The 72,089-nt window shown below is 38.2% G+C and overlaps 2 protein-coding genes across 2 annotated transcripts; both read right to left on the reverse strand.

Annotated features, from left to right (window-relative positions):
• Positions 1-18,474: 18,474 nt before the first annotated feature.
• On the reverse strand, positions 18,475-26,602 carry LOC306849635 (fibroblast growth factor receptor 1-A-like). The gene is made up of 9 exons (XM_079384809.1): positions 26,437-26,602; positions 25,658-25,823; positions 25,036-25,293; positions 24,884-24,958; positions 24,313-24,485; positions 22,178-22,301; positions 20,757-20,947; positions 19,351-19,495; positions 18,475-19,046 (listed from the first exon to the last, which is right to left on the reverse strand). Exons 2-9 carry the CDS (start codon positions 25,761-25,763, stop codon positions 18,889-18,891), a joined length of 1,230 nt encoding a protein of 409 aa, XP_079240935.1. The 5' UTR covers positions 25,764-25,823; positions 26,437-26,602; the 3' UTR covers positions 18,475-18,888.
• A 14,812-nt stretch (positions 26,603-41,414) lies between these two features.
• On the reverse strand, positions 41,415-48,938 carry LOC306849754 (BTB/POZ domain-containing protein KCTD9-like). Its single transcript, XM_079385037.1, has 12 exons — positions 48,724-48,938; positions 48,080-48,201; positions 47,838-47,881; positions 47,558-47,654; positions 45,501-45,559; positions 45,257-45,385; positions 44,957-45,024; positions 44,268-44,363; positions 44,026-44,175; positions 43,820-43,925; positions 43,102-43,235; positions 41,415-43,015 (listed from the first exon to the last, which is right to left on the reverse strand). The coding sequence occupies exons 1-12, from the start codon at positions 48,769-48,771 to the stop codon at positions 42,899-42,901; spliced, it is 1,170 nt and encodes a 389-aa protein (XP_079241163.1). The 5' UTR covers positions 48,772-48,938; the 3' UTR covers positions 41,415-42,898.
• Between the last annotated feature and the right edge of the window lie 23,151 nt (positions 48,939-72,089).

The following is a 72,089-nucleotide window of genomic DNA, read 5'->3' on the forward strand; positions in this document are numbered from 1 at the left end:
GGAAGGAAATAATCAAAAAGTTGAAAATAAAGTATCGGGTAGGGTTAGGGTAGGTGTAGAGAGGGCTTTATTGTCCCAATAAGGTGGCATCCATTTAATAATTTGAATTAAAATGATAATTTACACTCAGTACGTTATTATTGCGTTCTGTTTTATAATGTACTACAATACTGAAGTGCAGATAATTGGCATTATTTGCAATAAGTATTATAAATAGCATCTATCGCTATTTACACTTAGTGCAAATAGCCGTTGCCCTTTTTAAAATAAAACATTACATGTGCATTAGTAATATAATTATTTAAAATACTTAAAAAAAAATAATAAAAAATAATCAGTCACTGAAGTATGCTAAAGTTGCCTTTTTATTTCAGTTATTTTATATTAGTTATCTGAAAGTAGAAAATAAATAAATAAATACACAACAAGTGTTCATTCAATACAATTTGTACAAAATTAGTAAAAAGCTCTAAATGTGATTATTATTTAAATATGATAAATGAGAATATTAAAGATCCGTCTAATTTTTGGAAATTGACCAAATCAGTTTCTGGTCAAAAAACCTCTACCAAGCTACCTGATTATTTGAAATTAAATGAGAGTAAAATTAAATATAAAGAGAATATTGTAAATTATTTTAACATACATTTTATATCGGCCGGAGTAACCCACAACCATAGTAATTTAAGGGAACAAGAAAATGTGGAAGTTACTTCATGTTATACTACTCAGTTGTTCAGTTTTACTCCCATTCTAGCTACATAAGTTCATAAAGTTCTATCAAATTTGGATATTAAAAAATCAGAAGGGTCTGATATAATAGAACCTTATTTTTTAAAGATTTGGCAGATCTTATAACAGAGCCCATCACTTCTATTTTTAACTTGAGTTTAACTTCAAGTGTTATTCTTTGTGCATGGAAATCAGAACTTTTAACTTTGTTAAAAGGTGGTGACCCATCAATTTTGGATAACTATCGGCCAATTTGTAGGTTGTCTGTGTTGGCAAAAGTATTTGAATCTTTTGTTAATGATCAAGTGAAACAGCTCTTTACTGAAAATAAAGTTTTAAACAAATTTCAATCAGGCTTTAGATCAGGTCATAGTACTATTACAGCTATTACATTATTATTACTATGCTGGTTACAAATTATATTGTTAAATGCTTGGATAGTAAACAACATTGTGCAGCATTATTTGTAGATCTCTCTAAAGCATTTGACTCTGTAGATCATAAACTTTTATTGCGGAGGCTAAGTTGTATAGGTTTTAGTGAAATGGCTCTAAATTAATTCAATAATTATTTGTCAGAAATAAAGTTTATTTCAACTGAACTAAAAATGATAAAAGGTGTTCCACAGGGTTCTATTTTAGCACCAGTTGTATTTTCTATTTATATTAATGATATTGTTTGTGGGATAGCCTCAGCTAGAGTTCATTTATATGCTGACGACACAATTATTTACACATTAGCACATTCGGTGAATCAAGCCATAGAGCTCTTGCAAGAATCTTTTCAGCTACTGCAACTGTCATTGTCACACTTAAAATTGGTTTTAAACTCAAATAAAACAAAATACATGCTTTTCACTCATTGCCACACTAAAAAAAGATCATTCTATTTTATCTTTACAAGGAGAATCTATTGAAAGAGCAAATTGTTACAAATACTTGGGTATATGGTTGGATGACAAACTGGGATTTTATGTACATATTGAAAAACTTTTAATAAAGCTTAAACTAAAATTGAGTGTTCTTTTTCGCTTAAAGAAATGTTTTCCTTTTGAAGAAAGAAAGCGAATTATACAAAGTTGTTTCCTCTCAGTGTTAGATTATGGTGATGTGATCTAGGTGCATGCAGGTGAATTTTATTGTGAAATATTATGAAACTTTTTGTGCTGCCAGGACTCCCTGGAAGAAGATATTTTGCATCTCAATGGGACTATCCAGGTAAAATAAAGGATATATAAAATAATAATAATAAATTGAATGCACTTCACAAAGGCAGCTTCAGCAGGAATGCCAATGTGTAGTACTTAATCTAAACTGTGTGGTTTGAGATTTGGAATTTTAATATGTTTAACAATAAAGCTCTGATAATGACTAGAAATGGACACGTTGTTTGGTCTCTTTCATACCTCTCTTTGGTCTCATTCTACTCTCTCTGTCTGATGTGATGTAATTTTCTGTTCTGTGACCGACTTCTTACATTTGAACAAACAAGATGTAGCAGGGTGTGAACATATGCACAGATTTACACTCAGATTTAACAGACAGTAAATTGTTAATGCCAAAAGATCAACTGTCTTTTGTTAACAAAGAATTCAGACCAAAATAGAGGGAGTGGTGGCTGAACGAAGAATTTTTTTTGCTGATTCTTAACCAGTCCAACTGTAAAAACACGCAAGTGTTCTCATCTGAGATTGTAAGTATCAACAGCAGAAAAAGGTTGTGGTATGCATGTGAATGAGATGAATCAACCATTGGGACAAACATTATGATCCATTGTTTCTTTCTCACTTTTTCTTTCTCCTCCTTCATTTGTCAAAGTCAGAGGGCTAAAGGAAGTGTTTTGTCTAGTTAACAGGGTAGCCTACAGTCAATGAATGTATGTCATTCAGATACATACCTCACATGTTAGAACAGGCCCGCAGTTATACAGCACTGTATACTGAGATCTTAAACAACTCTCATACTATTCCAATTGGCTGTGATATTATTTTTAGGATTCTCTGATTAATAAAAAGTTAAGAAGAACAGCATTTATTTAAAAAATATTTTTTTGTGTGTTACAATATACAATGCTATTCAAAAGTTTGGGGTCAGTATATTTTTTCTTTCTTTTTTTAAGAAATTAATACTTTTATTCAGGAGGGATGTGTTAAATAAATAAAAAGTCATAGTAAAGACTTATATACAAACCCAATTCCGAAAAAGTTGGGACACTGTACAAATTACGAATAAAAAAGGAATGCAATAATTTACAAATCTCATAAACTTATATTTTATTCACAATAGAATATAGATAACATATCAAATGTTGAAAGTGAGACATTTTGGAATGTCATGCCAAATATTGGCTCATTTTGAATTTCATGAGAGCTACACATTCCAAAAAAGTTGGGACAGGTAGCAATAAGAGGCCGGAAAAGTTAAATGTACATATAAGGAACAGCTGGAGGACCAATTTGCAACTTATTAGGTCAATTGGCAACATGATTGGGTATAAAAAGAGCCTCTCAGAGTGGCAGTGTCTCTCAGAAGTCAAGATGGCAAGAGGATCACCAATTCCCCCAATGCTGCGGCGAAAAATAGTGGTGCAATATCAGAAAGGAGTTTCTCAGAGAAAAATTGCAAAGAGTTTGAAGTTATCATCATCTACAGTGCATAATATCATCCAAAGATTCAGAGAATCTGGAACAATCTCTGTGCATAAGGGTCAAGGCCGGAAAACCATACTGGATGCCCGTGATCTTCGGGCCCTTAGACGGCACTGCATCACATACAGGAATGCTACTGTAATGGAAATCACAACATGGGCTCAGGAATACTTCCAGAAAACATTGTCGGTGAACACAATCCACCGTGCCATTCGCCATTGCCGGCTAAAACTCTATAGGTCAAAAAAGAAGCCATATCTAAACATGATCCAGAAGCGCAGGCGTTTTCTCTGGGCCAAGGCTTATTTAAAATGGACTGTGGCAAAGTGGAAAACTGTTCTGTGGTCAGACGAATCAAAATTTGAAGTTCTTTTTGGAAAATTGGGACGCCATGTCATCTGGACTAAAGAGGACAAGACAACCCAAGTTGTTATCAGCGCTCAGTTCAGAAGCCTGCATCTCTGATGGTATGGGGTTGCATGAGTGCGTGTGGCATGGGCAGCTTACACATCTGGAAAGGCACCATCAATGCTGAAAGGTATATCCAAGTTCTAGAACAACATATGCTCCCATCCAGACGTTGTCTCTTTCAGGGAAGACCTTGCATTTTCCAACATGACAATGCCAGACCACATACTGCATCAATTACAACATCATGGCTGCGTAGAAGGAGGATCCGGGTACTGAAATGGCCAGCCTGCAGTCCAGATCTTTCACCCATAGAAAACATTTGGCGCATCATAAAGAGGAAGATGCGACAAAGAAGACCTAAGACAGTTGAGCAACTAGAAGCCTGTATTAGACAAGAATGGAACAACATTCCTATTCCTAAACTTGAGCAACTTGTCTCCTCAGTCCCCAGACGTTTAAAGACTGTTATAAAAAGAAGAGGGGATACCACACAGTGGTAAACATGGCCTTGTCCCAACTTTTTTGAGATGTGTTGATGCCATGAAATTTAAAATAAACTTATTTTTCTCTTAAAATTATACATTTTCTCAGTTTAAACATTTGATATGTCATCTATGTTGTATTCTGAATAAAATATTGAAATTTGAAACTTCCACATCATTGCATTCTGTTTTTATTCACAATTTGTACAGTGTCCCAACTTTTTTGGAATCGGGTTTGTAGTTAGAAAAGATTTCTATTTATAACAAATGCTGCTGTTTTCAACTTTGTATTCATCAAAGAATCAAAGAAAAAAGTATCCCATGTTCCAGAAAAAAAAACATGAAGCAGCACAACAGTTTCAACACTCATAAATCATCATATTAGAATGATTTCTGAAGGATCGTGTGATACTGAAGACTGGAGTAATGATGCTGAAAATTCAGTGCTGCGTCACAGAAATTAATTATATTTTAAAGTATATTAAAATAGGAAATCAATATTAGAAATTACAATAAGTTTTCACAATATTACAGTTTATTTTCTGTATTTTGTATCATATAAATACAGCCTGGACTCCCTTAAAAAACATAAAAAATCTTACTGATCCCAAACTTTTGAGCGGCAGTGTACATATATATATATATAGACAGACAGAGAGAGAGAGAGAGATGAAGAATTTGGTTCCAAAACGCTTTAAATCCATTTTGATTAATTTGAGTTAAAATGTGTTTTCTTTACCAAGAAAGTGGCAAGATGAAAACCACTTATTTCTGTTTCAAACTTTCACATATAGCATCTCTAGGTTATAATAATATTAAAAATTCAAATCCAGATTTTGATTTTCAAAGATTTGTTATAAAAACTCCCCAAAATGCAATAAATCCATTGAACCAATATAAAATTAATTTTTCATATTGAAACTGTTGAAAATACACAACAAAGTAAGTTGATCCACATATGACAGCCTCTGAACTTGGTCAATACTAATCTTATATACAGGCACTGGACTAGAAAATACATTCAATCAGTCATCACTCCCAAAATGAATATTGTTAATACTTTAAATTAATTACAACAATAAAAGAAAATTTCATCATGAACAAGAACATGAACAACAATATCACATTGCACAGAAATTCCAAAATTACATTTCCCTTACATTCAACTTCCAAACGTGCATTGATCTTTGCTATGTTACATTCATTTAGTTGACTAGTGCTATACGCTGTATTAACAAAAACATTAATGGCATTACAATTTTTCTCGATTGCTAAAACACTATAACCAGGCTTTTGAACTAAAATTTCAAAACCATAACGCCATTTTTCAAAAAGCACACCCATTTTGCACACCCAAATTTGTTTTTCCCTCTATGTATCCGTCTTGTATCCAGTGTTGTGATTCCAACAAAACATCTGCACATAAAAACAAGCAGAAGCTTTAGGATAAAGTTCAGTATTGAATGAAACTAGTTCAATAAAATAAATGTAAAAATGCCACTTATACAATACAATCAGCATTTAACAGTACTTAAAGGGTTACTCCACCCCAAAATGAAAATTTTGTCATTAATCTCTTACCCCCATGTCGTTCCAAACCCATAAAAGCTTTGTTCGTCTTAGAAACACAATTTATTTTGGATGAATACCAGGAGGCTTGTGACTGTCCCATTGACTGCCAAGTAAATAATAAAGTAAATAACACTGTCAAGGCCCAGAAAAGTATGAAAGACATATAGGCTGGTTTTAGCTGGATTTTTCAGCATTGCGAAACATTAAAAAATTTACTTTTTAATACCGACCAGATACAATACTGATTTTGGCGGAAACATATACATATATATATATTGTGACGAGTCGGCTGCCTCCCCCCTGTCCATCATCACCACCCCGTCCCGTATTCGCCGCCCTTCACCAGGCTCCCGACAGGAGTGGGTGTGTGAGAGAGGAGGGGCGCTGAAACAGCCAGGGCTGGCGGCGTGTGATGAGGCGCACCTGACGTGAATAGAGCCTCATCACCGCCGCCGTTTAAACGCCGAACGCGCCTCTCCTCGGGAGACCGGTCTCTCCCCCGTGCATGCACGCTGGTGTCCTCGTGGGTCCAGGAAGGGAGCGTCGAGGAGGACTGCCGCACCCGTTAGGCGGCTGACGGGCCAGGATGCCGGGCCGCCGAATCCCCCAGAAGCGCCGGGGTTTCCGAAGATGGACGAAGCCGCGCAAGAGACGCCGCCGCCACTCGCTCCCGGCCCCGAGAGGGGAGCGCGTGCGGCCACCGGACTCCGCCCCTTCCCTGGACCCTTCCCTCCTGAACACTGCCCTCCTGCACAGCCCCGCAGCACGACGAGGACACCAGATCCCTGTTTATTTTGGACACTTTTCCCCCTTTGGACACTTTATTTTAATGTTTTGTTTAATAAAAAACCTCTCCGAGGCTTGACGCCACGCCCACTGTGTCTGTCATTGGCTCCTCCCGCCACAGTGGTGGAGAATGCGGGCAGGCGGAGCCTAGACAGCGCAGTTGGGCAACATCTGATGACGTCATCCCCTCTCACTCGCAAGAAGCCGTAGAGCCCGTACGGGGACGGAGGAAGGACGGGGACAGCCTCCCAGCCACCAATGGGGTAAGTGACATTCTGTCTATTTGTCATTACCCCGTGGTTGGTTGAGGCTGTCAACTAAAACCCGCTTTCTCTGTCCCGGTTCCGGCGCGGTGCGAGAGGGAGAGTTGCCCGGAGAGGAATCCCTGCCCCGCCCACTCCGACCGCTGGAGCCTGGTTGAGGAAGGTAGCACTCCTGCGTGGGCGGCGACCCTAGGACGGGGATGTCGCTTGGGGGGGGGGGGATGTGACGAGTCGGCTGCCTCCCCCCTGTCCATCATCACCACCCCGTCCCGTATTCGCCGCCCTTCACCAGGCTCCCGACAGGAGTGGGTGTGTGAGAGAGGAGGGGCGCTGAAACAGCCAGGGCTGGCGGCGTGTGATGAGGCGCACCTGACGTGAATAGAGCCTCATCACCGCCGCCGTTTAAACGCCGAGCGCGCCTCTCCTCGGGAGACCGGTCTCTCCCCCGTGCATGCACGCTGGTGTCCTCGTGGGTCCAGGAAGGGAGCGTCGAGGAGGACTGCCGCACCCGTTAGGCGGCTGACGGGCCAGGATGCCGGGCCGCCGAATCCCCCAGAAGCGCCGGGATTTCCGAAGATGGACGAAGCCGCGCAAGAGACGCCGCCGCCACTCGCTCCCGGCCCCGAGAGGGGAGCGCGTGCGGCCACCGGACTCCGCCCCTTCCCTGGACCCTTCCCTCCTGAACACTGCCCTCCTGCACAGCCCCGCAGCACGACGAGGACACCAGATCCCTGTTTATTTTGGACACTTTTCCCCCTTTGGACACTTTATTTTAATGTTTTGTTTAATAAAAACCTCTCCGAGGCTTGACGCCACGCCCACTGTGTCTGTCGTTGGCTCCTCCCGCCACAATATATATTTTTTTACAATTAAATGTATCTGAAGGTATATTTTTGGTCATATGGGGTATTTTAGGATCGTTCAAGGGCCATGCCTGTTTGTATTGTCTATCAGAGGCATATTTAGTATCAAATATATGTTCTCTGCATAAACAATTTTCCAAAACCTATGAACCTCAGAGTTGATTCAAATCTGAAACCAACACGACCCCAACAGAAACAACAAAAGACCTACTGAAAAAAAAACAAAAAAAAAAACAATAAAACCATCACAGAAACTTTTAATGGTTTCCACTACAAATACCAGTACAAACATTGCAAACCATCAACTTTTAACCATTAAAAAATTGTGTTTTGGGACATATTCCATTAGGATTTATTGGTTTTAACAATTAAGCCACCCATAGAAGGCAACCAATTACCAGTAGAGACCAATAGGGTCCATTACAGTTTCCAGTAAAAACAATACAAATCCCATTATAACCAGTAAAACCATTAAACATTTTGTAATGGTATCTATTTTTTTCCAGCAGGATCAGAGAATATATCTTAAATATTAAGTGCGTTTTTCATTCTCAACTGAAGTTATGTCTACAGCAATCAATAAATAAATCAATCAATCAAATGTTTGTCTTTCACTAGCATAGCCTAACAACTAGTTTTGAAAAAGCTATCATGCTAAAGTGCTAGCACCGCATTAAATCATGTTAGCTATGTGTTAAAATGCCAGAAACATTCTAGCAATATGTTAAATCATGATAAAACATGTTAGCAACGTTGAAACATGCTAGAAATGCATGCTATCATGCATGTTATAAATATGTCAGCAATGTTAAACAACCTGTTAAAACATGATAGCAATGTTTTGTGCTAGCAACATGCTAAAACGTGTCTGTTCATACATCTGTCTATCTATCTATCTAGTCTACAAACTTTAGTTTTAATTTAAATATGCAAATATGTATAAAATGAATGTGCAGTGTTACAACCTTTAAAAATGGTTTTACTAAAAAAAAAAAAAAAAGATTAATATAGTTTTTGCTGCACTAATCATAATTTACCCATGGTATTTGTAGTCAAATTTATACAAACGGCAATCAAGCTGCCAAAATACATGGTCAATTAAAGGGAAATACACAACACACATCCAGGAGTCATGACCCTGATCCATATGTCAGCAGGAAGGTGATGCAGTATTTCCTCTTAATATGACTTACACAGCTCCACCCCCTGACCGTTTAACACAGCACCTCCTCTAGACCTGACCTTGGCCCTCCTCGCCGTCTCTCACACCTTCTGGCACCTCCCATCCTGTGTCTCACAGAGCAGAAGGTTGTAAATGAGCACAATCATCAAATGACAAGATGTTTTAAATCAAGGATAAGGATATTCAATTACTCCACCCAGTTCTCTGTGGCCTATGATGCTGTGCCCATAGATTAGATTACTAGCCACTGTCTCTCTCCCAGCCTCCTCCAGCGCAGGTCCACAAAGACTATTAGATAATGTGGGTCTTGTCTACCTGTATAGATGTGTTCTCTGGAAATGTGGCGCTCTTTGAAGTGGTGGCCCATGCAGAGCCACTTACCTGATTAAATCTAGTTCAGAAATAGCATGCACTTCCACCAAGAATACAGAGAAAGACAAGAATGGAAAACAAGGGAAAAGAGAACAAACAATGCAAATAAAGATGTGCACACTTGCTATTCAGTGGAGCTTAATGTAAGTGGACCACTAATAAATAATTATTAATGCAAGTGGACCAATAATAAATAAATAACTAATAAAAAGTGCCCCATTTAAATGCAACTAACCTCATGCTATTTGTGCTACTATCATGACTTCAAATTACCCAGCTTGATTCGAAACCCTTAGCAACCCAATATATATATATATATATATATTAAAGGCCAAAAATATATTTAAAATGTTATGAAATATATTTATCAAATTGAAAATGACATTCAAATGCTAAAATATATTATTTAATACTTAAAGGGGAAAGAAAGTATATTCCAATCACAAAAACATGGCAACATATGTTTTCCAGTGACAAATAAAAAGCTATTCCTAAATTGCCTATGACTAGGACTTGTTTTCGAAAATATATCTTGGGTTATGTATAACTTTAAGTTTTATTCTTACACTAATAAAAAATAAAAAATATCCGCTGCTTGACCAAGCAAACATCTTGTTTAAAGGATACACAACAGGATATTTGCATTGCCAACTATGCCAAAGCCCAAACCATTCATTCATGTGTTTGAGAAAGTGTTTTTTTTTTTTTTTTTTTTTTTTTGCAGTATATTTTCTGAGGGCAACAGAACTGAGGAAGTTGATTTTTGGGAACTTTCATTACTTTTCCAAATAAATCTCATTCAACCCAAACGGATCCAGATTTTCCCTTTGTGGTGTCTTTCTATATTTGCTTCTGGCTTCCTGAAAAAAGATCAGAAACGGAAGGAATAAGGTTTAGCTTTAACCATTGCTCTTATGTAAAATACAGCTGTCTCTTCACATTTGTACCTTATATCTAGCTGATATTTGACTCTGAAATCAATATAATACATTTTGACTCAGTCTGACATGTAATTTGTAAAAGTAACCACAGATGAGAACTTCTATCTATCTATCTATCTATCTATCTATCTATCTATCTATCTATCTATCTATCTATCTATCTATCTATCTATCTATCTATCTATCTATCTATCTATCTATCCACAGATACAGCTAAAAAAAATAGGCTTTAAACTAAATTCAAATACTGAACAAATCCCCTCTCCTCTGGTTAGACTTCAGCTGGAGCTGATATCAGTTCCAGGCTTTGCAAGAGATTATACCACATCAAAGTCTGAGATATTCCTTTATTCACACGCCACACACACAACCTCACACATCAAAACATAGCGCAACCCTTCTAGTTCTCGTCTTATTGCACCTAAAGGTCACACATTTCTCTCTTCTCTCTCTCTCTCTTCTTTTACGAGAAGCTTTTGGCAAACACAGGCCTCTTAGAGTGATTGTTTAAATTCTCCCAGAATCATGCACTGACTTGAATCCGGCATTTGGCCATGTTTCTGCTCGAGCACTGCCTGTGCCATCTGCAATGAATCAGTCAAACTGCTGTAGTGCATTAGGCTGCATTTTCCATGGCAGCGTTTGCAGCCATATGCATCGGCACAGAGGTTTTTTTTGTTTTTTTCTAATGAATGAGGTCTGGATTCTGTCTTTTCCCATGACCCAGCTTGAATGGCATTAGTTAAAGGTTGTTCATTGGAGATGTATTATCTGCCTGTTAAGGAGTTTTGAACACTGCTGTTAACATAAGAGGTAGCTAACTTCCCTTCCTGAACAGTTAGGCTGCAATACACACATACGTAGTGAACACACAAAAAGATATTCACATCGATAATCGCACTTTCCTGCGCTGTGCTGCATGGCGTCAGCTGCAATAAGCTCCAGATGGAAGCTGGCCCTCCTCCAGACAAGACCTTGGATGTGGTGAAGAAACACACGTGTTCACACACATAATCACAGACGAGAACGAGGTATAAAACAACAAAGCCAAAGACTTGAAATTAATTATTTAGAAATCTATAATCAATATGGCAGAAAAGGCAGTAAGAAAACTACGAGAGAGAAGGAGGAACATACTCTTCAGCTCAATAATTTCTAAAGTGATTCCTGCCACTATGTCAATATACAGGTCCAGTGTCCAAATATCATTAATCTAACTCAACAAATTAAGCAGAAGCAGCAAATGTGCCGGACAACTGCATTCAATTTGTGCCTTCATCTTCCTCTTTTCCACTGGACAAGAACAGAAGAATAAAAAAGGACAGAAAATTGTCTTTATCAAACAATCTCATGAGGTCTCTAAACCTCATAAGACCTAAAATGATTAGATACACACACCTCAGCCAACATACAAAGAAAATTCTAGGCCTTCGTATAGACACAACACCCACTATGTAATTTTAAAGTGCAATTTATAACCAGTAAAGTGGGCTGTCTTGGAATTTTTAGAGTTTATGTGTTCAAATAAACGCTGTCTTGGGTGGAACCGTTTAGATAAAGATGACCAGGATGTATTTTGCAAAGCCAGCGCAGTATTTTACCAATAACAAACTACTACTAAATGAATATGTGTGGTCATGACGTCTACCTGGTGTTTGTGGTAAAACCTCTTCTGAATGCAGCCTGTGGGTTTGATAAACAGGCTGCACAGAGATGATATTTTAAGACATTTACTTATGCTTTTGCACTTTATTAGCCATTATATATAGCAGCTTGTGAAACTGAGGATTCAGATTAATGTTCTACATGTAAAAGAGCAGATTAGATTCATCTGAAGGATGCACACATCAGTTTATGCAATATGAATTATTTTGTGTATTTGTGTCTTACCTGTGAGCTGTGCTTGCCAGAATCTTTGCTGTCCAATTTCTGCAAAACCAATCAGGAGATCAGCCAACAGCATGCTCATTCAACTAGGATCTATGGATTATGGAATTACCAGACTAAAGGCCCATCCGGAGTCTATGTACTACGCACACACATACACACACACACACACACACACACATACATACACACACACACACACACACATTTACTTAGCTAACTAAACTGATTGATTATTGATTATACACCGCTAGTTATAAATACTATAACTTAATTCTAACCCTATCAGAAATATTTTTACACTTTAAATATATAAAGATGACAAATGAAAACTCTTCTGTTGACACCACACTGTTTCGCAATAAAACATACCACAATTCGGCTGCAAGGGCCACATGAGGGTCAAATACAGATTATAGACCAGGCCACCAGCTGAAAGACCACTGTAAAATTGATAAATTGATATAGATAGACAAACAGCACTTCAATGCGAGTCAGTGATTGTTGGGACAATATGAAATAAACAAGAAATATAATCTGTTCCTGGCTTTAGGCATTAATAGTGCTGTCTGAACACTTTAAAGCAGCTTTGATGGTGTATACTAGTTTTAGTACATTATTAACTTCTTTATTAGAGATTTATTTATTATTTATTATGAACAAGGATGGATTATGGGCCTGTGAGGTGCCAGGGTTCCTCGCTTCCGGCTTCAGCTCTTTTCACCGTAGCTCTTACGGGCCGCAGCGCCGCATGTAGCCATGCCTCCAGCTCTCGTAGCAGTCAGCGCGAAGCTGCCTCCGCTAGCGACGCAGGCCGTGTTGCAAATTAACTTTTAGGTAAAGTCACTAAAGGCAGTTTTTCCTTTAAGTTGTTAAATGACGTGATGACATTATGGATGTCGTTGTCATTTTTGTAACCATGACGCAAACTGCCCAGAACACACAAGGACATTACTCCAATTTTCAGTTGCATTTTACCTGTATTTTAAATGACATATTACTCCGATAGACAGATAAGATGAAAAAGATTGTTGAACTTAATTTTTCGAAAATCAGTGTACCTAAATAATTAACAATTATAGGTGCAAACTAACAACTAAGGTGTATCATAAAGAACTATTAATACTATTATTATTATTGAACAAATGCAACTAGCAACCCAATTTGCATGTGTTGTGCATACTGCTAGGCACCCCTCGACCAGCCGATGTGCGGCTTGGCTGGCCAGCTATTTCAATACTTACTACTTTTCGTGTGGTATGTATATTCATCTTTTTATCACTTTTAAAAAAAGTCGTTAAAAGTCATATTTTCTCCTGCTACTTCTAACCCCTCTTCCTTTTCAGTGGTCTCCAGCTCCCATAGCACACGCTAGCGTGAGTCTGCCTCCGCTAGCTGCACAGGCTCTCCAGCATTTTTCCTATGAATATCACAAGCCTCCGTGGCCTACAGCTACAGCAGCTGAAATGAGCGCAAAGCTTATATAAATGCATCATTCATTCATTCATTCAAGCTGATTATGCTTACAACACATGCCCTCACATCTCAATATTTTCCTCCTGTTACTTCTAATCCTTTTCAGTGGCCTCCAGCTCCCATAGCACACGCTAGCGTGATTCTGCCTCAGATAGCTGCACAGGCTTTTCAGGGTGTCATAGACCCCACTCCTGTTTTTTTTTTTTTTCAGTCGCCTCTAGCTCCCATAGCAGACACTAGCCCAGAGGCCGACTTAAAAGTCAGGCTGCCTCTGCTGCAGGGCTGTCAAATAAATGAGAATTTCGAATATTAGTCGAATTCAAAATAAAATTCCACATTCGAATACATAAAGGTTGCATTTGAATTTTAGGTGTGTGTTGGGCAGCCTGATCAGTGGTGCACGAGATGCGTCGACAATAAAAGTGTCTTTTGCTTTTTAATGTTTTTGTTAGCCTATCCAGTTGAACCCACTAGATAGGGCAAAAGTTGCGGCGTTCATTAAAAATATTGCGGAAAAAGAGAATATCAGTGCTGATATGTTGTTGTTGTTGACGTCAAAATTGAAACCAAGCATTTTCTAGAGTGACATCTATCACTTTTACACTTGCATCTCACACAAGAGAGAAGCATGTTTAGAAAGCTATGTAAAATGTCTAATTGGCATTTGTCTCTTTGTATTAAACTATGCATACATGATGCTGTTTTGTTCGTCATTGTTTAAGCAACTTAATTATATTTGGTTTATAAAGATTATGCACTTCACAGATAGTCATGTTTTATTGCTTTAATAAACGTGCATTAGTAATATTTTGGTCGATGCACCCTCTTGTGGCCTCAAGAGAGAAGCCAAAAGCTTTTTTCCCCCTAACTGAAATTATGCCTTTCAAATTCGAATATTGAGAATATTTAAGTGCAAAATTCGAATTTAGTTTCTCAGCCATTTTGACAGCCCTATTCTGCTGTCAATTGCATCCCATGCTCCTTTCCCTCATAGCTCCCTACTTCATTCAAAATAACGTTGTCTTCCAGATTCAAGTTCCAGCTCCCCTTGAGATTCAAGATGCAGCAGGCCGTCAGCAAGCATGGGCCACGCCCCAGACTCGGCAGCTCCTCATACTGCATTGCCTCTCTCCTCTTCTCAATAAATCACTGCGGTGCCTTCAGCTACAGCGCCGCACACAACGTCGCCCGCTGGCTTGGCTCCGCAAACAGTTTTGGCCCCTTCCTATCTTCCTTCTAACCCTTATCTCCAATCTAAACCCCAGTACACTTCATTCACAGCAGTCCCACTACCTACCCCACCGAACCACCCCCTGTGCCAATACCATCAAGTCTCAGATTCTCGCAGAAATTCTGAGTGCTGGCTCCGGAGGCGGACCCATGGCCAACCCCAGTTCCTCACTGTTCGCAACACGTATCCCTTTATCACATCTTTCAAAACCTCTCCTCGACGCGTTACTCTATTCTTTCCTCCAAGCAGGTTCACCCAGTACCATCCATTCATACCTAACAGCTGATCCAAGCTCTCGGTCGATGGTCATCGGACGCCTTCAAGAGCTATATCAGGACCAATAATTCTGACAAGGAAAGCCCATCTAGCTATGATCAGCCCTGCTCATTTGATGCTGCCGCCGCAGTGCCTCCATCTGTCGTTTCGAGCCTAATGGCTCATTCAGCATCGGATAGGGCTCTCCCTTCCAGTGCAGCAGAGCCGCAGTTCCCTTCGGACGCAGCGAGAGTCCCTCACCTGGTCTTCCATCGTGCTCCTCATTTCACCTCACACAACCTATTTTTTTCTTCACGGCACGCATCCCATTCTTGGGATCGGGGGAAGTTCTCTGGGTTCGGGCTCTATCCCAAGCTCGGAGCCCTCCCTCCGGACAGCACGCCAAATATGTTAATTGCTCAATCATTTTTTGTTAGTGCGAACTTGTGAACTTTAAAATATGCCAAATTTTCTTCAGGGAGCAAACCTTGAGACTAACCCTGCATTCCATTTGGAAGGGCTCATCCCTATGCCCTAATCCCTTTAAAGTGTTTACCCTCCGGAGTGAGAGCCTCAATGGGTGTAGGGGACCAAACAACTGTTTCTTGAAGTGCCCTTCTGCGTCATTATACGGAGGCGGCGTCATCATGCAAAGAATCAGCGCAAAGGATCATGGGGGCCCGAAGTGTCCATCAGTTGTACCCTTCGAAATCCTTCATTCCGAAGGGCCCTTTGAAGTGGCTAATTTTGAGCACTTCGGTTTGGAACGACATTTCAAAATGGCAGCCATGATTGTTTTCACTCCGAAGTACCCTTCGGAGGGCGATATATCCAGTTTGGAACGCACTGTAAGTCTAAGTTCGCTGTTTATGTAGCCAGGGGTGGATCTACCAGGGTGGCACTGCCGCCCTAAGAAAAAGCTGTGCCACCCCAGAATTATCACTGAATAAAATAAAAATGTAAGCAGTGCTACTTTTCAGCTGCGGCGATGACAGCGTAATGGTCAAAAAAACCAAACAAGTCTTTCACTAAACCGTGCACGATGGTTGCACGCCCAGTGTAGTAGGCTTCATTAACAAATGACTCTTATGAACCGGTTCTTTTTGAGTCGAAAACACAAAGCACAGCCCATAACGAATTGTTTTTACATTTGTTCGTGAATCAGATACTGCTTCTCGGTTTATTCAGAAGTCCTCTGGGAAATCTAATTCCGTCTGATATGACTAAGATTCATCCCGTAATTGTTTGGTGATCCGATTCTCTGACTGCTCGCTCCACTTTCATCATGGATAAAGGGCTTGCTGCCATATCGGACGAAACAATAACATGAAATCAATAAGATGATGCCGATCACGAAAACGAATAGCAGAGTTGGGTAAGAATCTCGTATTGCAGTTTTCTCGATTGTTAACATAATATAACTGATTTTAGTTTCATTTTCCCAAACCATTAATTCAGTTCTCAAAACAAAGACACATTTCTCAAAGTTTAACAATGAGTAAGTTAAACATTAGGTAGCAAAACTGATGACACCAATCAGAATCTCTGCATCCTAGCAACGGAGAGAGGAGAGAGCTGAATGAATAATATACATGGGTTTAATACTTACACATTCACTATAATTACAGTACCAGTACATTAGATGATTGAAATTTCCATATTCTATATGTACAGTAAACTGTAGCACATGTTGTACACATTCAAACGTGTGATCGACTGTCCTGCGAATTTCAGCTCCAACTCTAATCAAACACACCTGCCTTTTAATTTTCATGCGATCCTGAAGACCTCAATTAGTTGCTTCAGATGTGTTTGATTAGAGTTGGAGCTGAACTTTGAAGTACAGTCGATCGCCAGGAGCAGGATTGGGCACCCCTGTTCTAGATGTTTGCTAAAGTGTTGCTAGGATATTCTGGGTGGTTGCTAGGCTCTTGCAGTTGCTGGGGTGTTGCCAGACTATTGATAGTGTGTTCTGGGTAATTACAGACATTCCCATCTCTGGTAATAACAGAAAATCAAACATTGTTTTCAAAACTGATCCAGTTTCAATGCTTTGATATTATTGTATTTCTTTCTAATGTTAGAAAATTCAAAAGTGTTACTCTTAAAGTTGCATTAAAACATTATACCATCTAACCGCATGTCTTCTTTAATGATACAAACTCAGAAACATTTATAACCTGTTAAAGTTTTAATATTGTGTGTTGACTTGGTGCCATGATGGATATTGAAATTTTATTTATTTTTCATTTTAAACAGTATAGATGATTACTTAATGGTAATGCAATATTTGTGAACAACTGTGCACGTCAGACAATCAATCCCCAAAAACCATGGATGGGGGCTTGCTTTGGTGTTGCCACCCCTCATAGACCACATGCCACATCTTTGCCACCCTAAAAAAAAATTCTAGATCTGCTCCTGTATATAGCTATTTTAGTTTGTTGAAGGGATCAATTCTGGGTTTTCTTATAAAGTGCTGCATTGACAGAACTCTATCACCCTCTTCTGGAGAAAACAAAGCACGGGTAAGATCAGGTCATTGTGGCCTAGTAACTGCCAAACTATCATTCTCCAGGCAGATACTGAAATTATTCTTTTATCCTTCAGAAGTGGAGTGGATAGGCTATATAAATCTCGATGAACTCTCACCGAACACAAACTAAGATTTTTAGAAAAATAATCCATCTCTGTGAGTCAATATAATGTCAGTGTATGGGTCTCTCAAATTTGATGCTTCAAAACCACTCAAAGTGAACACGTTATCTACTTTAAGCTAAATATTCTACATCTGGGAGGAAAACGTCGCTTGCACAAGCCTCTCAGTGGGCTCTATCTGTGAACCAATTGTAATGGCAGAATAGAGCATGTGCTTTATTGGAACATCGGTCGGAGTCTAAAAGCGACTACCCAAACGCACACACACATATATTGAGTTCCCATATTATGGGAACATTCCATTGATGCAATGGTTTTATACTGTAGAAACTGTATTTTCTATAAGCCTAAATCTAGCCCTCACAGAAAACTTTTTACTATTTTAGATTTAAAAAAAAAAAAAAAAAACTTCAATTGGTATGATTGAGCTGTTTTCCTCATGGGGCCCAAAAATGTCCCCACAAGGAATTTGGATATTTTCCCTGGTGGGGACCTCAATTTAGGTCCCCACCGTGACACGAGTCCCCATGAGGCTGTGTGTATTCAGTCCCCACCAGGATATATAGACCTGTACACACACACACACACACACACACACACTTCTGTGAATTGTGGGGACTTTCTATAGACTTCTATTACTTTTATACTGACCAAACTATATTTTCTATCCCCTAACCCTAAACCTACCCCTTACAGAAAACCCGTTTACATTGTTACACTTTCAGATAAACATCATTTATTATTTTTAGTCAAAAAGTTCAGGCTTTACTATCCTTGTAGGGAAATTTGTAGCAATGTAGCATAAACAAGTACACAAACACACATTTATACATTGCAGAATGTATTTAAAAATAAAATAATACAAATATGATCAAATGGATTTAAAAATAAGCATATAACTTCAAAAACTAATTAAAATTATAACAAAAGAATCATACATATGTCCATCTTTCTCAAAAAAAAAACCTTTCAATACACTCTTTCATAGAAAAATTTAACTCTCCATCACAACCTACATTAACATTTTGTGAATTAAAAAATAACAGCATGTTGGTAATATAAGTATGTCAGGGTTTGGGGAAGGGAAATGAGGACTCAGGTGCAGAGAAAACTGAGCCAACTATTTGGCTCAAAATACAAAAAAACTAACAAAAACTACCATGATTGGGAAACACACAAAGTCCATGGCAGGTGGCAGTTCAGAAGTCAGGCGTCTAACCGCTGGAGCTGGACTGGAGGATGATGCTGACACATCGGCAGGACACTGGCAAATCTTGAAGGTGGGCGCTCACACAAAGACAAGGGCAAGACAATAAAGATACTATAATGCAATGAATAATAGTGGTTTACACAATTTTTATATAAGCCACTGCATTAAATGTCAGTTGTAGTAAGCCATAGCTTTTATAAAATTCCTTAAACACAATAGCTTGTTCCTTCCATAAAATCAAACCATCAAAGAAAGTATTTTTTGATTTTATGAAAACCACCACAATCATGTGACCAAATTCAACTCACAGTGGGAAATGCCACTGTTAGACTGGAAACATCAACCATCAAACAAAAATAGTACCATGAGAAGCAAAGATACCTTCATAGACAGTCAACCATGCAGAGTGATGGGAGTGGCCCATAGAGTTTCCAGCCAAGCAGGTGTACTCTCCAGCATCCTCTAAAGACACATTACTGATCTGCATTACCTCCATCTCCTTATACGTGGTGTTGACGCCTACTGGCTATAGAGAAAAGAACCATAGAATGAAGCCAGACAGCTCTGGGAAAACCCACCAGAAGAAAAAGAGTGTTTTTGGATAATGTTTTGGACCACAGTTTCCTTGTTGGGCGCCTGCCTTTACAGCTCTTATGAAATTGCTCATATTTACATATTGGAGTAAAGGTTGATACTTATGCATTTTCATGTTTTCTGAGCGCCATAAGTGCAGAGTAAATACGTCTTTGTATTTATGTGAAAATCATTTGACACATTTGTAACTTTTGTAATGCAGCTTTGACTTCAAAACAAGTTTGATTGTAAATCAAAACATTCAGCTTTTGACATCAGAGCTGTAACAGCAACAGAAAAGTTAAAGATCTATTGTCCAGAATAGTAAGGATTCAGCTGTCTGGATGGGGTTAGGAAACTGTGAATGAGAAGGTTGTGGAAAGTGATTTTGTTCCTTTCTGTGATGGTCTCACAAGGCATCACTCACTTATCAACTTCAGGCTTCTGTTGGGGATAGACTCAGAAGAGTGGGTTGAGGTAGAATGGTGCAGAGTTCGTGGCTGTTTTGTACCCAAGCTTTAATGCCTTGAACTTGATACAAGCTGCAACCAGTAGCCACAGTGGAGAGCCTGGACAAGACGTTGTGCAGCCTGCTCAGGACCATATCTTCCTGATGTTGTGTAATGCAAACCTGCATGACTGTGCTGACTTTGCAGTGTGGTCTTTAAAGGTCAGCTAGTCATCAACGATTACCTTAACATTTCTGACTGATCTCGACAGGATTATTGTTTATGATCTTAGCTGTATGGTGAAACTGTGATGTCATGTCAGAGTCACTGGGAAGATGAAAAGCTTTGTCTTTGCTAGGTTGAGCTGCAGGTTGTGTCCATGCTGAGATGTCCACCAGGCAGTCTGATATAGCAGATTGTGAAACTGACGATTTGGATTTAGCTTTCGCAATCCACAGAGTTTTGGTGACCGGCAGAATTAAAGAAATGTTCCTGGTTACAACCTAAGACAGTATCAGCCTTGATAACCACTATTTTGTTCTCCTTCTCTTTATGTTCTGGTTGATACTCCAAAATACTTCCATTGTCAATGTTTGACAACAAGTATACTTGTTCATTTTTACAAACTGTAGGACAATGAAGTATTGTAAACTCTGAGGTGTCACAACATTATTTTGTGTAGAAAAAGAAAATAATTTTCACTGCAACTGACCGAAAAAATTGAAACACACTCAGGTCCACCTCAGACTAGTAAAGAGCTTTTACCTTTAAAATCCGAACATATGGCAGTCCGTCAGGGCCGACTCTACTGCCATTAACCTCAATGTGCTTCAGCCACTGGATGTGTGGCTGAGAATCGCTGTAGACTTTACACACAAACTTCACGTCACTCCCCACCACTACTGTACGGTTAGCAGGCAACCCCGCCTGGAGAATCGGCTTGTGCGGTGAACGCTCTGAATAAAACACACACAAACACATTGAAGGTACATCACACAGAAATGCCCCCAATTAACAATCCTTTATTCTTACTCTGAAAGCATTTTCTCTTCTTAAAGGCAACCATTTATGCAAAATCCACTTTTACATGTTTGAACATAAATGTGTTGGCAGTGTGTGTACACAAGCACCCTATAATACTAATCCACTCTGTCTTTTTTTTAATCCCCATAAATCGTCTCAAGAACAAGCCGTTTGCAGAATTTGTAAAATGTGACGACAAAACCTTGCCCACGACTGTTGGCGAACACTGCCGTATTAGCAGAGACCCCACCCTGAGTAAGCCGAACACAATCCGCCATGTTTATCTTAACGCTAGAGCATTTAAAAGCAGCATTCAAGTAAGAAATGCCTTCTTATTAGAAATGATTCAGTCAAGAGTAGTGAGTGATTTTTTTGTTGTTATTTTATTATATGGGTCATATTACCAGCATAGACAGCAGTACAGTATTATGCTGCTGTCACTTAATACACAGATCTAATATAAACATGCGATTTCTTTCCCAGCTGTTTACCGTCACAGACATAACCGACTGTGTTTTTGAAACTTTTGTGTGTTTTTATTCTAAACTTGTATGTATTTGACAGTTTAAGCGCAATAAGACATAAAATAAAACTTAGTTTAGTACTCACACGCCGTGTGACAGCCGCTTTCTTTGTGCGTGCTGTGTGCACTCAGAAAACCGTATATCAGAAGCTTAAACTGATATGGCTTTAAAACGCATGATTTCAGCACAATATACATGATAATCAAAATCAAATGTTTTGTTTTGGCAGAGTATGAGAGCTGAGGAAGGAGCTGTAAACGCACAGCCCTATTCTCGAAAAGGTGGCGGGGAGCAGCAGCTCATTTGCATTTAAAGATACATATTTCTGTTTCCACTCAAAATAGGCATTTTCAAAATAATATAATAAATGATCTGTGGGGTATTTTGAGCTGACACTTCACAGACACATTCTGGGGACACCCGACACTTACAGTATATGTTACATATTGTAAAAAGGGGCAAAATAGGTGCCCTTTAAAGAAATCAAAGTTGGCATAAGTATTGGGATATTCCACAGGTGTTCAATAAGCACTGTCATACAGCCTGCAGGAAGCAGCCTCTTTAACATGCAGACCGACTCATTATAATACGCAGATTTATAAAAAGTAGATTTAAGAGAAGAACAGAAATATGACTGACCGACTACATCCAGCTGGTAGGTGTGATTGATGCTGCCGTATTTGTTTTCCACCAGACAGGTGTAGTTGCCTTTGTCTGACGGTACCACCGACTCCATTATGATGGTCCCCATGTGCTCTCGAACCTACAGAGATTTACACATATCTAAGAATTATTGAAATATATATGTATATCTATCTATATATCTATCTGTCTGTCTATCTATCTATATATATATGTGTGTGTGTATATATATATATATATATATATATATATATATATATATACATACATATACATATATGTATATATATAACTATTAACATCATTAACACCATAATGTACAAAATTACAAAGAAGGAGTGAATCTGAGTGAGTTTTCTTCAGATTTTAAGACAAAATCTTCTTGCAGCTCAACATGTAAAAGTGCAAAACTAAAATATATTGATATATACTGGAAAATACAATGCAATGCATTAAATAATACATTTCCATATTATGGGAAACTAGTGCTTCAGTTTTTCAGTATACTGCAGTATATTCATGGATCATGTATGACTATGTATTGGTCTACATAAAACAATTTTATATAGCAATGAACCAAGACAAAAACTGCAGTACATTTTTACATGTAATAATTTTGAAACACTCAATTTCTCAAGAATTAGTTTTGTTCAAGGGTTAATGTTTGGGTTTGCATAAAGCAGAACACATATGTGACCCTGGACCACAAAACCAGTCTAAAGTCGCTGGGGTATATTTGTAGCAATAGCCAAAATACATTGTATGGATCAAAATTATCAATTTTGTATGCCAAAAATCATTAGGATATTAAGTAAAGATCATGTTCCATGAAGATATTTAGTAAATTTCCTACCGTAAATATATCAAAACATCAGTTCTTATAATATATAATATTAGTAATATGCATTGCTAAGAACTTCATTTGGACAACTTTAAAGGCGATTTTCTCAATATTTAGATTTTTTTGCACCCTCAGATTCCAGATTCAAATAATTGTATCTCAGCCAAATATTGCCCTATCATAACAAACCATACAGCAATGGAAAGCTTTTTTTTTCAGCTTTCAGACGATGTGTAAATCTCAATTTCGAAAAATTGACACTTGAGACTGGTTTTGTGGTCCAGGGTCACATATGATCTCACTTTATAGTTTGCATAGATATACATTTGATACATGAAAATCTGTGTGATGCTACGGTATACCAGAAAAAAACCTGAAAATTTTGCTGAAGACAAATATTGAAAAGTTTTGAATTTTTGGACAGTTGGCAGTATTGTTAAATTCATGGCAACTTACAATTTATGTATAACTTAATTCATTTAGTGCTTAATTTACTAAAGAAAAATACAAATACATTAATATTTATCACAATATATTTTCTTCAAAATTGAATTAATATATTATACATACAGGTTCCTATATAAATGTGAATATATATGGTACATATATATTCAAATATATTTACATACATACAGTACCATATTTTATTACCTGTACATTTTTATATTATGAATTACATATATTACAATAAATAAGTAAATATATTGTCCATTATTTTTCAATATATTCAAAAATGGCAATTCCTAATGTATTGGATTATCTTAAAACAATATTATTCAGTATAGTTTCAATATACAATAAATAATTGAATATACTGATTGTTAATAAAAAAACATATATTCTTTGTTTAAGAGCAGTTTAAATATGAATAATTATGTTCTACCCCTCTGAAACGTCCACGTCATGATTCCCTTGACACTCCCCTCATGTAGGCTACAGATGTTTTTTGTCACAAAGTGGTTTACTGCTGTTTATCCATTAACGAATCAAGCCAGTGAGTGACTAAACGATCAACTTCACACTGTTCCATTTAGTAGTGTAAAAATAATCTGTTATTGTAATTATTTTATATGCAGAAAGCAATCAAAGATTGTTCTCTTTATAATTGCTAGAGCTACTAAAACCTATAATCTGATATAACCACTAATACAGGCCTCTTCTCAAGCCAAAAGCACTATGAACTTCAGAAGTTGAGTACTTCATAAAAAGAAAAAAGAAAAACTCTAATGTGCAGCTCGATTATGATGCAGGTGATTCAGTGCTGTCTGCAGTCACATCCAAGTGCCCTCACCTTGTAGCCACCTATTCGCTGGTCTTTCTTAAACGCTTTGCCGTTTTTGAGCCACTTGAGCGTTGGTGTAGGGTTACCATTGGCTTGGCAACGAAACTTGACGGTGTTGCTGGCAGGAACCATGTGGAGCTTCTTCTCCATCTTATCTGGTTGAGCCCAGACAGGCGCCATTGCTGAGAAACAGACATAATCTTAGAACAGTAATCCAAAGCAACAATAAGAGTACGTTCCTGGATAGTGATTGCACTGAAAGGTGACTGCTGATAAGAAGTGTGTGAGACTTGGGTGCTGGTTGCTGTTTTGCTCCATCTGACTTTTTTGATAATGCCCTTGGAACTCCAAGACTAATAAAGAAATTAAGAATTTCAGTGTAATGAACAAAAGCTTAGCATATTCCACAAGACGGCTGTGGTTTATAAGACAAAATGTGCACTATTTCCAGTTATAATTCCTGCTTTAAAGTAAAATCCTAACAATTTCGTTAGAAACAGATACTGTTATTGACATTTGCAGATCTCTGAGTCAGAGTTTAGAGCACTGATAGTTTGACTAAGAGAGGAGAGTGACTCACGAAGCAGTTTCTGGTCACTCGATCTTCTATCATCTCCACCATCTTCTTCATCATCTTCTGAGGAAGCCAATCCATCTGATTGAGAACAAAAATTTATGTTAAATTTGTTGTTGTGAACAATATGAATATCAACCCAAATCCTAATTTCTCACCTGTAACGTTGACACTGAAGTAATCTGTATGGTTGCTGTTGGGTCCCTGAGCAAAGCAAGCATACAGACCAGAGTCGGCCGGCTCTACTGCTTCAATCTCCATCTGATGGTTACGAAGACGAGTGTGCTCTCCGTCAACCAGGGGAACGTGGTCCTTAGTCCAGGTCACTTCCTGTGTCTCCTCTATACTTTTACAGCTCATCTCCAGTTTTTCCCCCGGATACAAAGTGTACGGCATCGGCTCAACCAGGGCTAACACTAAGAGCAAGATATAAGAAATGTAGTTATTATTAAGGCTGTTAAAACTCAACTTAAATTGCTTTAATTCAAATATTCCTTCCCACAGAATTTGCATATGAACCAGGGTCATATTTAAGTAATTAAAATTGTTTAAATAATTAATTGCAATAAATTAATTGTCCTAGATAAGCAAACAAATTCAAATTATTTCTATCAATTCTGTGGTAAAGTGTTTCCAATCTCGTTTGCACACTTGCTCTACATTCAACATTTTATTTGAACTGTTACTGAATCAGTAAGCAGTCAGCTTCAAGGGAAGACATGGTTTATTATTAACATATCTTCAACTGACACATGATATAACAAAAGTACTAAGACTTACTCTCATCTTGGGTGGGCAGTCTGCCCTGGGACTGAAGAGCCTCAGTTAGGAGTACTGAGATCAGCAGCAACATGGTCTTCATCATCCTCATCATCATCATCGTCATTAAAGATTATTTCTGCACAGCTCTTAATAAAAACAGCTAAGACATCAGCACTGTGTGAAACTGAGAGAGAAAAAAGAGAGCAAAACAATAAAGAAAATTAATAAAAACTAGTGATTAAATCTTGTGTAGCTCTCATTAGAACACTTCACAGCAAACACAAAACTTTTCAAAACATTGTATTGTGGTTGCAATTGGGTCATGTTGTAGTACAACACTTTAGAAATGCAAATATGTATTTTTATTGAATTAATGAAAATTAATGGAGACAAAGTTTAACATCTACCTTTTCTGTTAAATTAAAGAAAGGCACATAGGTTTGGAACATCATGATTATGAGTAGGCTAAATAATGATTTTCCATGATAACACTCCAAATTAATTTCAACTAGGGCATCTTTTGGTTCTCACAATTCAGACATAAGTAAATGAAAATATTAGGGATTATTTTAGTAGGGAATGAAAATAATCCAAAACGCAGTGTAAAGCAGTGAGTGGACCAGAAATTAAAACAAACAGAAATACCAAATATCAAATAGTGGATTACTGCTATCTTCCCAAAATGTGTTGTTTATAAAAACGTTATTATACTACAAAAGCACTACTAGGCTACGGAATTTATTAAACAGCAAAGCATGTATTAGGACGCACACGTTCCATTTAAAGTCGTTACTCACCGTTTCCTTTTGATTTGACCAGATAATCCTTCGACGAAACTCCACACTTTTCTCTCTGACATAAAATAAAACTTTTTGGTTTTGTGAAAGCACTCGAAGATCAGTGAATGACGGGCGGAGGTGTGTGCGTCTAATCGTGCACTTACGGTATATGGGTGCTAGAAGTGGTCAAAATGGATGTAAAGTCATTTTCATAAAGACGTTTCCTTTGTACTTTTGCTGATATTTTCAATAGATTGCTGTTCACGGTGACCCAAAATATGTCTACATTAAACGTAATTTAACCCTAAAAAGACCATAAAGCGACATCAGAATGTGTATTTATTGCTATTTTATCATTTTATATCATGACATAATACAATTTCAGGATTTTCTAATGACTTAAACATTGGATTAATGTTTCTGAATACATTATTTTTTGTACATTAACATTTGTATTGTACATTTATTAATATACATAATTTATCAGTGTTAGTATATATAGGCCATATGTGTGTGTGTGTATATCTTTCAACTGATACTTGTTTACAGTGACTATTACTGTATTAATTTTCAAGTTCTACTGTACAATTTTTGTACAAATAAATGGCAAATCACTCCAAAACTCAATGTGCATTCTTTCTCATAAGCACTTACTCGTAAAAAGCTTTCCTTAATAGGTTTGCTCATTCTTCCAATTGATTCCTGTTAAACAGTGACCCTGACTATTATTGTAATAATTTTCGAATATTTTTACTGTATAGTTTTGGAGAAAATTAAAGGCAATTTCACCCCAAGCATCTGTGTATCCTCGCACTTTTACATCATGTCCCATTTGCAAACACTCATTAAACATCTTTCCTTTATAGGTTTTGCTTGTTTTATCAACTGATTCCTATTCACACTGCCCCCGATTATTACTGTATTCATTTTCAAGTAATTTTGCTGTATAGATTTGGAGAAAATTAATGGCAAATTCACTCCAAGCATCTAAGTGCATAAGCACTTTTACATCGCATCTCATTTTCAAACACTCATAAAAATCTTTGCTTTATTGGTTTGCTCGTTCTTTCAATTGATTCCCGTTCACAGTCACTTGGACTATTACTGTATTAATTTTCAAAATTTTTACCGTATAGTTTTGGAGAAATTGAAAGGCAAATTCACCCCAAGAATGAGTGTATCCTTGCACTTTTACACCATGTCCCATTTTCAAACACTCATAAAAGTGTTTCCTTTATAGGTTTGCTTTCTTTCAAGTGATTCCAATTCACAGTGACCCTGACTATTACTGAAATAGTTTAAAAATATTTTTACTGTATAGTTTTGGCAACCTGGTCTCATAAATATACGTACCTCTGTGCACTTTCTGTGCGACACCGTTTTACGTACCTTACTGCACGTTTCGTCGTAGTTTCAAAGAGAAATGTTCACTGAGTGGCACTAAAACACAGGTTAAATACGTGAACCCTGGCACGTATTTATTATGTTGATATAGGTACGCATTGCTGTGTTTTTATTATGTTGCTACAGGTATGTACTCCGGCAATTCAAAATTCAAATATCCGGGGTCTGTCCCTAAAAGTTAATGCTCTATCGTGTTGTAAATATGCCCTACACCAAACCCAACCCTAAACCTACCCGATAGTGTTAACAAATGCAAAACTGGTATAAAAACGCATTTGTTGATGCAACCGTGCCATTTCAACTTCCTTTTATGTAGATTTGAACTGTTTTGTCAAACCGTAGTTACACGGAATTCGAACCGGAGCTCCTCGCCTTCTAAGTACGGCTCCGTACTCCGTGAGCTACCGAACAAACTTACCATCTATGAAAACCCATAGATACAAGGCTAGATATGTGCGATGCTAACATTCAAAAGCCTCAGTTTTCAAATCTCCCAGCATATTAGTATTGTTTTGAAGTCGTAACATGATAAAGTAATTGTGCAAAAAATACGCTTTATTAATCAAAACTGTAAATTTGTGTGAAAAGGAGTAAAAGGTGTCAGAGTTTTACTGCCTCTAGTGTTTGTTTCTTTAGGAAACTGAAACTGCAGTAATATGTAGTTATTGGTATGTATTTCATGTCTCGCTAAAAAGTGTACGTAAATGTACGTAAATGCCATGAGACTAGGTTGAGTTTTGGAGAAAATTAATGGCAAATTCACCCCAAGCATCTGTGTATCCTTGCACTTTGAAATCACGTGCCATTTTCAAACACTCATAAAAATCTGTCCTTTATAGGTTTGCTCATTGTTTCAATTGATTCCTGTTCACAGTGATCCTGACTATTACTGTATTAATTTCCAAACATTTTTACTGTATAGTTTTGGAGAAAATTAATGGCAAATTCACCGCAAGCATCCAAGTGCATAAGCACATTTACATTGCATCTAATTTTCAAACACTCATAAAAATCTTTGCTTTATAGGTTTGCTTGTTCTTTCAATTGATTCCCGTTCACAGTCACCTGGACTATTACTGTATTAATTTTCAAACATTTTTACTGTATAGTTTTGGAGAAATTGAAAGGCAAATACTGTATCCTTGCACTTTTACACCATGTCCCATTTTCAAACACTCATAAACGTGTTTCCTTTATAAGTTTGCTCGTTCTTTCAGTTGATTCCTGTTCATAGTCACCCTGAATATTACTGTATGAATTTTCAAGTCTTTTTACTGTATGGTTTTGGAGAAAATAAATGGCAAATCACTATAAAAAACAAAGTGCATAAGCACTGTTTTATCGCATCTCATTTTCAAACACTCATAAAAATATTTTCTTTATAGGTTTGCTCATTTTACTGTATAGTTTTGAAGAAAAGTAAAAAAAAATCACTCCAAAAATCAGTGCATTCTAATAATAATTTAAACACTCATAATAATCTTTCCTTTATAGGTTTGCTTGTTCTTGTCAGTCCTCTGTCGTGTGTGTCATGTGTTCCTGCCTCTTGTGCCCTTATTTGGTTTGTTTCCTGTCCTTGTCTGATGTAATCATTAGTTTATTCGTGTCTAGCTGTGTCTGTAAATTTACCTGTGTATTTATAGTCCTGTCTGTGTTGTACCATTTCGTCTGGTCTACTCGTTACTCCCCGGTGTTCCTGTGTGTAAGCCTTGCCTTGTCCTGCCCTGTCTTCTTCAGTAAAGTATGTTATTTGAGTTTACCTCCTCGTATGCGTGTTCCTTGTTCCTCCCTGCTGTGTGCACCGTGACCGTTCTTTCGATTGAGTCCTGTTCACAGTTACCCTGACTATTATTGTATTCAAGTTATTTTACTGAATAGTTTTGGAGAAAATTAATAACAAATTCACTCCAAAATTAAAGTGCATTCTAGCAGTTGCACTATTATCCATTTTTAAACACACATAAAAATCTTTCCGTTATAGGTTTGCTAATTTCTTTCAATTGATTTCTGTTCACAGTGATCCTTCCCATTACTGTATTCATTTTCAAATCATTGTACTCTACAGTTTTGGCGAAAATTAAAGGCAAATTCACTCCAGAAATCAAAGTGCATTCTAGTGTTTGGACCATTTCCCATTTTCAAACACTCATAAAAAATATTCTTTATTGGTTTGCTCATTCTTTGAAATGATTCCTGTTCACATTGACCCTGACTATTTCTATATTAATTTTCTTGCCATTTTACTGTATAGTTTCTGGTAAAATTAAAGGCAAACTCGCTCCAAAATTGTTTTTGGAGTGCATTCTTGCATTTTCAAACACATTTTTAATTTTTAAAGGCATTATTATGCAAACGTACCATGCTTATTACCATATGAAATTGAAACATTTCTGTTATGTACGTAACCCTCGTTCCCTATCTGTCGGTCACTACGAGTTATGTCGTGACGACATTAGAGGTTTACTTAGTCTCATGTAGCCAGACCTTCAGACTGATAAGCGCTCGTCATCACAGTTGTAAACACGACGGCTTTCTTCTTTCGTGAGGGGGTTTGGCGTCACGGCATCTTTGTTTCCAGGCGGAACGTTAAAGAATGTGACACACGTCTCCTGGAAATCCTGTATAATCAGAATCAGAATTAGCTTTATTGCCAGGTATGTTTGCACATACGAGGAATTTGTTTTAGTGACAGTAGCTCCACAGTGCGACAGAATGACAGCAACAGGACAGGACACAGATAGTAAAAAAAAAAATGATAAAAAAAAAAAATAATAATGTACAAATATACAAAAATGGACAATGTGCCAAATAGCACAAACACAATATACAAAATAGACAATTCAGTATGTACAGGTATGTTAGGTGCAAATTTGAAATGTAATAAGTATGTGTGTAAAATAAAAAGTATGATAGTGTTTTGTGTTTCATGTTTATTGTTAAGAGTTCAAGAGTTCATGAGATGGATTGCCTGAGGGAAGAAACTGTTCCTAGGTCGTTCTGGTGCTCAGAGCTCTGTAACATCGACCATCGAGTTCAAAGAGGGAGTGTGCTGGATGTGAGGGGTCCAGAGTGATTTTACCAGCCCTTTTACTCACTCTGGATAAGTACTGGATAAGTACAGACTGAGGCCATACAGCACATCCTGCCCCGACGTGATCCTCCTACTGCCACCGTTCCATCGAGGGCCGTGCCTCAGCCTGCTCCTCAGCGCGGGCATCCTCCCACTTCCTCCACTGCTACTCCACCCCGCACTGAGACATCGTCGAGGCCGGCACATCAAGCTCCACGTAGGAAGATGATGCCCCACGTGTCCCAGTGGTCCACCAAGTCCTACAGGAAGACTATGAAGCTGCTCTAGAACACACTGCCTTCTGGACCATCCAGCACGACTCCCCACGGCTGCACCACCACGGTATGCTGTATGTTGATTGTCCCTTTGGTGCCACTCGCACGGAGTTTGGGGACTTGGCTTGCGCTACCCAGCCTGTTCCGCTGGCTCATTCGGACAGTTCGACTCGGCTACGTGATTCAGTTCGCCATGCGACCCCCCCAGGTTCAGCGGCATCCTCTAGACTTCAGTGACAGTCCGAGACGCCCCTGTCCTGTGCATGGAGATTGTTCTCCAGTTGGAGAAGGGTGCAATCGTGCCTGTCCCTCCAGCTGAGGGACGAAGCAGAGGTTTTACAGCCCTTACTTCATTGAGCCCAAGAAAAGCGATGGCCTTTGACCAATCTTGGATCTGCGCATATTGAATCGGGCCCTTCACAAGCTTCCGTTCAGGATGTTGACGCAGAAGCGCATCCTCAGTTGCATCCAATCCAAGGGACACTGTTCCCCTGTGCTGTTCCCCTGTGTCTTTACGAAGGTCGTGGAGGGTGCCCTTGCCCCGTTATGGGAAGTGGGCATCAGGATCCTCAACTACGAGATCAGTTGTTTGACTACAAGGACCTGGTGCTCTTGCACCTCAGCCAGTTGGGGCTTCGGGTCAACTGGGAAAAGAGCAAGCTCTCACCTGTGCAGAGAATCTCTTTCCTCGGTATGGAGTTAGACTCGGGGAGTATGATGGTACGTCTCACCAATGAGCGTGCCCAGTCAGTGCTGAACTGCCTGAGTTCCTTCAGAGGCAGGACGGTGATACCACTGAAACACTTTCAGAGGCTCCTTGGGCATATTGCATCTGCAGCTGCAGTTACGCCGCTTGGATTGATTTATGTGATACCACTCCATCACTGGTTACAGTCCCGATTCCCGAGATGGGCATGGTGGCGTGGTACACATCGTGTGACCATCACGCCAATGTGTTTCATTCAGCCCTGGTCAGACCTTTCCTTTCTACGGGCCGGGGTGCCCTTAGAACAAGTGCATGTTGTTGTCACGATGGATGCTTCCAGTATGGGCTAGGGCGCTACGTGCAACAGGCAGGGAGCCTTGCGGTCCTGGACAGGGCCTCAACTGCTTTGGCACATCAACTGCCATGAGTTGCTGCAGTGCTTCTAGCCTTGCGGCAGTACCTGCCGCTGCTGCAGGACAAGCATGTGTTGATCTGCACGGACAACACTGTGGCTGTTTCGTACATTAACCGATAGGGTCACAACTCGCCCGTCATCTCCTCCTCTGGAGTAAGACGCGGCTCAAGTCGCTGCGTGCCGTCCACTTTTTGGGTGAGCTCAATCATGTAGCCGACGCGTTCTCATGACAGCTCATGTTCCCCCGAGAATGGCGACTCCATCACCAGGTGGTCCAGCTGATCTGGACTCAATTCAGGGAAACTCAGGTAGACCTGTGTGCCTCCCACGAGTCCTCCCACTGTCAGTTGTACTATTCCCTGACCCAGGTACCCATGTCCAGATCTTTGGAAACTCCATGTGTGGCTCCTGGGTGGGATGCAGCAGACCTAAGTGATCTGCCACCGGCGGTGGTAGACACTATGACTCAGGCTCGTGCTCCCTCTTCCAGGTGAGCTTATGCCTTTAAGTGGAGTCTGGTCAAGAACTGGTGTTCTTCTCCCCAAGAAGACACCCAAAGATGCCTGATAGAGTCATGCTTTCTTTTCTGCAAGAAAGGTGGAGGGTGAAAGTGATGCATGATGCAGTGGACGTCTGGTTCCTGGGGAAGCATGACCTGATCGTTAGGTTCCTGAGGGGTGCCAAAAGATTAAATCCTCCTAGGTCACCCATTGTGCCCTCCTGGGATCTCTCTGTCATCCTGGCTTGACTTCAGAGGGATCTCTTTGAGCTGCTGAAATCGGTTAAGCTTAAATATTTGTCTATTAAGCCAGCGCTCCTGATCACGCTCACCTCCATCAAGAGGGTTGGGGACCTCCAAACTTTTTCTGTGAGCGAAGAGTGCCTTGTGTTCGGGCCGGAGGAGGAGGCAGATCCAGCCTTGGCGTTGCTGGGTCCTGTAAGAGCATATACGTGGACCGCACTCAAAGCTTCTAAAGCTCTGAGCAGCTCATTGCGTGCTACGGAGGTCAGCAGAAAGTGAAGGCTGTCTTCAAGCAGAGGTTGGTCCACTGGATAGTGGATGCCTTTCTTCTCCCTTTCTTCTCTCAGAGATGATTGGGGCTCCCAAGTAAATCCCTAAAAACGCCAATGAAAATTGGCAAGTGAATTTTGCATGCTGAGCCACTCCTCGTGCATATGGGTATATAAGGTGACAGCATGCATCCACTCAGTCATGTTTTACGCTGAGGAGCCGAGAAAGTGTCCCGGCATCAGCGATTGGTTCAAGGTTGTGGCATGGGGACATAACATCTCCGTTCCCTCCATCAGGGAACGAGGGTTACGTATGAAACTGAGACTTTTCAGTTTCATACGGTAATAAGCATGGTAAGTTTGCACAATAATACCTTAAAAAACTGAAAACTTTGTGTTTGAAATTGCAAGTGCGCACTCCAAAAACATTTTTGGAGAGAGTTTGCCTTTAATTTTATCAGAAACTATACAGTAAAATTAAATGAAAATTAATACAGTAATAATCAGGGTCACTGTGAACAGGAATCAATTAAAAGAACAAGCAAAGCTTTAAGGAAATATTTTTAACGTGTGTTTGAAAACATGGGTGTCCTAGAATGCATTTTTACGCTTAGGGTGAATTTGCCTTTAATTTTATACAGTAAAATGATTAGAAAATTAATACAGTAATAGCCATGGTCCACGTGGAATCAATTGAAAGAATGAGCGATCCTATACAGGAAAGTTTTTTATGAGTGTTTGCAAATGGGACATCACGTAAAAGTGCAAGGATACACAGATGCTTGGGGTGAATTTGCCTTTAATTTTCTCCAAAACTATACAGTCAAAATATTTGAGAATTATTACAATAATAGTCAGGGTCACTGTTTAACAGGAATCAATTGGAAGAATGAGCAAACCTATTAAGGAAAGCTTTTTACAAGTAAGTGCTTATGAGAAAGTGTGAGAATGCAGATTAAGTTTTGGAGTGATTTGCCATTAATTTGTACAAAAATTGTACAGTAGATTTAACTTGAAAATTAATACAGTACTGTAAACAAGTATCAGTTGAAAGGTGTACACAAACACACACACACACACACAGACACACACACACATATAGCCTATATATAGTAACATTGATAAATTATGTATATTAATAAATTTACAATACAAATTTTAATGTACAAAAAATAATGTATTCAGAAACATTTATCCAATGTTCAAGTCATTAAAAAATCCTGAAATTGAATTATTTCATGATATAAATTTATAAAATAGCAATAAATACATATTCTTATGTCGCTTTATGGTCTTTTAAGGGTTAAATTACGTTTTCTGTAGACATATTTTGGGTCACCGTGAACAGCAATCTATTGAAAATATCAGCATCTTTACATCCATTTTGACCGATACTAGCACCCATACCGTAAGTGCGCGATTAGACGCGCAAACTCAAAAAAAGTAAATTCCTTTCGAGTTAGTTACCATTTCCTCTGGAAATTACACCCATTTATGTGGGCGCGGGACAAACTCCATCCATATAAGCACAGATGAGTCAGGATTCATCTTAGTCGTTGACGTTTAATAAGATGCCCGTAAGGGGTTGAATTGGGATTTGTTATGTGGGAGGGCTCTATGGTATTATATTATATACATATACATATACATATACACATATACATATACATATACACATACGCATACATACACATACACATACACACACATACACATACACATACACATACACATACACATACACATATACACACATACACACACACACACACACATACATACATATACACATTCACATTTAGTAATTTAGCAGACACTTTTATCCAAAGCGACTTACAAATGAGGACAATGGAAATATATATGCATTATGTGTGTGTGCTTTTTTGCAAATATGATTTATTCTAATGCCATATTCTCATCGGGTTTCTATCAGATGTGACATAGGCTTTAAATCTGCATGTTTTTATATTTAATCCAAGGGCTTATTTTTTTACACCTTTATAGAGGGCATTTTCCCACTAATCTCATTAACTTTCATTTCAAATTCTTACATTTGATCTATAAATTCATTTATAATAATGTGATTGTTATTATGTATACGTTATCAAATTAAATAATTTACACCGAATACAACTACAGTAAATTATGAGATTCTTTTAATTGTTTTTTTTTTTTTGGTTTTTGAATATACAAACAAGAAATGATGGTGGAAATTATATTTCGATCGCTACCACTTTGTTCATTTAAATGGGGAGTCATCTCAATTATCACCAGTAAAGTATGGAGTACCACAAGGATCTGTCCTAGGTCCTCTGCTATTTTCAATATACATGTTTCTCCTTGGTAATACTATTAGAAAATACGGGATTAGTTTTCATTGTTATGCTGATGATACTCAACTATATCTCAACAAGACCAGATGAAACTTCTCAACTATCTTAGCTAATAGATTGTGTAAAAAATGTAAAAGATTGGATGACCAATAATTTCCTCCTATTAAATTCAGATAAGACAGAGATATTACTTATTGGACAAAAAAACAGTACACAGAATCTCTTTGATTACAATTTGCAACTAGACGGATGTACTGTTACGTCCTCTAAAGTAAAATATCTGGGTGTTATATTAGACAGCAATTTGTCCTTTGAAAATCATATTTCCCATGTTACAAAAACAGCATTCTTCCATCTTAGAAACATTGCCAAGCTTCGAAACATGCTACCTGTTTCTGATGCAGAAAAGCTAGTTCATGCATTCATGACCTCTAGACTGGACTATTGTAATGCACTGCTAGCTGGTTGTCCTGCATCTTCAATAAACAAGCTACAGATAGTCCAAAATGCAGCGGCTAGAGTTCTTACCAGGTCAAGAAAATATGATAACATTACCCCAATTGTACAGTCTCTGCACTGGCTACCTATTCGGTTCCGTATCATTTACAAAATATTATTACTTGCCTATAAGGCCCTAAATGGTTTAGCTCCTGTGTACCTAACTTGTCTTCCACCACACTACAATCCAACCCACTCCCTAAGGTCGCAAAACTCTGGACTTTTGGTAGTACCTAGGATAGCAAAGTCCATTAAAGGAGGTAGAGCTTTTTCCACATTTGGCTCCCAAACTCTGGAATAGCCTTCCTGATAACGTTCGGGGTTCAGACACTCTCTCTCTGTTTAAATCTAGATTAAAGACACATCTCTTTAGCCAAGCATTCACATAATGCATCTTATAATCTTGTACTGCAGTTATATCTGATCAGACGTACATTATTATTATTCTTTAGCTTGGGTTGAACAAATAATTTTTGCTTAGATGGAACAGCAGCTACGCTAATTATGTCTCTATTTGTTTCTCTGTTTCTGATTAACATCCCGTGGTAACTAGGAATTACAGAAGCTTCAGTCTGGATCCAACCCTTAAATGATCTGAGATGACCAAACACCTGAGAAAAGATGCCAACCCCTCAGAGGATGCCAACGCTCAGACAACATACAGAATTACCTAATTTTGCCATAAGTGAAATATATTACGGTTCTGCAATATATAAATATATTGTGGAAACTTAATTTCCTGTAAAGCTGCTTTGCAACGATTTGTATCTTAAAAAGCGCTATACAAATAACATTGAATTGAATTGAATAGTGCTTTGTAATGGGCCGGTCCTTGGTGGGAGAAAAAAAATAAAAAGCTTTTTTTTTTTTTCTTCAGATTACCAGTCCAGCACTGGCAACAAATACATATTGTATAAAGGAATTATCTACAGTAGCGTACAATAATAATAAAAAAAAAAACACACATTGAGCACCATATCAAAGAAAGGCTAGGGCATTACGTTATGAAGAATTAACTTTCAGATGATGTTTTTACAAATACAAAATAAAGGATGGCATCCAAATATTGAGGAGAAACTGACTGCATGAGAAATATACACTTCACTCAGAACTGCCACTAGGTGGCGACAAAACTATACAAGTGACAAACTTGGAGTAGAAACATAAATACAGAAAAGCTATTTATTTAAAATGAAAATATGTTCAAGACTCACTGGCCATGTAGATGTTTGTACGTTATAAATTGTCCAGTAATTAATATATTAAAATTATTGCAATGAAATTTCACACAGAATCAGTGAAAACATTACAAAATATTTTATTTTATTTATTTTGTGTGTGTGTGTGTGAGAACTACTGCATTACATACTTTCTATATTTTCTAAATAAATACAACTAGTTACAAAATATGCGTGTCGTATAAATTATTCCAACGAGAAATAATTGAAAGTAGGCTAATAATTAGGTCTGTGCACACCACTGCTGGAAACCTTTTGGTTCACACAACTCGGACAATATTAAATCAACTGCAAAAAAATAAATAAAATTAACCAAAAATAAAATGAAGAACTAAAATAACAATTTAATGACAATTAAAACTACGAAGAACTAGCTTAATTTTAAATGTCTGGATGCATTTAATAAATTCTTTGATTTAAGATGACTGCTAACATAGAAAAAGTCTGTACATCAGACATTATAAATGAAGGTAAGGTTTTACCTCTCTCTGAAACAGTGTTGTTAGATCACAGAAGTCCACGCAGTTTGAGATGGTTTCAGAAAATCTACTGTAGCTTTCCAAATGTGGTGGCTATCAAGTGTATCAATTAAAGCAGTGCAAAGCAAAAGTATAGCACATTGTTCCTAAGCATATTTATAGACTCATGTTGATATGCACTGTAAGTAGTTACATTTGAACATATTTACTTATCTGGGCATGGAAACAACTGTTTATTAAGTTATTCAAGTTTATCCAAGGTATCAATCCTAGGTGTCCTTATAAAGTGCTGCATTAACTGGACTCTATCCCCCTCTGATGGAGAAAACAAAGCACTGGCTCCCTGCTGGAACTGTCAATGAATAAAGATTTTCTTGGTCACTCCCTGTAAAATTGACCAGTATTAGCATCCCAGCTAAATGTGCCACTGATTCAAGTCTTTTTTGTTGATCTGACCAAATTTAGTAGCAGTGGATTGGCTCTTGAAGAAAGTGACCAACGAGACTAACCTGAGAAACTATGCCTCTTTCCAACCAAAAGACACGCTGATTTACAAGGCACAGCTTTTAAGGTACTTCATATTCTTTCACAAGAAGGACAGTAAGATCAGGTCACTGTGGTCTCAGGAACTCCCAAACTCTGTCATTCTCCGGACAGAGATCGGAAGATGTGTGTGATCTTTTGTTCTTCACAGCTCGTAAGGCTGGGAAGCGGTTCAACAACAGCTCACAAACCACATAATGCTTCTGTTCAGCAGCCTGTGTGCATATATATATACACATACAGTCAGGTCCATAAATATTGGGACATCGACACAATTCTAACATTTTTGGCTCTGTACACCACCACAATGGATTTCAAATGAAACAAACAAGATGTGCTTTAACTGCAGACTGTCAGCTTTAATTTGAGGGTTTTTACATCCAAATCAGGTGAACGGTGTAGGAATTACAACAGTTTGCATATGTGCCTCCCACTTGTTAAGGGACCAAAAGTAATGGGACAGAATAATAATCATAAATCAAACTTTCACTTTTTAATACTTGGTTGCAAATCCTTTGCAGTCAATTACAGGCTGAAGTCTGGAACGCATAGACATCACCAGACGCTGGGTTTCATCCCTGGTGATGTTCTGCCAGGCCTCTACTGCAACCGTCTTCAGTTCCTGCTTGTTCTTGGAGCATTTTCCCTTCAGTTTTGTCTTCAGCAAGTGAAACGCATGCTCAATCGGATTCAGGTCAGGTGATTGACTTGGCCATTGCATAACAGTCCACTTCTTTCCCTTCAAAAACTCTTTGGTTGCTTTTGCAGTATGCTTTGGGTCATTGTCCATCTGCACTGTGAAGCGCCGTCCAGTGATTTCTGAAGCATTTGGCTGAATATGAGCAGATAATATTGCCCGAAACACTTCAGAATGCATCCTGCTGCTTTTGTCAGCAGTCACATCATCAATAAATACAAGAGAACCAGTTCCACTGGCAGCCATACATGCCCACGCCACGACACTACCACCACCACCATGCTTCACTGATGAGGTGGTATGCTTATAGCATCATGAGCAGTTCCTTTCCTTCTCCATACTCTTCTCTTCCCATCACTCTGGTACAAGTTGATCTTGGTCTCATCTGTCCATAGGATGTTGTTCCAGAACTGTGAAGGCTTTTTTAGATGCCTTCCTGTTTTTGAGGCTCACCAATGGTTTACATCTTGTGGTGAACCCTCTGTATTCACTCTGGTGAAGTCTTCTCTTGATTGTTGACTTTGACACACATACACCTACCTCCTGGAGAGTGTTGTTGATCTGGCCAACTGTTGTGAAGGGTGTTTTCTTCACCAGGGAAAGAATTCTTCGGTCATCCACCACAGTTGTTTTCCGTGGTCTTCCGGGTCTTTTGGTGTTGCTGAGCTCACCGGTGCGTTCCTTCTTTTTAAGAATGTTCCAAACAGTTGTTTTGGCCACGCCTAATGTTTTTGCTATCTCTCTGATGGGTTTGTTTTGTTTTTTCAGCCTAATGATGGCTTGCTTCACTGATAGTGACAGCTCTTTGGATCTCATCTTGACCGTTGACAGCAACAGATTCCAAATGCAAATAGCACACTTGAAATGAACTCTGGACCTTTTATCTGCTCATTGTAATTGGGATAATGAGGGAATAACACACACCTGGCCACGGAACAGCTGAGAAGCCAATTGTCCCATTACTTTTGGTCCCTTAACAAGTGGGAGGCACATATGCAAACTGTTGTAATTCCTACACCGTTCACCTGATTTGGATGTAAATACCCTCAAATTAAAGCTGACAGTCTGCAGTTAAAGCACATCTTGTTCGTTTCATTTGAAATCCATTGTGGTGGTGTATAGAGCCAAAAATGTTAGAATTGTGTCGATGTCCCAATATTTATGGACCTGACTGTATATGAACATACAAGCAGGTGATGTACCTCTCTCAAAGACCATCTCTGCTTGGTGTTGAGCGATGGGCACCACAGGTGCATTGCTTTCCATGGGAATCCATACTAAATTTCATTTAGCAAAATATAGACCACATTGTATGTGTAGTAAATGTGTAAACTGTTTAAAGGTATCATAGATACAAATAAAAGACTTTATATGTCTTATGGACACCTAGAGACAATCAGTTCAGCTGTTATTCACATTTGGCTGTCTGATAAATATAGCAAGTAACTATGCCAGGTTATAATATGACGAACAATTGATACTTTTGCGTTTTGTTGAAGTATTTCAAATTTGACAAACCAACTACTGTTTCTGTTTGTGTGCGTATAAAACTATCCTTACTTGCGCACAAGTTGGGAAAACGCGACTGTGAAGACCTGTGCAATCTCTTTTTTTTTCAGTTTTAGTCTAAAATAAAAAAATTTAATTAAATTAAATTAAATAAAAATAACAGGCAGACATTAAACCTGAAACAATGTTTTCTATTCACTCAAAAATAACACTAAACTTAACAAGACTTCAAGGGAATATTCTTGGATGAATATCTTATGCTCTGTTGTCAATATCTATGGCGTGCCATTGACTACCACAAAAAATTATTTAGTTCCTCTGCTTCACTTCCTTACGTGAAGTTACAGTACATGCCCTGAAGCTTTCTCCAGTCTCATTCAGAACATTCACTGTATGTTTAGGCAACATCATATAATGTGCAATTAAAAAAATCTAAATCACTTAAAAAGTGAGACTGTTGTAAAATCGTTAACAATAATTCAAACCAACATCAAGCTGCACAGTTTTTTCTTTTTATAACAATGTTTTAGATGATAAAGATATATAGCTTTAGATGACAAGTTTTTGAAGGAAGTCTCTTATGCTCACCAAGGACGCATTTATTTGATGAAAAACACAAAAATAACAATATTGTTAAATATTATTACTATTCAAAGTAACTGTTTTCTATTTGAATATATTTTATGATGTCATTTATTCCTGCGATGCAAAGTTGAATTTTCAGAAGCCATTACTCCAGTCTTCGGTGTCACATGATCCTTCAGAAATCATTCTGATATGACATCCAAACAAATAAATAAAGACAGACAACAGGAGATTGATTATAACAGTCTATTTATGGAAACACACTTCCGTAATAGAGTGCAACAAAGTTCGGTAAAGAGAGAACAGGTATATCCTCCCCTCCACACTTACATAAATACAGCCTGATACATAAATAAATAGCTAGCACCCTTTCCACAAGGGTCTGATATACATAGAGAATCACACTTTAAGTGCAAAAGTCTATTTTGATTGCCTTCATTAAACAGGATTGATAGAGTACCTACAATAACATTTGTAAATGAAAAATAACAGCATGTTGTATAACAAATAACTCTGAGCTACTGTCAGAAATCTCTGACCGAGATGGTTAGGTTTCATTTTTTAACCATGCAGCAAATAATCCAGGTCAGGTGATATGATAATGCAATAGTTGAGCACCACAAGACCTAAGCTGCATTTCATAAATGTGCTACACAAGTTTTGGATATGAATCCACAAGTCCAAATTTAGTGCTTCATAAATGTTAACAAAAAGTAGGACGATATTGATGAACAAACGTAATATCATGACAAACATTAAATAAGGAAGCTCTGGATTTGATAGTGACATGAGAAACATCACAAAGTTTTTGGTGTGGGTTGGTCACTTCAACAATTCACTTCAATTAAAACAAGACTAAAAATGGGGAAAATAAGAAATCTGAAAGTGAAACATTTAACACATATAATATAGTGACATTATAAACCAGCATATTGGCACCACCGGTTAATTATTGTGCATATTAACCAATGGCTGAGTGTTATTACACAGTTATTAAAGATTAATAGATGTTGAAAAACACAGCATTTGACTTAATGACTTAAAACTAGAACGGGTCGTATGGGAGGTAGATCAAACAATAAATGGCAAACCAGAAACCAAAACAAACAATTAATTTGGTTTACATGTAAATGTGAAAACAGAATATGTAAGAGCTATATGTTTATGTTGCATATTTCTAACCAGACCTGTCAGTTATATGAGATGTTTAAGGTATTTTCCATATTTTATATACATGAAGCTACTATAATGAGCTTGTTTTGCCTGCAGTAAGCTGTGCAACAATAAGCCTTATCATAAACTGCCTACAGTTGACTGCTAAATCTCAAATTCTACAGATATATTTGGTTGTACTGATTGACTGAAATGTTGACTTCGTTATTTGAGACAAAACACAACATGAAACGTATACATTCGGTAAAATCGAACAAAAGTTCAACTCAAAGCATAAATAAAAACAAAACCAAAAGCAACAAGTTTGGTTTGACAAACGGCATTTTCAAATATTTGGATTCTCTACGCTATTTTTGGTCGTGACTACAGACCCTGGATGTGCACTAGTGCATGAGAGTAAAGCTCAAAGAGAAGGGGTGGGCAAATCAAGTGCTAGTATTGCATACGGTTTCACAGGAGCGTGAAACGAAAAGGGGGGTCGGGGTAAGGGAGAGCTGTGAATAGCTGGCTGGTGAGGTTGCCGGGCAGGGAGAGATGTAATTGGTTATCTCACACTTTGGGACATGTGCAGTGGAGTCAGCATCTCCTCAAAGATGGCTCCTTTCACATTTGAACCACGCAGGTTGGCTTCCTGTAGATCGCAGCCTGAGAGATCGCAGTTCTGCACACACATGAAAGAAAACATTTGTGTCAGTTATAATATGAGGAATGTGGCAACATGCCACAAAATGAACACGGTTGACTCACCTCCAGATCTGTGCCGGCTAATGTAGCACCACGCAGGTTACAGTTCTTTAGCTTAGCATTCTTCAGCGTCGCCACACGCAGGTTTATACCAGTCATCTGACTGCCCTCCATGTCAACTCCTTTCAGATTAGCCCCTAAATCATACAGTGAATAAACTAATTAACCAAACACAAACACAAATCATGATAATGCAACATTAATGTGCCATCATTTTCATTAGAAATGACTGGTGTTGTCACAATACCAAAATGTCAGTAGTTTATACCAATTTCAGTACCACAGCAAAAACTATTGTAACTACTTTAAAAAATATACACTATATGGACAAAAGTATTGGGACACCCCCTTCTAATGAACAGGTTTGACAACTTTAGTAATTTCCATGATTACAAATCTTCTAGGGAATTATGGGCTTCTAATTTTATAGCAACAGTTTGGACAGAACCCTTTTCTATTGTAACATGACAATGCATCTGTGTATAAGACAAGGTTAAAAAAGAAACGATTGATTTAGTAAATGTGGAACTTGACTGGTCTGCAGAAAGCAAAGTCCTAATCCCAGCGCAACACCTCAGGTGTGACTTTAAATGCAGCCAAAAACTCATCACCAAACACCAATGATGGATACACTTTATGGACTAAAGGGAAATCCCAAATGTCCTGTATGTGAGTCATTTTATTTATAAAGCTAAACAATAGCTTCTGTGTGCAGTTTTACCTTCTAGATTTGCCTTGAGCCCAGAGGGATCCTCAAAGTTACATCCTTTCAGTGACGCTCCCTCTGCATTGGAGCACAGCATCTTTACACCCTGAAGATTAGCACCCTGGAGAACGGGCAAGAAAGCCAGAAAGCAAGGCTTTATATCAGTTCAAAGGGATTAAAACTAGAAGAAGAGATTAAAAAAAAACTTTTGATCAGCTTACATCCAGGTTGGCTCCAGATAAGTCCGCTCTCTCCAGGTTTGAGCAGCACAGGTTTGCATAGGTGAGATTGCACCGACTCAGATTTGCCATCTTAAAATTGATATAGCGCAAATCCAACCGAGAAAGGTCCGCTCCACTGAAATTAAGACCCTGAGAGGGAAAGAGGAGAAAAGACACCTTAATGCCAACATCACACCGACTAAAACACACGTCAGAACAATTCCAAAACAAATGTCTTCTACCTGACAGCGTAGCTCTGATTTGGTTGGAGTAGCCAGCAGAAACCGAACAAATTCTTTCCGTGAGAGTGGAGAGTGGTCTTCAGGTGGATGAGAATTCTGCATGCCATACAAAATAAAATAAAAAAATTCAATATGCATATGCATATACAGAACCCTTCAAAAGCTTGGGGTCAGTAAGATGTTTTATTGTTGAAATAAGTTATTAGTTTTACTTAGCAAGGACACATTAAATTCAACAAATGGAAGGAGTAAAGATGTTTATAAACATTATTACTAATAAATAATAAATGCTTCTTCTGAACTCTCTATTGATCAAAGAATATGGAAAAATGTATCACAGTTTCCACAAAAATATTAAGCACAAATGTTTTCAACATTGATAATGATAAGAAACACTTCCTGAGCATCAAATCAGCATATTAGACTGATTTCTGAAGGATCATGTGACACTGAAAACTGGAGTAATGATGCTGAAAATTCAGCTTTACATGACAGGAATAATTACATTTTTATATAAAAATAGAAAACTGTTATTTTGAATGGTAATAATTCAGAATATTACTGTTTTACTATATTTTTGATCAAATAAATGTAGCCTTGGTGGGCATATCTTAAAAAAGCTTACTGACTCCAAACTTTTATATACATTTTATATAACAAGACACACTTTAACACCTCTGTTCTACTACCTTAATGGCAACTTCTAGCTGTTCAGCCATTTGCTCTATTCCAAAGAATCGTGCTTCTTCCAGTACTCCTATAAAACATAAACAAAGTGTCTTTATCATATTAATAATGCTGTCACTTTATTTAAAAGGTGCATTGTATTGCAGAGATTTACAGAACCAAGGTTACAATTATTGCATTAATCTACATTCCCAGGCTCAAATGAACAAAATATATAAGATCTAATATTTAATTTATAGCTAATAAGCTACATGGGAACTATCATTCGAGAATGCCTTTGGTAACATTCAGATGTCACTCACCGAGTAAGTTTATTCCTTCATTGACAATGATCTGGCCATGCCTCAGGTAATTCAGGATGGGCTCAAAGTACTCTGGGCTGCGATCAATGAGGTAAGCCCCTCGTTCATCCTGCTTGTTACCCCATACATCTGCAGATCAAGAAAGAACTCTGAACTGTGCTATACACTGATTCACAACCTGATGAACAAGCAAAACAAACAATGCCTAAGTCAGTCAGTGAGTGAACATGAACTATAATCTTACCCTTCTCTCGAAACATGTGTGCCAGCATGCTGTCAGGCTCCTTACTCACAAGAGTACTCCTTAAACAAGAGGAAACAGACCAGACTTCATTAATGACATCTCAAGGACAGACCACTAAGCATCAGCAGACTAATATTATTTTAGCATTATTTATACACTACTACTAGTTAAACTGCCCACTGTTTTTCAGATATATCTTATTAAGGTCACTACTAAATAAACAATAACTTGGATTTTGAATGATCCCTCTTATTTTGGCAAAATAATTAACATTTTGCAGATTCTGCAAGGTGTATGTAAACTTTTGACTTCAACTGTATTTACACACATATTATATTATGTTCTATATATACAGTGCCCTCCAAAAGTATTGGAACAGTAAAGACAAAATTGCTCTTTTGGCTGTGGAGTCAAGACATTAAAAGATGAATATGAGACAAAACTACAGAATGTCACATTTTGTTATTGGGTGATTCAGCACATACAGTGCCCTCCAAAAGTACTGGAATAGTAAGGCCAATTCCTTTATTTTTGCTGTAGACCGTAAACATTTGGGTTTGACATCAAAAGATGAAGATGAGAGATTAACATTTCATCTTTTATTTACAGGTATTTTCATCTGGATCTGATACACAACTTAGAAGATAGCACCTTTTGTTTGAACCCACCCATTTTTCATGTTACCAGAAGTATTGAAACATGTGACTGACAGGTGTGTTTTGTTGCCCTGGTGTGTCCTATTAACTGATTATTCAAACAATAAATAGCAATGAATGTTTGCGCTCAGTTTCAGATCCGTGCAGACTGCATTTATAGTTAGTTAGACGTGTAACCAACATGAAAACCAGAGAGGTGTCTATGGGTGAAAGACGAGCAATTGTGAAGCTGAGAGAAGATGAAAAATCAATCAAACCATTGCACAAACACTGGCAATAGCAAATAAACATACAAGCTCATCTGAAACACAGTGTACACAGGTGTACATTATAGTACATTAGTACATTACACAAGTAATGTAATGGCTTGGGCTTTCATCGCTTCTTCTGGGACAGGCTCATTAATCTTCATTAATGATGTAACACATGGTGACAGCAGCAAAGTTAACTCAGAAGTCTACAGAAATATTTGTCTGACAATTTACAGAAAGATGCAACCAAACTGATTGGGAGATCCTTCATCATGCAGCAAGATAATGACCCAAAACATAGTGCCAAAACAACAAAGGAGTTCATCAGGGGCAAGAAGTGGAAGGTTTTAGACTGGCCAAGTCAATCGCCACACTTAAACCCTGTAGAGTATGCATTTTAGAGTAACCCCCCAAAACTGAAAGAGGCTGCGGTGAAAGCCTGAAAAAGCATCACAAAAGAAGAATGCAAAAGTTTGGTGACGTCAATGGGTCACAGGCTTGATGCAGTTATTGAAAGCAAAGGATTTGCAACTAAATATTAAGTCTTTTTCACTTTAATCTTTGTTAATTCTATCTGTTCCAATACTTTTGGTAACATGAAAAATGGGTGGGTTCAAACAAAAGGTGCTATCTTCTAAGTTGTGTATCAGATCCAGATGAAAATACCTGTAAATAAAAGATGAAATGTTAATCTCTCATCTCATCATTTGATGTCAAACCCAAATGTTTTACAGCAAAAATGTTTCTCCAGCAAAAATAAAGGAATTGGCCTTACTGTTCCAATACTTTTGGAGGGCACTGTATATATATATATATATATATATATATATATATTTATATATATTTTTTTTTTAGATATATATTAATGTGCCAAACTTGATTAGCAAATGATAAACTTGAGTTGATTAAAATAGTGGTTCACAATTTTGCAGATTTTACAATGGTTGAAACTTTTTCTTGCCTAAATATGCCTTAACCATTTTTTAAAATCACAGCCTTTTAAGCCTTTTGCTTTATTTCCTCTCATATTTTTACTATCAAAAATATCTATTAACAGTAGTTATAAGAATAGATTAAAACTAGACTAATAAATTAGAAACTTCAATGAATTTTAAGACAATAAGACAGTGAACCCATGGTGCATGTTTACCTAGTGGTTGTGAAAAGCCGCCCACCAATATTCAGCGTCAGCCAATCAGTGTGAGATCCTGAGATGTCATCTGACGTTTTTCCATCACTCCGAGGGTCTAAAACACAAACACGTTCATAGTTTTACACACATAAGTACACTTTTAGTTTCACTGAATAATATAAATAGATTTTTATACTTTTATGACAAGCGACTAGTTATTTGTTCGTGTTCCCTGGGAATCTCATGACCCTGGCCTACCAAGTGGCATAAAGTGGAAAAAAAAATGATGTTGGCTCACCAATGAAAGCGTCTCCTTCTGACACGTACAGCACATCATCATCTCTGTGGAATACATACACAATAACCAGTCAGTTCATCCAACATATTATCTCTCATTTGCCTATCCCACTCGAGAATCAAGTGCAAGGCTCACTAGAACTCAAAGCAGGTCAAACCGAAAATAGCATGTATTTTTCAATAATGTTCCCACCATTGTCTTTCCTAAATAACAAATAAATGAAAAATGCAAATGCAACACACCTGATGAGGGCAATGTCATCTATGAGACCCCCTTTCCCATTAAATAGGTTACAAGCCCTGATTCCCAATTTATTGCTGGCGACTGTCAAAAGATCAGACAGAGTCCCATAAACAGCTACAACCTGCAAAAGAAACAAATGCATGATGAAGCAATTTAAATTGTAATGTTTGCGATAATTACACTATTTTTTTTTATTATAATTAGTATTGCAAGCTGTCTGAATGGATAACGTAAAGCGAATAAAGCAATTCATATTGTTCACTATTACTGAATATTTTAATAAATAGTATTTAACCATGATAATTTCATTATTTAACATTATGCACACATCGGAATAAAAATATATGATGTAAATAATTTAGTAAATGTTGCTGTTGGTAACATCAGTACAATGCAGAAAATGCAATTGCGAGGTATAATAAACAATAATGTTAAAATAACAGAAAAGCGAGCTCTTATGTGGCCTAACCCATATCGTCAGGAGTAAAATGATAAGTTAAATGTTTGGCACGCTATCGAATAGTTTTCTGTATCTGTACTGAATAAAGTGAGATACAGTAATGGAAAGGTGTCATGCATTAACAGGACATTACTGTCCCTCAACACTTACTGGAGTTGGGCTAAACTGCGTGTGTTAACTCACCTTGCCATTTTTGGAGGTTCCGTTGACAAAAAGCGTCACCCTTCGCATGCTTTGTTTACACTAATGAAACGTATTAACTGTACAAATATTAATAAATTAATATCTCGCTAACTTATCTATGTATTAAACTAATACCTACGTAAAGAGAGTAGGAAGAACCAACCTAGCTACATTGTACCAAGACGATGAAGCAGCTGTCCAATCAAAACGCGAATACTGTTTCCGACCTCGACGACTGACCAATCACAGGACGCGTTTCATACACTAGTCCCGCGGTTTGGACCAATCGCACACAATTGTGGCGTTGGACTCTTTAATGAAAAACTTGCCTGGTGAGAATGGGATAAAACAAATCACAGATATATCTAATCCAGTCATTTATATAATTTACAGTCTCTAAAAAAATGTAAATTACAAATTCAATGTACATTTTACTTTTGTGCAAATGGATTTAAAAAAATAACTGCATTCGATGGCTTCAAAATATTTATTGAGCCTTTTTTGTACACTAGAGGGCAGATTAGTCGTGCTTTTATGATGTCTTCCTGCTTTTTGTATGCTGCTTCAATTACCGAAATGAGGTAGCTTGCCTGTATATTGTTGTATGTTGTTTTTTTGGGGAAGCTGCAAGTTCAAGAGCCCAGTCCAGTCAGCAATGTCTGTAAATGTTGCACCAGTGAAGAGTGTGGCAGCTGCTGCTTGTAGGTTGTTTTCCGGCATTCCACGTGTGTTTGGACATGATTCCCAATGTCCAGTATGTCCGTTGTTGCATTTCCAGTTCACAGTGATTCTGCTACCAATTGTTTTTATGGTCTGGTCTGCCTCGGACATCAGAGCTCCACAAGTGGATCATTTCTGGAAGAGCTCCATGAGTTTTGACTCATTCACAATCCACTTTCTCTCCTTCCATCCTCTGGGATGTTCAGAGCTGCTTGAAGTGCGTCCTGTGGTAGAGGTGCAGGGGCTTGTGAATGGAGCAAAACTGGTATCAGCAGCAGGTTCTGAACACATGCTGATGCTATAGATAAGTGTCAGCAGAATGATGAAAAAACAACTAGTAATTTCATTACTTATGGATTATAGATAGCGGACATATAACTTGACCACTCACATCAAAGATTAAACTTTTCCTTGGACTGCACACAGCCATGACACTGGACGAAGAGGCAGTGTCCTATAAACAGGGTTCCTACATGTTTCCATTTCAAAATTCCAAACCTCTCATTTTCAGACCATATTTAACATAAATGGTTCATGGCTCTGTCGATCCTGCTTTATCGGTCTGATTCTCTATCAAATCCTTTCAGTAGAGAAGGTAGTCTACACAGGTTTTCAGTATCAACACATGAACCTATAATGTAGCCTATGTTACTACGATGGCTATAATGGCCTATTAGAGTAAGGTAAACCATGTAGGACTGTGTTGTCTATGTCAATTCTACATTCAAAACGACCAATTGCCCATATCAATGCCCATTTCAAAAACATGCCGGCATTGATGGGAGGAATCCAGGTCAGATGCATATTATTTCAGTAGATTGAAGCATTAGATTCTCAGTTCTACTTGATACCTGGTTCTCGATTCCCACCCCTAACGGTTAGGAAACGAGCCTTTTGTGTGTGCATTATCTGAAGTTGTCTTACATTATAATAAAGTACCCTTGTAATTCAGGAATAAAGAAGAAGCTGGTTTCTGCATCCAATCGGGGGAATTGCAAAGAACTTGCCCTTTGGGTGAAGAGTGTGAGCAACCACATGTGGTGGAGCTGTTGCTCATCCAAGGGAGATGCAATGGTACACGAGCATACACACACACACAACTCCTCACAAAATGAAAGTCTAATTGATTGCTAATATGCATGCTGTATAGAGGTGTAATGCATAGTGACATTTCTGGTTTTCACAAATCTTGCACAATAATTTAATGGCGTGCAAAAATTTTAATGTTTTCCAGATACTTTAGAATGAATGTTAGTACTAAACCAATTTTCTGCCTGGGCTCTTATGTTATTGTCAGGAATTGCACAGGCGATGGAAATCAATACTCCATATCTCAGGGGTTCATCACTGGGAGGAAAATGGCATGCAGTACAAATTCTACCATAAAGAGCTGACAAGAGACCAAAGGATGAAGAAATGGTTGTCCGTGGACTCCCCTGCCTACAAAGCCCTGGTTGAAATGGTGATGGATACACGTCTACTGAAAGACCTGGAGCAAATGACGCTGTTCAAACACACAGGCATGTATTTGATGATCATTATACTAAATTATCATTTCAGTGGGAAGTGTCTGAAAGTGATTTACAGTGTGTAAGTATGGGAATGGTCCTTTGAATCGCTTCAAAAGACCAAAATATTGGATTGACCCCTAGTCCTATCACAATGACAGTCCTGCAGAGATCATGCACACAAATTTTCATACAGGTTATTGTTTCAGTTCTCTCATTTTCTTTCCTGTTTTACCAGGACACCTCGAGGTCTTTCATAATGCCCTGCTGAAATACTGTCCAAAGCATATACGCTTTGAATATGCAGCGATGCAGGCATGCACAATGTTGGCCATTATGGACTACAACGAAAACTGGGCTGGTATAACAGGCCTCCAATATGTCATAATTATTATAACCATTACAGACTGACTCACAATACCTTGCTGGGTGTATAATTTCAGGCCTCCCAAGACACAACGTTGTCTTTCAAAGACAGTCTAAGCAGTGGATTGCCAGACCCATCTATACGAAGACGAGACAAACATTCAGAAATGGTCTCATGGAGGGAGTGATTGAAAGATATATATCAAAGTAAGCAAAGTAAACATTAATATCTCTAGTTTACATATGGTACACACACACATCATATTAATAAACCGCATGTAATCTAAGTCGGAAACTGTATGCTCAACTAATAATGGAACCTTATTATGTCCTATATAATTGTCTATGAACATCCAATGTAAGAAAGTTAGTTATATCTGCATAGTTGCTCCATCTAATTTTTCACATCTTAAATGCAATGGGAAAAAATAATTATCCCAGTCCCTCCAGGCTCCACATTATCTTTTTAAAGTATTCAAGGGAAACTATTATGCAAAATCCACTTTTACAAGGTGTTTGGACAGAAATGTGTGTTGGAATTTTGTGTACACAGCCATCTTAGAATGATAAAAATCCATCCAGTTGTTTTGGTGTAATCTTAATAAAATTAAACCAGGCTCAAAAAACAAGCGCTTTGCAGCCTGTCCGCGGAAGTAAAACTTTGTTGTATCAGAGTACAATTCATTTCAGAGCTGCATTACAGAGGGGCATATGATTTCTACGATCGCGCTCTGGCCATATGACTGAGCGCTCGAATGAACGCAAGGGATTCCAATATTAACAGTTTATTCTAAGCAAGTGCAAGCAGCTATTAAAAATTTGCGTAAATATGGGTGTTTTTTGTTTTTGTCATTGTAGGCCATTAGCGTATCCTAAAATCGAAAGCATAGGCACATGTAAACACCATGTCGGATTAGATAACGTCTCATGTAAACAGTCCACCGAATCTTTCAATCGGAATGACAAAAAAAGTGTTCATGTAAATGTGGCTATTGTCTTAAAGATCAGATATTTGTTGTCATGTGTTTACTGTAATTGCACTTTGTCAAAAATCTTAGAAAATTTGATTTTGAAAACGTTGTATGCATTTAATAAAGAAAAAAAAAAAAGAGTAAAAATGCTATGTTTGTTTGCAAAGGCCAGCACATCGACACAAACCCGTAGCACGATGGATGTTGGTTTCCAGACAGACCCATCGCAGCTACGCAGTGTTGGTACACCGCAGTCATTCACGACGCTTCAAGCTAAATACAGGAGTACAGGTTTGTTGATGTTTTGAATATGTTTTGAAATCCAATAGTGCTCTGCCAGCACTATTGGATTTTTGCTGATATCCGATATGCCGATATTTTTCAACTCCTTTTGGCCGATTCCGATATATTTCCTTTTGTTTGGAAACAACACCAAGTCTCTCCTGTGCAGAAATTATAAGCAAAATATTTTTAATTTTGGTTAGTTTTTAACAATAACTTATTTATTAGAATTAAAAAAATAATAATAATGAAGTTTTTTTTAACAGTACATTGAAGCTTTGAAAATAACTATAAATAAACTATTAATCGCTGCATATTTTTTTCCCAGAAAGATGCAGTGTTAACCCTAACATTTTATTTTAAGATTGAACATTTGTAGATGGCAAAGTTCAGCTCCAACTCTAATAAAACACACCTGAAGCATCTAATTAAGGTCTTATTTAATTTACAAGTGTCATGTTAGTGATTTTATTTTTAATGTAAGCTATAGCTTCTGACCATTAAATGAAAACATACTCATTATTGTATGACATCAATTACTGCTTTATTTAATCAGAAACACAGTAAATGTTATTTATGTAAGCTATTTTACTTTTAATTTAATTGGAAGTAGGCCAACAGCGCCCCCTACAGATTAAAACGCCTCACCGAACGGGCGTGGATGGAGGGAGGCTGTCACTGCACGTGCGATCACTGTTTATCACACACCGAACAAGTCATTTTGTAGGTGCTTTCACGGATTAAATGCAGCGATCCAAAACAGTGAATCTAATCGTCATTCAGACAAAACTTTGCTTCAAGAATGAGCCACACTGCTGATGTGATCTAATCACTAGCACACCCTGAGCACATGTGAGCTAACCCATTCCTCTTATCAGCAAGACGTATTGGCATAAATTTTCATATTAGGCCGATACCAATATTTACTTTTAAAGCCATTATCGGCCGATTCCGATATCAGTCCGATAATATTGTGCATCACTAGTTCTGAACAGTAGCAGCAATCGATTTACTGTTGGCACTGTTTATAATGATGTGCCATAAAAATGAAATGTGGCAACATCATACACTCCAGGTGTCCAGACAACTGTGTCCAGTTTTGAGTTGAGCATGCCATCAGTTTCCCATCCTGCTGCTACAAAAGTAATGACTTCAACACCCCTCAAAATTCCGTTAAAAAGACCTCGCCTGGAGCTTGAGGAAGAAGATACACTAACAGAGTCAACATTTACAGCCCAAGACTATAATGTAACATTTGACCCTGCAGAGGGAGACACATCAGTAACGGAGGCAAAAGACTTGTCGTAAGTTTCTGCAATGTCCAAATTGTTTACAATTTTGTTTGGTTTAATCATAACAGCCCTCATCTTTATGGTTTGCTTATGTATGTATATTTATTTCAGAGCCCAAGCAAGTAGTCCCGTCCAAAACACATGCAAGTACATTGTTTATGAAACATGCCTCATGGAGCTGTTTGACATGTGCCCGTTATGCCAGCGAAGATGTTATGTAAGATCACAAAGGCTTGGGACATTTCTACGAGTAGAACAACTCTGCCAGCACTGTCAGTTTGTACGAAAATGGAACAGTCAGCCAATTATTGGTAGTACTCCAGCTGGCAACCTACACCTTTCTGCTGCTATTTATCTATGTGGTGCCTCATTCTTCACAGTTGAAAAGGTAATTGAATGTCAAATAATTAATCAAAACACTGTTACGAACACTAAAAATCTGTAATGTCACAGGTTATAGCACTTACAATTGTATCGTTTTGCAACTTCTCTCTGTCGTCAGCTATTTACAGCTATGAAGATGCATCTATTCAAATATGACACCTTTCGTCGACATGCAAGAATGTGCATTGAACCAGCTCTTGTACACAAATGGAGAAACTGGCAGGATGAGATGCTACAGAAGCTTAGTCAAAGAGGAAAAGTCATTGTTGGAGGAGATATGAGGGCTGACTCACCAGGTATATAGTAGAAAAACTTATACTTGCTGTTGGAAAGCCAAAAGAAAAATAATGATTGATATTTTTCTATTCTTACATTAAATGCCACAGTGTGTTAAAATGAATTGTGTGTCATTGTTTTCGAAGGCCACTCTGCCAAGTATGGCAGTTACACCATGATGGACCTTGAGATGAACACCATTGTTGACCTTCAATTGGTCCAGGTAAGTAAGAAACCTTTTTTTTTTTTTTTTTTTTTTTTTTTGGTGTAAAAAAAACATGTCATTGTACAACATTACTTTGACAGAGTAACGAAGTGGGAGGGAGCTACCAAATGGAGAAAGAAGGTCTGAAGAGAAGCCTTGACTTTTTGGATGCTCGTGGTTTAACTCTGGATTGCATAATAACTGAACGGCATCCGCAAATACAAAAATTTCTCAGGGAGCGCAATGTCCCTCAATTCTATGATGTCTGGCACATCAAGAAAGTTATGTAACTTAGTAGTCATCCATGTAATTTTCACAAGTTTAACTAATATATGTGATAATACTGTAACAATGTAACAACGTCCCCATTGTCAATAAATGTAATAGATTTTTCCCTTTGTGTTTTTTACATACACTGCCTATTATACATTTTTCCATTTGTATTCAATGTTGTCATGCTTGTATTTTATTGTAATCTCCAGGAATTTCCCAAAGAATTGCCAAAATATGCCATTTGAAGGGGTGTGAAAAATTACGTAGATGATTACGTAGTATCAAAAATCACATCTACTGGCCTGCTGCATCATCAGCAAATGGTCCTGAAAGAGTGGCGAAGTGGACTTCTATCTTGAACCATGTCCAGGATAAACACGCACGAAGACCCCAATTTTCCAGCATGTCTGCATCCACCGCAGAGAAGCAGAGACAAGAACAAATGGCTGGCTGCTGGTAAGTTGTCTACAGACACAAGTTATTTCTTTAAAAAACTGTATGCAAATCATAGAACTTGTCTTTCTTTGGTCAAAATTAAATGCCTTTTCAACTTATGCCTATTATAAAGAAAATTAAATTTTCAAATCTTTAGGCACTCTGCCATCCTGCAAGTTGGAGAAAGTTCTCTGCAACAAGAGAATCTTGAAGGATGTGGCCAAGCTAAGTCCTCACCACCAGACCTCAAACACAGAAGTTTTCTATAGCTTCATACTGCGTTTCGCAAACAAAAATGTGGTCTTTCCATTTCTGGGAATATTGTGCAGGTAAAGTAATTGTTGTGAACTATAAATTCATAATGTCATATACTCCTGTCAGGGTATGCCACATTGTTTTTCTTGCTTTCAGGCTGTACCTGGCTGCACTACATTATAATGAAAATGCAGATCGTCCCCAGGCCACATCAGTGGTTGGTGAACCACTGTTCAAAGTGACCTTTCCGAAGGCCAAGAAGGGAGAGTATTGGGTCAGAGAAGTGAAGACACTACCAACTTTCAGTATGTATTTTTATTTTTTAAATATTGTATAAGTCTAAGTTTACTTATAACACAATATAACTACACATAACGTTATTGCACTTTTCCTTACAAGCTAGGTGGAAAAACTCCATTAAAAAAATATGTACAAATAAAAGAAATGTTACACTGCACAGGTTATGTGGAAGAGCTGCTGGACCTCATATTTAACCAAGTCTTGATGGACCCTGCACCATATGTTGATGAGGTGTTGAGAATTCCCATACCACCCGCTCTATGTGCAGACTATGACCGGCCTGAGAAGGAGGCCATCTCCAGCAGGGTGTGACTTGTTTTAATCAATAGGTCGTCTAAAACCAATATAACTGCCCTCCTCATCAGGAAACTCCCTGGCAATCCTCTGCACCACACAGGCTGGAATCACAACACAAACTCTCCGTCCGAGGAAACCCCAGGACCAGCTCACAAAGCTCCTATAAGCCAGAAATCTGCAACATCTAACACAGAGAGACATGATCATAAAACATTCAAGATGTTACCGTTTCTGCTGTAAATTTATTTTTAGGAGTTTTACTAAATTTTTTATAAGTCTATGCACAACTACGCTTTGGTTTTACAAATGTTTGTAAGAGTTTATTTAAATTCAGTTCATTGATATTTTTTTATACCAGTAAATAAAGGGAAGTAATTACGTTATGCAAGTTTTCATGGATTACTTGACGAATATCATTACAAATGACCTGCTTCTATCATCTGATCGTGGTTGTATCTCTTTATTAGTTCTACTGGATCTTAGTGCTGCGTTCAACATTATCGACCACAACATTCTTTTAAATAGACTCGAACACTTTGTTGGCATTAGTGGAAGTGCCTTAGCATGGTTCAAATCGTACTTCTGTCCGCCATTCGTAGCAGTGAATGAAGAGGTATCATATCGATCACAAGTGCAGTACGGAGTATCTCAAGGCTCAGTACTAGGGCCGTTACTGTTCACGCTTTACATGTTACCCTTGGGAGATATTATCAGGAGACATGGTGTTAGCTTTCACTGTTATGCTGATGATACTCAGCTCTATATTTCTTCGTGGCCCGGTGAAACACACCAAATTGAGAAACTAACGGAATGCATAGTCGATATAAAAAACTGGATGACGAGTAACTTCTTACAGCTAAATTCTGAAAAAACAGAGGTGTTAATTATCGGACCTAAAAACCCCACATGTAATAACCTAGAACACTATTTAACACTTGATGGCTGCTCTGTCGATTCTTGTTCATCAGTTTGGAACCTAGGTGTGCTGTTTGATAGCAATCTTTCATTTGAAAGCCATGTTTCTAGCATCTGTAAAACTGCGTTTTTCCATCTCAAAAACATATCTAAAATGCAGCTTATGCTCTCAACGTCAAATGCAAAAAATGCTAATTCATGCGTTTATGACCTCAAGGTTAGACTATTGTAATGCTTTATTGGGTGGTTGTTCTGCACGCTTGATCAACAAATTACAGTTGGTCCAAAATGCAGCAGCTAGAGTTCTTACTAGAAACAGGAAGTATGACCATATTAGCCCGGTTCTGTCAACACTGCACTGGCTCCCTATCAAACATCGTATAGATTTTAAAATCTTGTTAACTACTTATAAAGCCCTGAATGGCTTAGCTCCTCAGTACTTGAGCGAACTCTTATCACATTATAGTCCTCCACGTCTGCTGCGTTCTCAAAACTCTGGCCGTTTGATAATACCTAGAATATCAAAATCGACTGCGGGCGGCAGATCCTTTTACTACTTAGCACCTGTTACGGTATTGCTCCCAGGAATGCAAACGAGACAGGTAGGTATAGAAAACAATGATATTTACTTGCAGAAACGTAAGGTGTAACATCAAACAATAACGGACATAGGAACCAGGGAGAACTCAGGCTTATAAAGGCAGGTCATCATTAAGGGAGAACAGAAACAGGTGAGGAGCTAATTAACTAATCGGGGAAACTGGGTCAATGGAAAACAAGGCAAAAACAGAACAGACTCGTGACAGTTCGCCCCCTCCCGGAACGGGAGCAGAGCAGCCGCAGAGCCAGGGTGACACAGATGGGCCGGAGGGCCACGGCGGAGCCGGCGGCTCAGGCGAGAGAGGCGGAGACGGGGATCCCGAGTGACGCGGTGGAGCCGGAGTGACAGAGGACAACGGTGGAGCCGGAGGGAGGGAGGAACCCGACGGAGCCAGAGGAATGGAGGGACGAAGCGGAGCTGGAGGAGTGGAATTCCGTGGAGTAGGCAGGGGGACGACTGACCAAGGCGGAGCCGGAGGGACGAGGGAGCCCGGCGGAGCTGGTGGAGTGAGGGGCCACGGTGGAGATGAGGGAGCCACGAGCCAAGGTGGAGCCGATGGATCGGAGGGCCGAGGTGGAGTCCGGGTCTCGCAGGCTGGAGGCGAAGACTGGGGATCCTCCAACCCCGAGGTGGCAGATTGCAGGGAGACCCGAAGCTCAACCGATCCACCGGGCATGGCGTGCTGAGGGTGAGCTGAGGGGTCTTCCTGATGTGGCTGAGGAGGGACTGATGGGCTGGCTGACTGGTATCGAGGAGGCGGGAGAGGGAGGCTGGGTGGGAACACGGGAGGATTCGAGCTGGACGGAACCAGCGGAGACACAGGAGATTCCAGGCTGGACGGAACCAGCGGAGGCACAGGAGATTCAGGGCTGGACGGAACCAGCGGAGACACATGAGATACAGGGCTGGGTAATGCCTCCCCAAACCAGTCAATCAGATCTTCTTCGAATAGGCCCAACAGTTCCTCAAAATAGCTTCCAGAAGCCAGCTGTTGCTCACCCTCAGTGGTGGATGTGTGGGCTGGGGATTGGTCCATTCCCTCGATCTCCACTAAGACTCCCACGACGCACGATGTTGTCGGCTCACACACCTGGTCAGTCGCGTCGAATTCGGTCTCCGGGGCGATGAGTGGCTCTGTCACTGTCTGTGGTGACGGCTCTATCCGCGCGGCCGGCTCGGGCTCTGCGACTGCGGTGGGCTCTGGCGAAACCTCCGTGCAGCGAGATGGTGAGGGCTGGCTGGGCTCTGGATCGGGAGTGGGGCTGGAGCTGTTCTCAGCAGGGTCACCGAAGATAAACAGATTATTATTTTCCAGCACCCACTCCATGCAAGCGGCGAAATTCTCCTTGGGACCGTTCGCTGGCAGGCGTGCCTTACACTGCTCGCTCAGGCTGGCGATGTAGAAAACACAGAGCGAGCGGTCTTCGAAGTGTGTAAGGCACGCCAGGTTGATGAAGTCCTTGGTGTGTTCCACCAGCGAACGGTCCTTCTGCTCCAGGCACAGGAGTAGCATGGCTGGATCCATGTCAGGAGAGGGGAAAAACCAAAAACTAAACAAAAGAAAAAACGCCGCTAACTAAACTGTTGAGGTCCGTTATTCTGTTACGGTATTGCTCCCAGGAATGCAAACGAGACAGGTAGGTATAGAAAACAATGATATTTACTTGCAGAAACGTAAGGTGTAACATCAAACAATAACGGACATAGGAACCAGGGAGAACTCAGGCTTATAAAGGCAGGTCATCATTAAGGGAGAACAGAAACAGGTGAGGAGCTAATTAACTAATCGGGGAAACTGGGTCAATGGAAAACAAGGCAAAAACAGAACAGACTCGTGACAGCACCCAAACTCTGAAACAATCTACCTAACACTGTTCGGGAGGCAGACACACTCTGTCAGTTTAAATATAGATTAAAGACATTTCTTTAACCTAGCTTACACATAACACACTAATACACTTCTATTATTCAAATCCGTTAAAGGATTGTTAGGCTGCATTAATTAAATCAACCGGAACCGGGAACACTCCCCATAACAAATGATGTACTCGTTACATCGTAAGAAGAATGGCATCTACGTTAATATTTGTCTGTTTCTTTCTTATTCTGTTTCTCAGTCCGTGTCCGGATCAGATGGTGGATCGGCGCCGGGAGATGATGTCTCCCTGTTTGTCGGCGGAGGCCGGGACACCTGGATGAGCCCCGGGGACATATCCCCAGTGAAGACCTCGACTTAAATGCAATAAAACTAAAAATATAATAAAATACCTAACTACATAATACTAATATTGTTAGAAATTGCAACAATATAAAATAGAAATAAATGCATTTAAAGTTTTAATTAAAACTAAATAAACAATTATCTCCCGGCCAGAGGAGAACTGGCCCTCCAACTGAGCCTGGTTTCTCCCAAGGTTTTTTTCTCCATTCTGTCACAGAGGGTTTTGGTTCCTTGCCGCTGTCGCCTCTGGCTTGCTCAGTTGAGGACACTTCATTTCTAGTGATTATCATCAATTTGATTTCACAGATACTATTTAAACTAAACCGATCTAGACAATGACATCTCTGCACTCAATAATGAAAAGCCTTAACTGAAAATTGAGTGTTCAATCTTATTTTTATACATTACTGACACTCTATCCTCCAATTTGATACTGTTAAGTGCTTTGACACAATCTGTATTGTTAAAAGCATTATATAAATAAAGGTGACTTCACGAATATAACAAAAACAGTAAGGTGCAGAGTTTATCTTGTTCATTGACTATTTATACATTGGTATGGATTTAACTAGGAAAACGCGAAGCTAAAAGGTTTGTAAGATCATCTAACAGGCAACTGCACTTATATTCTCTATTCATTGGCACTCACTGTTGCACTCTACTAATTCGCAGAGGACCATAGTTAGCATTGTAAATGTTAGAGGCGTTTTGTAGGGAATATACGTTCAAACAAACTGGATCCATTCCGGGATGGTCCACCATGCACGAGGGAGTAACCTCAAGTTGATCGTCCGTCTTCTAACCTTATTACAGTACACAGTCTTATGCTGTTTCTTGTCACTCTGTTTACAGCACTTACAACTGTACTGGAGAAATACCTGCTCTATCTCCCTGCTGCACACATTTTCCGGTTCAGTTGGCATTCTCTCACACTTGCCACACAAGCACCTGTACGAGAAGTAATATTCGAACATTACGTCCTATTCACACAAATGTAATGTTGCATTAGTGCTTATCTTATCGTCTTAGTATTTGTTTGTTGTTTCGTTAACGCGCTTAACGTTACTGAACTTTATCAAATACTTTCTGAATGTTGCATCCATCGTTACAAAGCGGCAGTGAAAAACTGTACAAGTACATAAATGATTCAAACTACCGTTCCAAGACATTCTGGTTCATTCTCATTATTGTTTCTTATGCTGTAGTCTCTTCTTGTTCTGAGTCCGAGTCTGGTTCATACATGTATGGCTGTCCTCTCTGTTTATTGCCACACATAAAACACAGATGTCTAGGCTCCACCCCATTCTGGAGTTGGGCAGGAAGTTGCAGCTCATTTTCATGTAAGGGAACACACCCCTGAAACGGCACTTTTTAAACCCGCCCCACAAATGACACTTTTCAACACGTTATAATAAATGATCTGTATGTTATTGGGATCTGAAACTTCACAGGCACTATCAGGAGAGCCATAAGATTAATATTACATCTTGTAAAAAGGGCATAATAGGTGCCCTTTAATAAAAAAAAATCCCCATAAGCTAAAACTAATATCATTACTTGGCCAACAGATGTGTTTGTCCTTCTATCTGTAGCATGTTGAAAATAAGGCAGCAAGTGGTAATATCCTGTTTATAGTTGACTGATTCTTACATGGTGGCCCCAGTCTTATCTTCTGTAAAAAGCCTGTCTCCTCCAGAATGTCCCACTATGTCTGTAACTGCCCACATGCTCTGCAAACACACAGGGCTGATAATCACTTCTCTTGCAAACTACTGTTGACAAAATGTCCTTCAGGTAAAGGGAAGTTTTCAGTTCTCCCTTAAATTCCTGTTCAGGTTATTTGGGTTGGGTATTGCCTTCTCGAAAATAAATTAGATAAGGAGCCATTGAACATTCACAGTATACAATGTGTTTTCTTTACAGAGATAATGTTATGACCTATTTTATATTCAAACCCACTGCATGTAAGGTTTGTGCTCCTTAACTGGCCTTGCAAGACTTATTAGTTATGCTATCAGTAGGGATGTTACCCAGACGTTTAGTCTGATATTGTTTGAATGATTAAACATTTAATCAGTTAAAGCACAGCAGTTCCATTTTGAAGTCTAAAATCATGAAAAAAATTATAGACATACACTAAATCCATTTTTTTTCTTACTTTTACTTTACTTTTAGTTATTTAGCAGACGCTTTTATCCAAAGCGACTTACAAATAAGAAAAAGTAACTAAAACTAAAAGTTAAAACTCTGTAAATACTATCTACACACACATTTAAGAAAATACAGAAATTAAAAATTACATTTTCTATACCATCACTAAATATTAAGATGTGACAATGCACGTTAAAAGTCACATTATCTTCTGAATTGGACTGATGGAACATAGCAGCAATACAATTTTGAACTTAAAAGGATTTGGGAAAAATTGCTAAATATTTCAGGGGAGGTAATAGGTTTGCCCTCTATGCACTAATAATTAAGGGCATTTTCCACTAAAAATATTCCCAGACTAAAGTGAATATAAAAGTGGATATCGTCTATATTCAACATATTTTGTGTTTTTTAGTGCTGTCAAACGATTAATCGCATTCAAAATAAATGTTTTTTATTTAAATAATATATCTGTGTGTACTGTGTATATTTCTTATGTATATATAAATACACACATATACAGTATATATTTTGAAAATATTTATATGTATTTACTATTTACATGTACAGTATCTATTTATATTAATATAATTTATTTATATTACATATAAATATTTAATATATAAACATAGCATATTTTTCTTAAATATATACACGCATGGGTGTGTATTTATATACATAATTGACTCTCACACTGCACAGATTGTTTCACGTTACCTTGCACTACATTTCCTATGTGCCATTTCACTAATCACACACTCACCTGTAGCCAATTACACACACTATATAACACCCACTCAGATCCTTTTCAAATTGCCATTGTCTGACTCTTACTTGTTTCATGACTACGTCTTTAAATAAAAGCTTGCATATGGATCTGCACGGCTCTTGTCCCTGTCGCTCGTTACAATAATAAATATACACAGTACACACACATATATTATGTGAACAAAAACTTTTATTTTGGATTTGATTAATCGTGATTAATTGACAGCACTCGTTTTTTTGTTTGTTTGTTTTTCATTATCTACAAGGACATCATTCCAGATTTTCTGTCAGATGGGATAAATAAATTCAAAACTTGAACTTAAATTCAATAATGCAGTTCTTAACCATTATTTCTAGCCAAGAAAAATGGGGCTTGGGGAGCACCGGTGCAGGTACCAATGGGGGCTGTTCATATGCGTAATGGTTTTTATATTGTACAAACTGTATTTTCTACCACCCACACCAACCCTACCCCGAAACCTATCCCTCACACAAAACTTTCAGCATTTAAAAAATTTAGTATGATTTAAATTTTTTAGAAGTACGGGGACAACACAGGAAGTCGCCTCCTAAACCACCTTCACATTTTAATACCGTTCTGGACCTTGAATGTGTCAGTTGTGTAGTATTAAGCTTCTGTCTTCATGCGTGACTTGTGTAAATAGTTTCTAAGCAACTGTGGCTCTCAACATGGTTCTGAAATGGCTAATGGGTTGTAAAGCTCAAAGAAAATTATGATAAGCAACTGTCCCTGCTAAAAGGGAGAAGACTTTTATATTTAACCTCTGTTGTAACATGCCTTTTGAATTTGGGATTGCCAGTTGTGTTCAGCAAAACCTTCTTCTGAGAGTGTGGATGTTGCTGAGGCTGATGTAAGTCACAGTGCAAGATTTCTACAGCTTTGAGGAAACACGGGGAGCTGTGTAAGAGCATCCCGTGTGCCAGTGGGTCGTTTGAAAGTTGCACCAGTCCATGAATAAAGCATCAGGTACCATGCCGCTCTGATCTGTTTTTTAGGATCTCTTTGAAATAAATCAGATAGATAAATAATAAATGCATACAGTCTGAGTGGAGACAAGATATGAAACATAATACAAACCCAGAGGGAGTGTGAGAGAGATACGGGAAGAGAAAAGGAAATCACAAACACTAAACACCTTACAAACATCTTTTTAATTCCTCATTATGACTTTTATCAGTATCATCATCACCATTAATATATCGACAGAACTGCTTATAACAATTACATGTATAAACTATATTTTAAATTTATAACCGTATATATTTGCAAACATATATAATACAAATAATTGTATGGTATGCATTGTTTTAAACACGGAAATATATTTCTCTATTAACATTTTTGTACATAATATATACACAATATATGTTTTTGTAAAATATCTCTAAAAAATAAATTTAAAATGGTGAAAATGTTGCTATATTGCAAATCTTTACTACATCAGGAAAATAGTAGACAAAAATCCTCTCAGTAAGTTTATGTATAACTACATAATTCATATAAAACATTTGGAATACCTACAAACTGAGATTTTGAGTGAATTATGATCATTTATCTGTTTAATATTGCTCCTAAAGCTGAGATCATCTTCTCTTTTGGAGTTCTCTCTTTTTCTTGGCCTTTCTGTAGAATATTATTGTTTAATCAGAATTGTTATTTATGCATGACTGCAAGCATGTTACTATAAATATTACTATATAAATAGATAAATCCAGTAATATCATTTATGTCACTATCTATGAGGAAATGTATTAGTGCAGTTCCACTAAAAATTGACATGATTCATTATGATTATGATTATTGTTCTGTAAACAAAACATCTAGATAATTTATCAGACATGCAAAAACACCAGAAATATGTTCAGTATTACAATTCGAGCTGCCCATTAGCATGAGACCTAAAATAGTCTTGGTGAGAAAAATAAATGTTGATCAATAGAAAAACCTGCTTGTTTAATTCCAACAATTCAGTATTGTGTATCTAAATAATGTGTTCACTCAACAAGTTTATGTTCTCCATCATAATTATTTATAGCTAAAATGTGTAATAGGATTTCAGGGCAAAATCATATAAAGTAATACAACCACGTTGTTGCATAAGAGAAGTTACAGATGGAGGAAAGCTGTCATACTGTGCTCATTTGGAGGAGACTGACCAAGAGCACCAGTAGAGCTATTATGTTTGACTTCTGCAGCACAGTAGACACATCAGATCAAAGACCAGGGAAATGATGGTGAAGTAACATTTCACTTTGCTCCTGTCTGGGATGTCCATAAACTGTGACATTTATTCTCGGAAACACGATTTGATGTACATCCTCTTTAATGAAATGTAGAATAGAGTTCTGTCATGACAACTCTCGGAGGGATTGGCATGGTAATGTAGATGACAATGTTAATGTATTTGGTCTTGGTGGAATAGATCTGCTACGCTGCTGCTGAGACTTGCTGCTGCCAATACATGCGCAACATGCTGCTGTGAGCATGTAAGAAATACTGCTGCTGCCCCCATATATAATAATAATAACCCCCATATAGCATACATGAATCACCTCGTAGCAGATCTATACAGGTGGAGCAGGGGAAGGTGGAGGGTTTCTGAAGCACGCTGCGAACTGCTACAGCAAGCACTAGTCACTAGTCTGAATATTGAGCAGCGAACTCATTGGATACCGATACAGGAGAGAACCAATCAGCTGTGCCATGTGACAATGATGTCATTAGGTCAGATTGAGTTAAACCTATCGGACTGCGCCATCTAGAGTTTCATGCCAGAACTCTGTATTTAAGCTGTATAGCTACATTTAACTGACACAGATAATGACTTAATGTCACAGAAGAATGTTTGAAGTCAAACATTTACTGAATAAATGAGCAAAAAAAAAATTACTACTGCTGCATGTTTTATTCCTGATGCCTAGACAGATAATCCTATATGTTTGAAGAAAATAGTTTGATATTTGAAAATGTATCCCCTTTAAAAAACAATATTTTGCTTACTAAAAGATCATATGTAGCTTAAAGTGTCATTTCCTAACCCCTTGCTGTTTTGACTGCACTCATGGAGAGGGTATGCAGTGTTTTGTAGGATGAAAAGGGAAAGCCGGTGATGAATATTTTATGAGCAATCATTCAGCTAGTTTTCTGTGGCATGACAGCTGTGAGAAGTCCTACAGTCTTAAAAAATCCTTTCTGTCAAAGAGAATGACATGCAAAAATTGACAGTCTTTGTGGAATCCCATCAGCTAACTATGTAAAGTGACTCCACCATCAAAGCATATCATACGGCTTATTTTTATTTATCTTGCAGATACTTTTGTGTAAGAAACTACAAGACAGGTCTCAAACTTACATCCTATCACTCCATAAAAAAGGACTGGACTATATAACACCCTCAACAATGGAATGACTACATTTAACATCAAAGGAATGTGGCATTTTTGAGAAAAACTGAATTTTCTATTCTAACAGAAAATGTAGAACAGGCTTGATTTTATCCATTAATGATCGAATATAATGAATTATTCAAATAATATTATTTTCTCTACCTTCTTTCCACATGCCACATTCATTCAAACAACGCCACGATCAAAAATGAGCTCTGATTTATTGTTCGTCTTCAAACATGCAAATAAAAGCCCCTCCACAAGATAATACGACATACACTTTAAAAACAGAGGGTTGTTATCCATCAAAGATGGTTTATGTGATTGCTAAAAGACTAATTTTAAAGCTTATGTATCCAAGAAAGCATAGCCATCATATTTATTGCTTGAAGTGGCACATGTTGTATGATGTATGGTGGTTCCGTGTGTCAAAGCCTGATTTTCATTTTGATGCGCTCATCCATAAAAGTGATAGAAAATCTGAGTTTCTGTTGAAATGAAAAATACTAGTCTAAAATTTAAGTACTTCATCATCAGCAGTTACAGTGACATTGCATCTGTATTTTATAGGAATATAGATCATCCTAAAATAAAAATCATTCATCATTTACTTGTCATTTTGTTATTCCTCTGTCTGTCAACTTTTCTATGGCTGAGTGAAGCAGGATCAGTGTGTCAGCTGGTTTAAGACTGGGTTCTGACCACTTCTTTAGCTTGCTAAAACCAGCTGAACAACAGCTTAGCCAAGCTGAGAGACCAGCTAAAACCAGCTACTTCCATGTTAAACCAGACCAACCAGCTTAGGCAGTTTTTGGCTGTTTATTTATTTATTTATTTTTGTTTGTTTGTTTGTTTTTCAGCAGGGATGTTGTCTTTAAATATAAACCTTGACAGCTAATGAAAACAACGCCAAGAAAATGCTTTGGTCTAGTGGGTTCTGATATATCTCCAAGACTGGTATATGGGCTGATTTTTTTTTTTTTTTTTTTACGAATCAGCCAATCCTTTGTTTGGCTGACGTGAAAATCGTGATTTTTTTTTTCTTGACGTTGATGAGAACGCCATTTCCTGAGAACATGGTACTCCCGTTCTCTGGGAAGTCGTGGCCTAATGGTTAGAGAGTCGGACTCGTAATCCAAAGGTTGCGGGTTCGAGTCTCGGGCCGGCAGGGATTGTAGGTGGGGGGAGTGAATGTCCAGCGCTTTCTCCACCCTCAATACCACGACTGAGGTGCCCTTGAGCAAGGCACCGAACCCCCAACTGCTCCCCGGGCGCTGCAGCATAAATGGCTGCCCACTGCTCCGGGTGTGTGTTCACGGTGTGTGTGTGTTCACTGCTGTGTGTGTGCACTTTGGATGGATTAAATGCAGAGCACGAATTCCGAGTATGGGTCACCATACTTGGCCACACGTCACTAATGTATTTAAAAAATATTTACATGTATATACATTTACATATTTATATTATGATATTTTTTATTTTATATAAATATATATATAATGTATAAAAATAACATACAGTATTTTTCTTAAATATATACATGCATATGTTTGTATTTATATATGCATTATAAATAAACAGAGTAAACACTCATATATTATGTAAACAAAAACTTTTATTTTAGATGTGATTAATCGCGATTAATCATTTGACAGCACTACTTTTTAACAATTTATTTATTTGGGAAAAATACTAATAGGCTAGAGTTACAGAATCAAGAAGTTAAATCTCTTTACAGATTTAGTTCAAGGCCATGCTAAAAGCTGGAACGCTGTGGACTGCAGCTGGATCCTTACAAGGATAACCATCTCAGTGCTCAATTTTTCTCATATTTTCCTATTACAAGGCTTCATCCATCTGTCAATGCATACGGCCTCGGATCAGTAGTAAGTAAGCAGTCAGAATACTGAATCATCAAGGCAAAAGGGGTCAAGGCCAAGTGAAACAAATTGTCTTCTGTTAGTCTCTTCTCCCTGAACCCCTGTAATAAATGAAGCTCATTTCCAAGCTACTAGCCGCCCTCATTTGTCATGCCTTCTTTTCATGTTTATCTGTTTCCAGCTCATGCATAATGGCTTGTTTTCCACAATTTGTCCATATCTACAGAGTAGACAGTGGTCAAAGGTGCTTGTTGACGGAATGAGGCTGCATTATTTATACTGTAAGGATGTGGATAAAATCACGTGCACCCGTTTGCCTTTTAGCAACTGTTACTGCCAACAAAAATGACAAATTACTTATTCAAGTCATGAACATGTATTTAGGTGCATTCAGTCTTTTGATGCCAATTTAAAAAGTGTACACATCAAGAAATACATTTTGTTTTTGTGAAGAGTCATCTGAATAGTGTAAACATATGACGAAGACAGTTCTCAGTTTTTTATAAAAAATAAATAAATACATTTTTAAATAGTTTTAAATATGCATAGTGAGGATCATCCCCCTCAGTGTAATTTGCCATCTTGAAATTGCTTATGTTTTTTCATAAATGGCAGAGAGAAACCTTTAATTTCATCACATAAAGCTATTATTGGTTTATATAGCTCATGGGATACTTTTATGTTGCATTTATGGAGCTTCTTTATACTTCTTTATACTTCCTGAAATCAAATTCATGACAAATATCTGTTTTTGTTTTTAGAAACGTTTTAGGGCAGCTTACATTGACTTGTGTGCAATCATAGAAAGAAATACATACGGGTTTGGAATAACATGAAGGTAAGTAAACAGTGACAGAATATTGATTTTTGGATGAACTAATCCTTTAACATCTACTTAGTGATTGGATATTTGATTAGGCAGTACTTTCACTGGGCACCACTACAGGTTATTTGATATCAGTGTAAAATTACATAATGCACACTGTTTCACACGCTAATATTAAAAAATAGTAAGCAGTACAGTCATGGCCAAAAATATCTGCACCCTTGGTAAATATAATCAAAGAAGGCTGTGAAAATTTATCTGCATTGTTAATCCTTTTGATCATTTATTGAAAAAAAAACACAAAAATCTAACCTTTCATTGGATAATAAGAATTTGAAATGGGGGCAAATATCATTATGAAATAAAAAAAATTCTCAAATACTCATTGGACACAATTAACGGCACCCTTTTATTCAATACTTTTTGAAACCTCCATTTGCCAGTTTAACAGCTCTAAATTTTCTCCTATAATACCTGATGAGGTTAGAGAACACCTGACAAGAGATCAGAGACCATTCCTTCATCCAGAATCTCTCCAGATCCTTCAGATTCCCAGCTCCATGTTGGTGCTTCTTCTCTTCAGTTCACCTCACTCATTTTCTACAGGGTTCAGGTCAGAGGACTGGAATGGCCAGCAGAAGCTTGGTTTTGTGCTCAGTGACCCATTTTTGTGTTGTTTTTGAGGTTTGTGTTTGGATTATTGTAAGGTTGGAAGATCCAAACATGGCCCATTATAAGATTTCTAACAGAGTCAGTCACTTATTGATTTTTTTATCTGTTGGTATTTGATAGAATCCATGATGCCATGTGTCTAAACAAGATGTCCAGGACCTCCAGCAGAAATATAGGCCCACAACATCAAAAATACAGCAGTATATTTCATTTTACACATGGGGTACTTTTATCCCTGTGTTCACCAAACCCATCTTGAGTGTTTGCTGCTAAAAAGCTCATTTTTTAGTTTCATCTGACCATAGAAGCCAGTCCCATTTCAAGTTCCAGTCGTGTCTGATAACTGAATATCTTGGAGTTTGTTTTTGGATGAGCTAGGAGAATTTTTCTTTAAACCCTCCCAAACAACATGTGGTGACGTAGGTGCTGTTTGACAATTTTTTTTTAAGGTTTTCTGACCCCGAGTGTCACGAGTCCGGGCTCGCCAGTTCTTCCCTGTCGCCACCAGAGGTCACCATCTCCCTTCCTCCCGGACTCATCTACGTAAATACATACACCTGTCACATCTCACACACCTGTCCCACTCATTACACCCACAGCTGTTCCTAATTGCCACGGACTATTTAGTCTCTCCTCTCCCACCACTCTGCCTGGTTGCGTTACATCAGCGTTTCTCAAACTGTGGGGCGCGCCCCACTGGTGGGGAATAGAGATGTGACAGGTGGGGCGCGCCAAACGGGAGGAAATTTTCCTTTTTATGCCTTATATGGTAACGTGAGCTCAAATCTTCCGGAATCTGGAGCAAGACCACGCACTAGACTAGAGAGTGACTGCGCGGTGTCAACACGTCATTTCAGTTTCATTTTTGTATTCATAGTTACAAATGAAATGTTTAACCTTTTGAGCGGTATCCGGTTTGGTCCCATATATGGGATTTTTATTTCTGTGCTCCTGAGAGTACGGTCCCAGATATGGAATTTAGAATGTTCAGTGACGTGACATAACTGCCAGATTCAAATTGTGCTTTCGCGCGCTGGTTGGTGCTGAACCAGAGAGGGACGCGCTCAGCGCTGTCATATATCACAACTATGCATTGTTTTCAACCTAATAATGTTTATTTTAGGTTTCAGATATTTAAATACACATAAGCACTAGTAAAACAATACATTTGGAGTTTGTAAAATACGCACTGATGTCTGTGGAAGCAGCAATAACAATCTATTCAAATATAATTTGACGAAGTGTGTTATTCACATCAGGCAAACATAGTGGAAGTAACTATAAAGTTTACTCTATTCTTCTCGGAGTTCACCGGACACTTTCTTGCATGTACTTCGGGAGAAACTGATGACAGACAGGACTCTCTGAACTGAGTCGCAAAGAAACATGGTGGCGCCCATCTCACGTCACGATCAAGATTATTTATAAAGGTTTTTAAACGACCAAACACACTAACTTACACATTTTTGAGAATCGGAATATAAGATAGTTGATGACATGGTAAGCAACTTTGTGAATATTTTGAAATAAAAAAGGAAAAAGGAAATTAAGGCGATCTGATCATACAGTGTTATTGTGGCTGCGGTGTGTCACGTGACAAATATGACGCATCGCCATGGAAACATTAAGCGGGAATGTTATAAAATAACAGTCACCTTGAAAAAAACAATTGCAGCCACTAATGCAGGGATAACCTGCCGAATGGATTTCTCTTCTTTTCTTTTTACAGATTGCAAAGTGGCACTTTTATATCTTTTCTATTTTTGAAATTAGTAAAAATTTTGACAGCTGCACTTTTATTTTCTCTATTTTTTTAATTTCATGCAAGTTATGATGACACAGCTGCACTTTTATTTTCTTTACTTTTGAACTTTCTGTTATTTTATGTATATAGTTTGTATTTTAGATACAACTTGTTACTCTGATACTACTTGTTAGTTCAATAAATTGGAACATGTTAAGCTTGTTGCGCATTTCATTAGCATTGTGTTGGGGCGATGGGGGCAGGTGGGGCTTTAAAATTCCCCCTTGTCTAAAGTGGGGAATGACCAAAAAAGTTTGAGAACCACTGCGTTACATGATATTTGTGAATGTGTTTTTTGTTTCTAGTGTCTGCTCTGGGCTGGGATACACGCACCTCATTGCCGTTTTTGTATCCCAGTCCTTTTCTCTTTTGTTTTTTGCTGTGTTGGCTTGTTGTTTTTGTTTAAATTAAAGAGCACTTCCCTGCACTTGGACCCTGACCTCGTCTTTTCCACGGCGCTCCTCTTAGTGTTCCGTGACACAGAGACTCAACTATTTTCTGCAATTCTCCAGCTATGGTCCTTAGAGAGTCTTTGGCCACTCAAACTCTCCTTCTT

Source organism: Barbus barbus, assembly GCF_936440315.1.
Source record: "Barbus barbus genome assembly, chromosome: 29".
NCBI lineage: Eukaryota > Metazoa > Chordata > Actinopteri > Cypriniformes > Cyprinidae > Barbus > Barbus barbus.

Bases quoted from the DNA above. Each gene is read 5' to 3' on its own strand.
- LOC306849635 (XM_079384809.1), bottom strand. From the start codon at position 25,763: ATGACGATGATGATGATGAGGATGATGAAGACCATGTTGCTGCTGATC. The intron at 25,294-25,657 runs GTAAGTCTTAGT...TCTTGCTCTTAG, and splicing joins ACTGCCCACCCAAGATGAGA to TGTTAGCCCTGGTTGAGCCG. The intron at 22,302-24,312 runs GTGAGGGCACTT...AAATCTCTGTAG, and splicing joins AGCGAATAGGTGGCTACAAG to GTTCGAGAGCACATGGGGAC.
- LOC306849754 (XM_079385037.1), bottom strand. From the start codon at position 48,771: ATGCGAAGGGTGACGCTTTTTGTCAACGGAACCTCCAAAAATGGCAAG. The intron at 44,176-44,267 runs GTAGAAGACATT...TTTCCCTCTCAG, and splicing joins AATCAGAGCTACGCTGTCAG to GGTCTTAATTTCAGTGGAGC. The intron at 43,236-43,819 runs GTAAAACTGCAC...TGTATGATTTAG, and splicing joins GCTCAAGGCAAATCTAGAAG to GGGCTAATCTGAAAGGAGTT.